Source organism: Candoia aspera, chromosome 1 (genome assembly GCF_035149785.1).
Source record: "Candoia aspera isolate rCanAsp1 chromosome 1, rCanAsp1.hap2, whole genome shotgun sequence".
NCBI lineage: Eukaryota > Metazoa > Chordata > Lepidosauria > Squamata > Boidae > Candoia > Candoia aspera.
In genome coordinates, this window is record NC_086153.1 from 111,300,537 (window position 1) to 111,361,484 (window position 60,948).

Below are 60,948 nucleotides of genomic sequence, written 5' to 3' on the forward strand. Positions count from 1 at the left end.
CCTCCAGTCTCAGAGCTCCTGCCAACTGTCCTTCACCTTCGAAAACATCTCTATACTCCTTTAGTATAGCTTCCATAGTCCAGACTCTGGGCCAGTTTTCATCTCTGGTTTCCACTGCCTGCAGGATATTGTCATTGTGCACCTGAATCAGCTGCATGGCCTGAACTGCTTTGCTTCCCAACAGTGGTCTGTGGCCTTCTTCCCAGATAATGATGCATTCCAAGTGATACAGTTTATTGTTCTTTGGACTGCAGATCTTTAGCCTACATTTCCCCACAGGCTTCAGGGTACTCTTGTTATACATAATGAGTGATTGGCTACATGGTTCAATGCCCGTCTTACTATCCACCATGGCTAGTGGCAACACATTGCAGGTGGCTCCACAGTCCAGTTGGAAACAAACAGGGTGTTTGCCTAACAGCATCATGACAAACAAGGCAGTGGGGTATGTTTCTTTTGTCCCAATATTCCCCACCATGTGGACATTGTGTTCCATGGGTCCTAAACTGAGGGTTAGGACATCCTCATAGTCCTCTGACTCAGCCCCATCATCCTGTATTGTTCTCACCGCCAGTCTATATGATCTCTTCACCCCCTTGTGCTGGCTTTGGAAGTGATTATATTTGCCACATCCCTTGCATTTCTGTTCATATGCTGGGCATCATTCTTTTTTTCTTTTCATGGTGTTTTCCACAGTATATGCATTGGATCCTCGGTAACTGGCCCCAATGTTGACTGTCCTGCTCCTTGTAGGGGCTGGACTGGTGGTGGACCACATGCATTTGCACCTCCTGTGTGCCTTCTAGTGTCCTGAGCCTGTCCTTTGCTGCTTTTGCTGCTCTCCCCAGTTCCAAACACCAAGCCAATGTCAGATAAGGCTCCTGCAACAGCCTTTCCCAGAGATATGAATCTGTAGTCCCACAGACAATTCTGTCTCTGACAAGGGAGTCTCTGATCGCTCCAAAATTACAGGTTGCCACCAGAGTCCTTAGTGCAGTACAATAGGCATCTAGCCTTTCCTCAGTACCCTGCTGTCTCATAAAGAACTGGTAGCATTCCATCATTTCATTTTGTTTGGGTACGCAGTAGTCCTCCAGACCCTGTAAGAGCTGCTGCAATGTGGGAGTAGGACCAAACCCAAGCGAGCTTCAGATTTCTCACCCTTTTTTGCCAATCAAATAATGTGGGAGTTTTACCTCCCTCTTGTCTTTGTCTGTAAAGGCAAGGTCCCGGTACAGTGCAAACTCCTCTTTCCAATGCTGCCACACCTGAGCAAGGTTGGAAGCATTGAAATCCAGTGGTGCAAGGGGCTGCAAGCCATGCTCCATGCTTCCTGAAGTTGTTTCTTTGTTTGGCACTTGCTGCTGGGCTAATCCTCCAAAGTGGATTCAGTTGTTAACTTCGGACACCATGTGTCATGAGTAAGGATGGCGAGCAGGGGGCTCCCACCCAGACTGTCAAGCGCATGCGTAGCACTGAGGAACTGTTCAGCCATTCAAAGAGACACAGATTGGGACCGGCTTAACCTTTGGGGTTTATATGGCTGGGTTTTTCCCACGCTTCCTCAGTTTGTTAGGATTCTTGTTAAGTACTAGTAATAAATATTAGAGACCAAGTCATTGTCTCAGTGTGTTTCCTGGTAGTTAGGACATCAATCCTAACAAACTCCTACTCCCATCGAAAGAGGGAGGAACAAGCAATTAAGCAGATATGTTTAGAAATGTCTTCAGAAAACCAAGAAATGCGGCTCGCCATCCAGCAATTGGCAGCAGCCCTACAACAACACCAGCAACAAGTAGATCTCCAGATCAACACATTACAAGCTGCCATGCTACAGCAGTTACAACAACCAGCTCCGATTAACCCACAACCAGCACCAGCACCAGCAGCAGCTCCACCAGTAATGTTGAGATCCCAGGGCAGTCTACCAGAGAAATTTGGAGGAGAAGCAGGACAGCTGAGAATCTTTCTCACACATGTACTATGTTCTTCGACAGCAGACCCGCAGAGTTTCCCACAGACAGAACCAGAGTCATCTTCATCCTAGGCCTGCTGAAGGGACCAGCTGCCAAATGGGCTATTCCCATGGTGGAAAACAACGACCCGATTCTCAACGACTACCAGAACTTTTTGGCAGGGTTCCGAGCACACTTTGACGACCCCATCAGAGAAGCCACAGCCAGCCAGGAGATTCGGAGGCTCAAGCAAGGTAACAAGAGGGTGGGACTCTACATTGCTGATTTCAAGTTGTTAGCAGGAGATCTGGACTGGAATGAGAGTGCATTAAAAGACCAATTCAAACAGGGGCTGGATGAGGAAATTGAATTGGTGCGCCAGGGAACACCAGCTACGTTAGAAGCCCTATATCAGCTATCGGTGATCATAGATGCCAGGCTAGAGGAGCTTAGGCAGATGCAGCCGGGGAGAAGCAAGACCCTCCAAGCGTTTTCAGGATTTCCAGCTCCCTCTGTAGCAGCCTCTCACTCAGCACAAGAGGAGCCAATGCAGATTGGGGCAAGCAGGAGACTGATTTCCGAGACTGAGAGGCAGAGAAGGAGAGAGAGAGCCCTGTGTTTCTACTGCGGAGCCCAGGGGCACATGGTGAGAGCTTGCCCAGCGAGAGGCCAAGCAGCTCCAGTAAGACCCCCAGGGCAAGCAGCTGAAACAAGACCCATCCCCGCCTCTGTTTCCAATCAGGGAAACTCCATTGGTCTCCCTCCCAAGAGCTCAGCAGGGAGACCGTAAATCAATTAAGGAGGGCTCATTCCGAAGATTCCAGGCAAGACTTTTACTACTTACCCATAAAAGTCCATGTCAACCCAGAGCACCAGGTCAAGCTAGAGGCCCTCGTGGATTCTGGAGCTTCAACTAATTTTATTGATGCGCAGACCGTACAAGACTGCAACATCCCGACCAGAGAATTACCATGCCCCATAGAAGTGGAGACCATTGACGGCCAGCCCCTCAAGGCAGGGCCAATTAGAAGGCTCACAGAACCGGTGCAGCTGACAGTGGGAGACCACACTGAGTGGATCCAGCTTTATGTTACTGCAGCGCTAAATGTGCCGGTAATCCTAGGCACGCCTTGGCTGAGGATCCACAACCCGTTGATGAACTGGACTACAGGAGCAATCTCCTTCCCAGCTAAGGAATGCCAGCACCACAAGATTCAAGCTGCTCCACACTCTCCAGCAACCAACGCAGTCACAGTAGCAGGGGGGGTCCACTTGCCAGCCAAGTATGCAGATTTTGCAGACGTTTTCAGCGAGCAAGAGGCCACAGCACTACCCCCCCATAGGGACTGCGATTGCACCATTGAGTTGTTACCAGGAGCCAAGATTCCAGCAAGGAAACAATATCCCATGTCCCCCAAGGAGTTAGCCACCTTAAAGGATTACTTGGACTCCAATCTCCAAAAGGGGTTCATCCGACCATCTACGTCCCCAGCGTCTGCTCCTACCTTCTTCGTACCAAAGAAGCCTGACCCGTTGGCACCTGCAACCCAGGAGACACCCATGAGAGTGGTCCACGACTTCAGTTTTTTAAATAAACAAACAAAGAGAGAATCCTATCCTCTGCCCTTAATCTCGGAGCTGCTAGATCGCTTACAGAAGGCACGCATGTTTACCAGGTTGGATCTCAGGAGTGCGTACAATCTGATCCGGGTGAAAGAGGGGCACGAATACCTGACTGCCTTCGACACCAGGTTTGGAAAATTTGAGTACCTTGTTATGCCCTTTGGCTTGTCTAATGCAGGAGCCATATTTTCCAGATTTATGAATCACGTTTTTGCTGATTTACTAGACAAGTACATGGTCGTTTATCTAGATGACATATTAATTTTCTCTGAGGATGCCACAACTCATGTAACCCATGTACGTAATGTTTTGCAAAGACTGAGAGAGAACAGGCTGTTCGCCAAGCTAGAGAAGTGTGCCTTTGATTTAACTGAAGTACATTTCCTGGGCTATATAGTATCCACAGAAGGCATATCCATGGATCCTGCTAAGGTCCAGGCAATTCTCTCTTGGCCACCCCCCCGAAATGTTAAAGATATACAAAAATGGTTAGGATTCTCCAATTTTTATCAGCGTTTCGTAAAAAATTACAGTGAACGTACCAGACCATTTACACAGCTCTTGAAGAAAGGCTCAAAATTCATATGGGGGGAGAGGGAGCAAGCAGCGTTCCAGGAATTGAAGCAGCTTTTTGCTTCCCAACCGCTCTTAAGGCACCCTGACCCCACGAAGCCATTCATAATGTATTCAGATGCTTCAGATGTTGCCATTGGGGCAGTGTTATTGCAATATACAAACAAGGCAGAGAATACATTGCTTCCTTGTGCCTTTTTTTCATGCCTACTCTCACCAGCAGAGAGAAACTATGATGTTTTTAACAGAGAGTTGCTGGCAATTAAAGCAGCATTCCAAGAGTGGAGGCACTGGCTAGAAGGGGCGACCTTTCCTGTGAAAGTTTGCACCGATCACAAGAATTTACAGCTTCTACAGAACACCAGATCCCTCACCCCACGCCAGATCAGATGGAGCCAGTTTTTCTCCCGTTTCAATTTTGTCATTTCTTATGTGCCCGGGGCGCAAAACTGCTTGGCAGACGCCCTGTCTCGATCCTTTCAGGCAAAACCCCCCACTCACCAGGAAGTACAGGCTGCTATATTACAACCTCACAACTTTGATCAGCCGATGAGGGGGAGCCAAACAGAGAGTTTAGCAGCAGGCAGCCAAGCAGAGGACCTATTTTCAAGAGCCAGAGCTCAGCAGCAACAGGACCCGTATGCCAGGGCCAGGATGGATGACCTCCAGAGGGCCCCGCAAGACACTGCCTCCCCATTCAATGTGGAGGCAGGAATCCTCTGGCATAGTGGGCGATTGTATATTCCCCCTTCATTGAGGGAAGAAGTACTGAGACTGTGTCATGACCACCAAACGGCAGGCCACGGAGGCGTTTTCAAAACTCTCCATAGAGCTCTGAGAGACTACTGGTGGCCTAAGATGGTTGCAGACATTAAGGGATACGTTGCTTCTTGTCACACCTGCAGACGAGCCAAGCCTCTCCCAGGGAAGCCCACAGGACTATTGCAGCCCCTACCCACCCCCAGTAGGCCTTGGGATACGATCTCCATGGATTTCATCACTGATTTACCCCCGGTCCAGGGCCTGACTTCCATACTGGTGGTGGTGGACCTTTTCACAAAGATGGCACATTTTATTCCTTGCAAGGGCCTCCCATCTGCACCAGCCACAGCGCAGTTGTTCATAGACCACGTTTTTAGGTATAGAGGCATGGTGAATCACTTGGTGAGTGACAGAGGCCCACAGTTCACTTCCAGGTTCTGGAGGGCCCTTTTCCAGTCATTAGGGGTCCAGATCCACCTGTCATCAGCGCATCATCCTGCCAGTAATGGGCAAGCCGAGAAAATTAACCAGTGGTTACAGCAGTATCTCAGGTGTTACACCACTTATCGGCAAGACAATTGGCCAGCCCTGTTGCCCATGGCAGAATTTACTTATAACAACTCTGTGCAGTCATCTACCCAGATGTCTCCATTCCAAGCGCTCTACGGGGTTAACCCTCAGGTGTTGCCCACCTCCTCCCAGCAGGGAACTGTTCCAGCCGCAGCTGATTTTCTTAAAGAGCAACAAGCCGCACAGGAGTTGTTAAAGGAGCAGCTGAACAGGGCAAAGAGTGCTTACAAGAGGGCGGCAGACGCTCACAGGCAGGAGGGGCCAGCGATTGCAGTAGGAGACAAAGTGTGGCTCTCTACCAAGTTTTTGATCTCTACCAGACCCTCCAAGAAATTGGACTCTAAGTTTGTCGGCCCTTTCACTGTGGTGCAGCAGATAAATCCAGTAGCTTATCGTTTACAGCTCCCACCATCCATGAAGGTCCATCCAGTGTTTCACAGAGCCTTGCTAGCCAAAGACCCTCCCCCAAGTAACTTGCGATCGCAACTACCCCCCCCCCACCTCCAGTAATTGTGGAGGGAGAGGAAGAGTACGAAGTGGAGGAAATTCTGGACTCTAGGAGGAGGGGAAGGGGCATCCAATATTTCATACACTGGAAAGGGTACCCTGAGGAGGAGCGCACGTGGGAGAATGCCAGAGATGTACATGCTCCAGCCCTGGTTCATTGTTTCCATCAGCTTTTCCCTCACAAACCCAAGCCTCGCATTTTACCCGAGATTCCTCTTTCGCCTGAGCAGGCCGAAGAAGCCCAAGCTGAGGAGTTTGTGAGTGTGTATTTCCCCCCGCCCCCCCTGAAGCCTCGACTCCAGTTACAGCGGAGCCGGGTGAACCACAGCCCTCAACCTCGGGCTTGCATTTCCCAGGGGGGAGGGGGGCTGACCCTGCTAACTCTCTAGATGTTTTTCAGCAGCAGCCACCTGGCTCGGAGGCGTTATCGGATTGGGAGGGCAGCACTGCTTCGTCCGTGGAGGAGTTGTCCTTTGAAGAATTGCCTTCTTTGCCCAGTTCCCATGGGACTTTACAAGCAGACAACATATCTTATCAAGACTCTGGAGGGGAGGGGGCTGAAATGGAATATCAATCTGGAGGGGAGGGTGATGTCATGAGTAAGGATGGCGAGCAGGGGGCTCCCACCCAGACTGTCAAGCGCATGCGTAGCACTGAGGAACTGTTCAGCCATTCAAAGAGACACAGATCGGGACCGCCTTAACCTTTGGGGTTTATATGGCTGGGTTTTTCCCACGCTTCCTCAGTTTGTTAGGATTCTTGTTAAGTACTAGTAATAAATATTAGAGACCAAGTCATTGTCTCAGTGTGTTTCCTGGTAGTTAGGACACCATGTTTCAAAGTCTTGTCTAATAATAATGAGTTGGAGGTTCATTTATACTAAATGTCTTTATTAGCTAACAACTCCCACATACAGCCTCCTGTTCTAAATACTTGTTGAGTAAAATGATCTACTTCCAGGGTCAAAGGCCATACTTCCCAGCAGAGGGTGTACTTCCTCAATCTCAGTCCTTCCTTTGTGTTACCAACTTTGTCCTCCTGACTCTACCACTTAGTTCCACCTATTGTTACAAGCATGAACAATAGTGTCATGGTGATAGATTATGTAAAGGACAGTTTACTGCCACAAATATGACTGACACTATCCTATCATACAGAACTTCATAGCACAAAAAAGTATCCACTCAATTTAATCATTCATATATTCATGCTACTAAAAACTCAGAACATCTAATGATGGTTTTGCTTTATATTTCTAATATACACTCAAATACGTGTCTTGCTAAAAACAACATGTGCATTTTATGACAGTGATTCCCAAGTGGTAGGGTATCCAGAAATAATCACCATGTGATGGATTTCAGCAGCCAAACCTCTCAATTGCAGCTGATGTTCCACAAAGGATTTGTGAAGATATTGGTACCTCTTGTAGCTTTGTCATTGTTCAGTGACCAAGGATATGAGTAGGAAGCTTAGAAAAACTTTCCGTGTTTCTGTATGGCTTTAAAAAAGGTGCCAAGATGTTCTGTTTCTCAAAGCTTTTGACACATCAGAAGAAGGATGCAGACAACTCAGTATTGTATGAATCTCCATTTGCTTATCTGTAAAGCTGATGATTAGGTTTAGCTTATCCAAAAATAATAGAGGTTCAGAACGGAGTGGCTAAGCTCTAAGAAATTAATAATATTGTTGGACAGCAAATCAGTCCTCTACATTGCTAACATTTATGCCAGACAGGCAGCATAATATTTTAGAGGTTACTATGTCTCCCTTAGAAAACAGAAAGTAGATATTGAACAGACTTAAAATCCTCCTGACCAAATTTATAGTCTGAAGATGTTTCTGGATTATAAATTGTTGAGGAAATTGTGACTCTTACCTAGGGAACGCAGAGCTAAACTCAGTTATGTATGTGGTAGTTAACATCCTGAAGAATCTTCCAAAGTTTCAGATGGTGTAGAATGAAACTGTTTGAGACCTTGTTGGGTCTAAGTAGAAAAATGGGTCATGTGTCACCAATTCTGTACTGCCATGTTGGTTTCTGGTATGTTCTTCAGTGCTATTTTTACCTTGAAACTTTAAATGAACTAACTCCATGTTATGTGGAGTCTTGCCCACATCTTCATGTACCTGCCCATCTATTAGTACTGTTACTGGAAGTATCCTCACTGCAGTTAACTCTCCCAAAAACTCTCCCAAGAACTTTAGAAGTGGTCCCACCTGTTGTTTTTAAATAAGCTAGTTTAAACTTTTTACTTGTTTCCTTTTGCTTTTAACTTAAACGTTTGTTATTATATACACTGTTCTAATTTTTAAAGTTTTTAATATGGTTTTGTTTTATTTGAACAATTTGTTTAGAAGGGATTTAGGATTGTTCAGGCCATTGCCCAGGGGAGCAAAACAGTGTTTTTCACAAAACAAAAAGTCCAAGATTCATTCCCTGGCATATCTCATTAAAAGAATCAGGTAATAAGCCATATAGCAGCCAACTCTAGAGAACCTAGACAAGTCAGAATAGAAAACGCTGAGCAGTATGAACAGTCTAGCTTGCTGTATGGAAGCTTCCGATGTACACACAAGCACACAAAACACTTGAATCTTTTATCTTCAAAGATTTCTTAGAGGTTTCGTAGAGTCAAGGAACTAATAGAAGAAATAAGCTGTAGAAGATATGCCCCATTATAAATCAAAATTGCTCAATTTCTGAGAGAACTCACCATGAGACTTCTCCATCCATTTTGGAATAACATTTTCTTCCAAATAATGTATTATTTAATAGCATTACATTATCATATAAGGTTTGGCCTCACAGGACCTGGGTTACAAGTCCCATGACAATTCTTCAATACTCAAGACAGTCACCTGTAGACTACATGCAATCATTAGTTTCTGTCCATGTTTTAGTGATCTTGGTTGTTGTTTTTTACACCAATGCATTTTTATTATTTAAGTACTGTTTATTTTTATCCCATTTCTTAAGCAACAATTATATCTCAAAGTTAGAGAGAGAGAGAATGAGAGAGAGAGAGAGAGAGAGAGAGAGAGAGACTGAACTCTGTCCTTCAGACTGAGAAGACAAGGCGGGGGTAAAGCTTGACTTGTGGTGACTACAAGGACACATCTATGTTGTTTTCTTGGCGACACTACAGAATCTTTTTACCGCTGCATTCTTGGTAAAAGAGAAAAGAGGTGGGAAAAGGGAAAAGAGACATAAGGATAGAGAGCAGAGGGAAGCGGGAAGCGGGAGAGGGGGGAAACCTGTTTTTCAAGGCCAGAACAAAGAGGTACAAGGTGACATTTCTATCCAACTCAGGTTTGGCTGAGCTTTCCTTGGTGGTGTTTTGCCTGAAGGGCAATTGATGATCTTCAGTTCTGCAAAGTAACTGGTAGAACTGGTACAGGTATGTTTTTATATGTTATGTCTCTGGGCACTAGAAAAGAAACCATGCCATTTATTAAAAACTACAAGAAGAAATCAATGCCTAACTCTATCCAACTTATCTGTTCATTTCAGTCTCCTGGAACATGTGATTTTGGCCCACCATCTGCCACGTACCTATGAACCCAGTGCAGGCTGCTTAAGCAAAACACCACAACATTCCCACCACCATTTTCATGGTATTCTGCGATAAGTAACAGTTCCAGTCTGGATCAGCCTTGAGGAGAGGATGAAGTATGAGTCTATTTGGGCACAGCTGTTCATATTCCAAAAGCTTCCACAAGCACAGTTATCATTACCATTGTTGCCTTATCTCTGTTGGTGATTGCTTCTTTTCAGGCAAGTATAAAGGCAAGCTGAATATAAATGTTTTGTCATAAAAACGCTATTCAGACAATAAAGAAAGGGTTATAATAGCACTAAATACAGTCATCCCAGGGCTCTAGGACTGATTGAATATGTATGTATGCATATTCAGGCTACATGAAATGCCAGGAATCTACTACCTTTCTCACCGACCACATCGGTAGATAAACCACAGTGTAGTATTAAATGCTGCTCTGGTATCTTTACTGTATTAGGATCATGCACAAGGATGCAGCCGCCATCCCATACAAAGAAAAGACTACCCTCACAAAACTCTGATTTTTACATCCTAGCAACTTTGAAACCAAGTCCTGAGCAACTGTTTTTTCCATTTCTGGGAATGATCTCTTCCTTTCTCCCTTCCTCTGCAAACTGAAATGCCTTGGGTGCTTAGCAGCTCCAGCCACGTAGTGCCACCCAGGGGCCAAATCCAGCATTTCAGGTTTCCTTTGCCTTGAAATGCAAGGAAAGCTAGTCATTCGGTGCAGCCCTTAGTCCTCTGGCTCCCGCTAAATTATGATGGGACTTCAGAAGCCTGCTTCCCATGCTTCCCCCTCATAATTGTAACAATAACAGGTGAGTTTGTAAAGCACAAGAATCAAGGGTCCACCAGAAAGACAAAAACTAATTACAGGCAGAGAGACAGTATGCAGATAGTAGGTTGTAGCTGCGCCTGCCCAGTGCATAGAAAAATGTGACTCATTGTAACAATAAAATACGAAGGGGGTGGGGGGTGGGGAGAGAAGAAGATAAAGCAGGAGATTACAGACCTTGCAGTGGTTTGATAAATGGCACTCTACTTCACTCTGCTTATTGTGTACTTCATACCTTGCTCCTGAATATGGAAGAGAATTTTATTAAAGATTTAGCCACGGTGCTGGTGCTGGTGGTGACTGTCTCACAGTAATTTTCCTACAAAGTAGTTTAATCTATCACAGGGCAGACAGTGCACCTTCTTACCATGTATCATTTCTGTCTATTGAGTAAGTGCTATCCAAATGCAATTTCTTTTCATTTTTGGAATCTGTGATGCATATTCAAGATACATTTTCTTTTTGTCAGGGGCCTAAATTAGGATCAGTATAAAAGGGGGGAAAACACTAATAAAAAAGTAAACTAGACTGTGGCTGTGTTTCTCAGTATTTTTTTTTAAGGAAGCACTGTTCTTTAAGAAGGTAAAGAATATGTAAAAACAGCATTCTTTAGAAAATGGATAACAGTTTACCTGGGATCTTTATGACATCACAACTTCTCCTTCTTCCTACGTCAGTGAATCTCACCAGATGATATCAAGGTAGACAATAAGTACCTAGGGAAAATGCAACTTGGGAATACCACATTGAACAGCATTTCTGTCTAATATGGAAAGAGGAATTCAGCCCTAATATTTTACTCAGGATGCAGAGTTTATTCTTATTTGATTGTGAACAAAAGAAAGTAGGAAGCATGGCCAAAATGTTGATTCACATGATGCAATTATCAATTAAAATGTTTTTGCTAATACGGAGGTTTTCCCACAAAACTAACTATCTAGAATACCTTTCACAAGCTAAGATGGTGAACTAATATGTAAAGGACATGGAGTTTTTACTCAGAGATGGCATCATGACTCTGTGCTCTGGGACCACCAAATATATTCAGGCCTCAAGCTTTAAAAGCTGACAAACACAGAATAATTTTATTATAGCATAACATTAAAGGAGATCTCTTCTTTTGTTTACCAGAGTGCTTGGTCTACTAATCCAATGACAAGAAATTACAGCATGAGCTGTAAGAAGACTGGGGCTTGGATCTCATATTTCAAACAATTATTCCCTGTCTCCCAACACATGATAAATTATTATTGTAACTTTACACAATTACCCCTATTTCATAATAGGAACTGTTCTCATGTGTTCTTATGGATACCAAATCTGTAATAGACTTGTGAAAGGCACATTCAACTTGCAGGACAGAGTTGACAGTGCTTGAAGTTTAAATAAGTAAATCAGACAAAATCACTAATCTTTTCTTCAGTAAAAGATTCCCAGAGGCAAACCATAGGAATCTAATGCCCCCCCCCCGCCCGCTCGCTCTCTCTCTCTGTGAGAGAGAGAGAGGGAGGGAGGGAGGGAGGGAGATAAAAAAGAGTGAGGCTTCAATCCACTTGGTGGACACCCTGGCATATGCCTTCCCAATTTATATCACACATTTAATTGGTCCAAATCCTTAAATATAATCAATTTTTCCCCTACCACTCTTCAAATATCAGGCTATCTACCATTATGTGGAAATGACCACATTTGATTGATAGATGATTTCAAACAAAATGAAAATCAAACAATTCTTTGAGATAAACTGAACATTAGCAAAATGCAGTGCTGAAAGCCCAATATATTAGGATGTTTTTCTCATAAAATACTGTATATCTTGCAGAATACATGAGACCCAAACTTTTTAATTTGTATTGTAAAAGCAATTTCAGATTTATGTGGAGTGCTGAACTAACTTAAAATGCCACTGAATCATTTAATATTGTTAGGCAACTTAATAGAAAAGAACTTTACGGATGAGGAAAGGCTAGCACCCATGTGTAGGCTCATTAAGAAATTAGATAAGGAAATTACTTCTACCTGTCTATAAAATATAACTCTTATCTGAAAATGCTAAAGTTTTCATTAATGTCTGTCACAAAAAGCCACTTTGGGAAAAATACTTCCAATCTTTGAAACAAAATGTAGGCCTTGCAATTCTACCTCTGCTCATCATGGTCATGGATGGAAGTTACTTTCATCATTATAGCTAGATCCTTATTAAATGAAAGCCAGTTTGGCATAGGGGTTAAGGCACCAGGATAGAAACCAGGAGACCGTGAGTTCTAGTCTCACCTTAGATACAAAAGCCAGCTGGGTGACCTTGGGACAGTCACTTTCTCTCAGCCCTAGGAACAAGCAATGGCAAACCACTTTGGAAAAAATTGCCAAGAAAACTGCAGGGACTTGTCCAGACAGTCGTCAAGAGTCAACACTGACTTGAAGACACACACACACACACACACACACACACAGAGGATTAAAGGGAGATGTGTGTGTGTGTGTGTGTGACTAAAGGAACAGATATATGACATATGGTATATGAGACAAAAAGGTAAAGACACCCTTACTTGAGCTCAGTTCCCAAGCACTGCATCCCTAGAGTGTGTTTGATAGTACTGTGGAAGGAGTTTGCTATTCCCCTTCTTTAAGGATGTTTCTTACTTTCAGGGCTAGCAGCCCTGGAACCCCAGATGGTCTCTCATCCAAATATAATCAAGGCCAACCCAGCTTAACTTCCAAGATCAACCAAGACCAGGTTGCTGCCTAGTGAAGCTATCAAATGAGAAGCCTTATGTAATTGGTATGAAGAATAATTTTGCCAGGCAACATCTACATGATCCAAAGTTCAAACTGAGTAAAGTGATAGCTTTCTCATCAGATCGTCTCATGTAAGAGCATTCCTAAACTTGTTTGTTTCAGAAACACTGCCCGGATCTGGAGAGGAAGAAGTCGCTACTGCATTCAATGTATGCAAAATAGATTTAAACAACTCTTACTGCTATTCATATGATGCCAGTCTTAACAGCTAGATCTCCCATTAGGGAAAGTCAGGCAACTGCCTCAGACAGCATCTTCTCAAGAGGTGGTAAAAAGCTTCTATATGTGAAATGGTGGTGGGAGAGATTTTGTCCTTTGCTTTTGTAGCAAAATATCCTGAGTTAGCTATGCCCATTTAAAGATCTGCTGAATCCTTCTCACCACAGAGTATTCAGTTTTAAATTGTGAGGAATTAGGAAATACATTTCTTTCTTAATTTTTTTTCATTTCTCCCAGTCGGTAAAGAATCCATTATTATGGATGTATATTATACTAAGTACTGTAAATTAGTTGAGGTGTCTCAAAATGTGGCACTGAAGTCTTCCTATTTTTTTTCTTTACAACTTGTAATCCAATTTATGTTGAAGCATGGAATTTGTAATACTCATGAAGGAACATCATTATTTCCCAAAGACGTGGCGCTAACATCTGCACCGGTACTTTTTGTATACAGATCCAAATTCAGTGCTCCAAAATTGTTATAATGAGAGGGAAATGGAAAAGTGTTGTATATATCCAGGAGTCTCCACTATGCCTGCCTGTATAGCTGAAAAAAAAAGATGCATACTCAGATTTATTCTTCAACAATATGATGCTGATATAGAAACTTAATTAAAACCTCACTAAAATCTCTGCATGTGCATTTTCTATGCAAGATGCAACATTGCACACAGAATAATTATATGTAGGCTTGTAGAGTTGGTGTAGTTTGGAGACTGTTTGAGAGGGAGGTAGCAGGACTGTACTTCTTTTTCCCACAGACCAGTTTCCTAGTCCAGTTGCCTGTGGCTTTCCTCCATCTGCTTACCAAATAATACTTTCTTTGAAGTCTTAGCGAGGCCTAGAAACAGAATGCTCATTGGGTGAGACCATTTTGTCTCACTGCTTCTCGTGTCAAGATAATTCTTTTCCCTGGTGGGTTGTTTTTTTTTTTGTCCACTGAAGTCAATGGCCCAATATATGTTGGGAAACCTCAAATATTTCAAAAAGAAAAAATCCTCCCCACCTCCTGATTTACCCTAATCAGACCAGTTGAGGAGAATTTAGTCCCTCTAAGGACCACAGGCTAGCCCCAGGAAAATTGAAAAGAAGGTGCTTTTGATCATCCCACCCAAAGTCCAGAAATACAGACATTAGCAAAACTTGTACAACTCCTGAAACACAAAGTTGCAAAATTATCTAGTGGCTGAACCCCCCTTCCTAATGAGCCTTGTTGGAAGATGAAGTCTATTTTCCATCAACAGTGCCATTGTATAAATATGATCATATGGGAAACATTTTTGGGAAATAAAACCTAAATTCCATTTGAGGGGCTCAGCATAGTGTCAGTGAGTCAGATACTTAGGGGTCACTATTGTGCCATACCAAGACTAGGGCTTGTCACATATGTTTTGATTTATAGGCCATCAAGTCTATGTTGATTCTTAGTGACTACCTAGATAGATCTTTTCCTGGATGATCTGCCTCCAATCATTCTATGATCCGGTTGTTTGTTTCCCTGGCTATCCATGGTATTCTCACTAGGCTTCTCCAACACCAAAGTTCAAAAGTGTCAATATTCTTTTTAACCTGCTTCTCAAAGTCCAACTTTCACTTCCACAGGGTGCAACAGGCAAAACCATTGCCTTCATGATTCAGATCTTGGTAGGTACAGATATGACACATTATTTAAATATCTTTCCCAAGGCTTTAATTGCTACTCTATCAGGTGTTAGCTGTGCTATATTTCTTTACTGCCATTTTCTTTACTATTAATAGTGGACCCTAAAAGGCAGAAGCTATCCACCACTTCAATATCTTCACTGTCAATTCTTAAGGCTGGTTGCTGTACCTATTGTCATTAGTTTGGTCTTCTTTTTATTTAATTGTAATCCTGCTTGTGCTCCTTGACTTTCAATAGTAGAGCTTGTAGATCATTTGCATTTTCATCTATCAGACTAGTGTCATTAGCAGTCACATATCCCCCATTAAATTCAGTTGTGGTAAGTTTTATTTTATGGAACTTCTGGACTACACAGGACAATAAGAAAAGTGCTTATACATTTACCACTATATACAGCACACAAAAAGTGTTCAAAAAATAAAACATTATTACTTAAAGAGGTATAATGCAAAAGAAATGTCTAAGTAAGACATTAAAACAAATTATACTCTATGATATTAGTTTGAACTGGGAAGACAGAATTGATATAAACAGAGAGAAGATAAACCATCTCAGATTTGCAGATCATGTACTGATCGCAAAGGATGCTCAAAAGCTGCAAAAAATGCTTCAACATCTTGATGCCGAAAGCAGAAAGGTGGGTCTAAAGATGAATCACACTAAAACAAAATATATGCAGACAGGGAACCTTCCAAAATTCCAAATGAGGCTTCAGAATGAACTTATCGAAGAGGTTGACCACTATGTCTACCTGGGACAGCTAATCAAAATGAATAACAATCAAAGAAAAGAACTGGTTAGAAGAAAGCAAGCTGGATGGGCTAGATGCAACTCCATTAGGGAAGTCTTACAGAATGAGAAGTTCAATGGAAAATTGCGTGCTAATCTTTTTAATTTGTCCTATCGGCGGTGCTATATGGAAGTGAAACATGGTTGCTAACAAAGGCAGAAAAGGAAGAGCTTTCAAGAGCAGTAAGGGCTATGGAAAGATCCATGCTGAAAGTTTTTCTTTGAGACCATGTCCCAAGCAGCCAGATTAGAACACGAAGTGGAATAAGTGATGTCATCAAATATCGAAAACAAGCTACGCTGGGCAGGACATGTTGCATGCATGTCAGATGGCCATTGAACAACAGCAGTTGCCGAATGGTATCCAAGAGAAGTAAAAAGACCTATCGGCCAACCTATCAGTCAAGGACTTTGGCCAAGCCTGGAGAAGAAAAGCCAGGAATCAAGATGAATGGAAAGCAAGTTGTGACCAGCAGGACTCTGTCCGGCGACAGTCTGGTCAATCGAGGTGATATTAGTTTCCACCATTGGGAGGTTGTTCAAGATACATAATATAGCTTGAAGCAGTAATACAAAAAGTCCAAATGAAAAGCATAGCGACTTTGTTTCCCAAAGTGAATTAACATCCTCAAGGTTAATTCTCAGTGACAGGCTTCACCCAAGCTGCAAGCAATTGTCCCATCTTGGGTTTAGAACACAGGAAATCCTCTGTAAGATAACTCATCCAAATTGGCAGGGAGCAACATATGAAGTAACTACCCTCCAATTAGATTCTCACACTGAAGCTGTTATTTCATCTAACCTGCAGATCCCAGTTTCAGAGTAACTGATAATAATGTGGGGTTTGTGAAGATACATGTTTTTGAAAAGAAATTATTGCCCAGATTTTCCTTTACAGTCTAAGAAAGAACAGGATCTATTGGAAGGCTTTTCTTCCCCCATCAGCTATTTTGATTAAGTTCCTAGATTACACAAAACCCTTAAGTTATACTGCAATGTTGCATTTCAGCAAGGTGGGTCAATAGAAAGTAACCCTACTGCATCAATCTCCAAAGACAGGTTATCACAACTTTTAGCAACTGGGACTAGATAAGGATTTTCCACAGAATCAGAACAAGGTTTTTTAGTCAGAGCATTAATGGGATACGTCCCACTGAATTACTTCTTAAATAACTATTTGGCTCTTGAAAGAATTTCTCCAAACATTAAAGCTATCAATAGGCCCACTTGAAGCAGGCAATCTGGACTATATATACAGTAGGAGGATCTCAAAGTTTTGACTCTTGAGAAGACAGACTGGGATCAATAACTATCCCATTCTAAAATAAACTTAAACCACCACCACCCCTCAATTTCCTTCTACCCACTCTGACCTCAGGACAGAAAATTGGCCTTGCTTGGATAGGTAAGGGTACTTTTGAAATGATTCAATGGAGAAAACAAACATTTTCTTTTCCCTGTTTTTCCTCCACTTCTGGAGGAATCTTAGGGCTGAAGCTCTTCATGTGATAAAAGAAACAGAGCACCCATCATCCAAATCTGATTTGTTTCAAAGGACAGCTTTGAGAAGCTTTCTCCCACTTCTTTGCAGATGTGCTCAGCACCTTTTGTGGAGGCATCTTGATTGCACAGTGTATATTAACTTTCTCCAAATCATGTCTTGGACATAGGGTTGATTCTTTCAGATTTTCTTCTTCCACAGTTCCTGGAGGTTGTAGAGATTCCTAAGTGCTCAATAAATTTTCTGAAATGGTCATTACTTACTTGAATAGGCTGAAATTCATCTAACTTGATCAGAGACTTCCAGGAATCAAAGGTTGACTCCTCTGAGCTGGATATCTCTAACCCTTGGAGCTTTACTGTATTGGGACTGTAATTTCTATTTCTATTTCTTTTTTTCTGCTACAGGCACCTTGGAATGCTGGCATTGAGATAAACTTTGATATCCCTTCTGTTGCTTTGAACAATCTCTTTTAGAATGTCTCTTCTCACAGTGAAAACAAGCAGACTTGCCTCTCTACGCTCTTGGCCAGAACATGGCACTGGGTTCTCTGGATCAATGCTCCCAGTTGTTGGGTGATTACCAATCGAAGCAAATATCTGTAGCTCAGGGTTGAACTGTGGAGTCCTTGGTGCTCTCTGAGCCTTGTTGTTTTCTTGCAGACGTTTCACTGCCAGACTAGGCAACATCACTGAAGATGTTGCCTAGTCTGGCAATGAAACGTCTGCAAGAAAACAACAAAGCTCAGAGAGCACCAAGGACTCCACTGTTGGGTGATCCTTGAGAATGTTGGAGAGAAGTCCAATTTTGGAATTATTGTCTCCTAAAAGTTCCCATGCTTGCAGATCCACTCAGTTCATTGTTTCTGTTGCCTTGGCAATGGTTTGCAAGTTTTTTGGTGGTACTTGAATATTTCCTTATGCAAATCTAGAGGGCCAGATAAAAGGAATGATTCTCCTTCTAGAAGAAAGGAAACCTTTCTGGCTCCCAGCACCAGAAAACAAGGCTCCTTATCCTTGTCACTATTGCAACAAAGGATGATTCAAATGGGATGCCCCTAACTGATCTGACAGAAAGGATGTTTTTTTCAAAGCCCTGAAATTTCTCTTACGTTCTCCCTCAATTAATCTAAAATGAATTTTGAAAGAGAGCATAATTGTTGTATTCAGAATCTGCCAGATCTGTGTGTACTTTTTTCAGCACCCCAGTGGTTTGAGAACAGATATATTTCATGTGCTCTTCCTTGAATATTCCAAAACCCTTACAGGGCCTTTCATATGAGATAAAAAAAGGCTTCATTATCACTGCCTTTTGTGAAGTTGGGACGATGTTTCGCATCCAGCAACCGGGTTCTGTTCTCATTGTTATCTATGCAGGGCCTTACTCTAGCAGCTTCCATTTGCAGCTCAATCATCCTTTCCTTGTGCTGTCTTCTCTCTCTCCTTTCTCTTAACCTGGTTTCCTATTTCTTGTGGGAAACAGGCTCCAAAATATCTACACACACACACACAGACTTAAACATATATACATGTGTACGGTACGCAGACACTGCTATAACATTCAAGGTTTGGTTTAGTTTGCTAAGTTTTAGAATGTGTATATTCTGAACCTTTTCATGATCAGCTGATGCTGACTTTCAGAGGATTGTGTAGGACATTACTGCATCTTTTTTGCTGTTGCTGGAGCTATTGTAATGCTATTGTTCTTATTGTAGTTCTATTATTATTCATGGAAGTAGCAGCACTTATTGCTGCAGCCCCAGCAGGCACTTATCCCCAGGAAAGAGTGAAATACCAGTTGCTTCTTACTGGCTGTGGGCTTGTGAGATAAGAAGGTTGCAAAAAACAAAGAAATGGGGGGGGGGGAAACAGAAACACACACACAGACACCACAACTCTATTGTTTGAACTTGGAACAGGAGTTCATTCAGGTTGCTTGCTGCCATCCAACCTATATAAAAATTGGCTAAAGTTATATGTTTTGATTAACAGGAAAAAAAATAAATGCTCATGCTATTTCTACACAGATTTTTTAAAATGATCATTAAAATGTTAAAACCATCTTTTTGGCCAATTATACTGTATATCGGTCAGATTGCAGGTAGTAGTCAGCATGGGATGAAAAACAAGGAAATATGGAGCTTGTTCTAACTTCCCTTTTTTTTTTTTAAGTATAAAACATTCCTTTTGAGTTTTGTTCCAGTGAAACACAGAATTATTGAGCCATTTCTAAAGGAATATGTTGAGTGGGGCTGTTTTGTTGTAAACTTGAACAATAATATATTTTTCACTTCTAGTTCTCCTCTGATAAATATATAATACAATGTGAACACTTCTTACTAGTCAGTACAGTAGATGATTAATTAAAAGGTGGATCCTGGTTTTCTAGGAATGCAGTTGTGATGACTTTGTATATGGTCTGACCATATAAACACCATAGACGCAAACATTAGGTTCACCAGGGACAACAGGCTGGCATTCCTAGACTGTGAGGTTCTTATTGGGACCGGTAGCAAGCTAGAAATAGAGATTTACAGGAAACCCCCACACACAGACCAATACCTGATGTTTGACTCCCACCATCCACTGCAGCACAAACTAGGAGTCATCAGGACAGAAACCATCCCCACCTCCATGGATGCCAAAAAGAAAGAAAGCCAGCACCTGAGGACAGCCCTGAAGGCCTGTGGGTATTCAAACTGGGCCTTCATTAAATCTAAGTCTACCCCTAGACCTAAAACAATGGCAGACAGGGCTGAGACCCAGAGTCAATGGAAGAACCTGGTCATTCCTTACATGGCCGGCATGTTGGAAAGGATAAAACAGATATTTGGAAAAGATCACATACCAGTATATTTCAAACCCACTAACACACTGAGACAGAGGCTTGTACACCCTAAAGATCCAACACCGAAACATAAGAGGAACAACATAGTATATGCAATCCAGTGCAGTGAGGAGTGCTCTGAGCTCTGCATTGGGGAAACCAAACAGCCGTTACACAAGAGGATGGCCCAACATAGGATGAGCAACACTACAGGACCAGAATCAGCAGTTTACCTTCATCTAAAAGAAAAAGGACACTCGTTTGAGGACAACAGTGTTCACATTTTGGACAGAGAAGATAGGTGGTTTGAGAGAAGGGTTAAGGAATCCATTCATGCCAAAGTGGAAAATCCTTCTCTCAATAGAGGTGGAGGCCTCAGACACAACTTGTCCCCTATTTTTCATGCTGCTCTTTCATCAATCCCCAGGAAGATTAAGACCACTAGGAAGGCCACTCTTAACGATCCACTTGGAGATGAACAAAGGATCTAGGAGTAAGACATCCCAAAGACAATCCACAATTAACAGCCATTCAGGTGTAGGGACAATGCAACTACCCTGGAAGACATATATGAGGTCTCCTCACTGACCTTTGCCCAGACTGAAGAAGCTGCTTGGACAAGCAGTGAAACATTTCTACCAAACAGAAAGAAATCCAGTTGCCATGACTCAACCTACAGACAATTCCACCTGGATGACTGAGAATCTTCATTGACATATCAACAGTCTCTGACAATGAATCTTGCTGTTGATTTACTGTCCATTTTTTTTGTTAGGTTTTTAGGTCAGTGCAGCACAAGAAATTCATTCAGCTGCTAGATTTGTTACCACCAGGTACTGGTAAACTAAAGTACATCTTTCTTTGGATCAGAGGTATTTAAAAGTGTGGGAAAGACCAAAAAACATAAGCTAACAATGAAGAACTTTGAAGAGCACTACTATCAAGTAGTATTATGTGTAGCTGTATTAAAAATATTTTCCCAATATGTTATCTTTATCTGAACAAATGTTATTCTATATATAAATAGTGAAAGTATCCTGAAAATGTTTGTACATGAAATCATATACACATATATATATGTGCATATAGAGTGTGTGTGAAAGTATGTATGCATGTTTGTATCCATACATACACACACAACCACACACACACACAAACAGAGGTTATTTGGTTTACTTTTGTTTTTCCTTCATCCATTTCCTATTTTTTTTTAACTGCAAATTTAGTTTTATCTTAACATTTTGTTTCTTTCAATAAAGAGGCAATTAAAAACATAATTCCTATTTTCTACCCACAGGGATTCTCAGAAAATAAAAATTATGGGAGATTTTAAACTATTACTTTGTTTGAGAGTTGTCTGTCCACCCAGAAAATAAAAAGTAAACATATCTCAGAAGGCAGAGAACATCCTTTCATATACATTTATGTTTTTAATGAATCAGTTAGGACTGCCCTGGATAGCAAGTGCTATGGAGCACCAAAATGCTCTCACAAATCCAGATAGCTAGACATGCAATTTAATTACAATTAAATACTGGATCCAGTTAAAGTGATGTATTTGGTGAATGTGGCAGGCTATTCTGGAGCAGATCAAATTTAGGGATATGAAAAGTATTTATAGAACAATAGTGGTATCATAATTCTTCCTCTGGAAACAAATACATGTGCTCAGTAGTGTTTTCTAAACCGCTCTTCCTAAATGTCAATTTGCTAAAGCAATACCGTATTTCTACAGTCAAGTTTGCATCTCATTAATTTTATCAGAAACTAGGTTGCATTACTCAGATTCAGATTCAGTTTTTATTCAGGCCATAGATTAGATAAATCACATAAAACAAAACTGCCTGGGATTTCTTCCAGACATCAAGGATTGTTTATATTTTCTCCAAATGCTCCAGAATGCAATTGGGGCACAATAGGACACAGTTTTGAACCCAAGGGCAAAGACCTGTATCCTCTCTATGTAGATCAGACATTCTTGGATTAGCCTCATAGACTACATAACCCATTCTTTCAAGACTTTGGGATGCTTTCCTTTAGCCCCAAACCTACAGGTTTTTCCAAGGTTCAAGACTTTCTCTCTTCCTTAAGTTCAATGTGTAAAACAGCTTTCTAGTAGAGTAGCCATATGTTGTACTGAACACAGGAACATCCTGAATCTGAAGGCTTGATTCCACTTGAGTCCAATATGAAAAGAGAGAGAGAGAGAGAGAGATCCTAATTTTCCATCTAGATTTAACACCTGGACACAGACTTAATAGATACATAGTTCATCTGATCCTAATATTGCATTTTATCATGAGATATATTGTATTTTATCTAGATTATAATTATTTCCATATATAAATGTGTACATACGTATGTATCTATACACACAAACACATACACATTCACATATACATTCACATGGAAACAAAAACCTTCTCTTTTTCAGGTTCAAACATTTCTCATTCCTGTTTCTTGGTAATGCACAAGTGCCTGTACTACTTCCCATATTCCCCTTTCTTCAAAACTGTAATGGATCTGGTTGACTGCCCATCAAAATTCTGCAGATTTTAACTGCGCTTTAGGAGCAGCTTAGGAGCAAGGCTCTATAAAGGGGCTATTCTGATCTAGGTTTTATCAGGACTGTTTAAATAGCTTGCTGAGGACCTTCCAACCTTAATTCTTGGAAAAGTTTACTTTCATGGCCAATAGCATTACCTCTCTCCATTCATTTTACTGTGTTGAAGAAGAGAGTCATATTTATTAGCTCTATCCAATTTGTACACCACTCTTCCCCAGCTGTAGAGCCAACATATCTGGAGAGAAGCAAGGTGGGAAAAACTACTGGAAATGTTCACCTGAAAACATGGTTGCACATAGATTCACAGGTTCCATTTAGAGGTTTTGCTTGATAAGTATGTAGGAAAATTCAAAGAAAGGGAAATTAACCAGGAGGAGGAGGAGGTAATAGAATTCAAAATGGAAGAGGAGATCAGCATTCTCCCAGCTCTACCCAAAATTACCTTTAGACTTGCAGATACTTTGATCAACAGACTTTAAATAAAAAGATTCCTTGATGTGGTCCACTGTCTGTTTCAACAACAATAACATTCCTTTCAAAATTTTGCAAAGCAGAGCATTAGGGCTCACAGGGTTTCATACATTCTAAAAGTGATTTGCCATGCAGAGACCCTTGTTAAATTATGCTGAAGATCTGAAAAATGAGGATTCCTGATTGTGACAAACACATTTCAAATGTGCTTAAATTGCCTTATATCAACACAGAAGCTCATCATCAAAATCTGTAAAAAATTAACTTCTGTTTACCTTAACTGATTAATTTTCAAAAGCCATATTCAAGTTTGAAAACTGGAGCAAAACTATATGAAACACCTGACCACACCTGTCACCTTTCTAACAAGCCCCTTCTATTTTACCCTGCAACAGCAGGCAGTACAACCTTATTAACAAAACTTAGTATTTGCTCAAACCAAGCCTTGCAAACAGCTTCTTGTCATTTTTCAATCACTTTTAACTCCACCTACTGCTGCTAAGGAATATTTTTCCTGGTTTACACCTAATCAATGTGGTAATTATTTTGCATCCAAAATGGAAAAGTCCAAGCTACTACTTTAGCACTGAGTCCTACCACCCTATATTTAACTTTTTTCATTTTCTTTTGTAGCAGAAAACGTGGTCGCCAAATAATTTAATCTGGTCCCTATACTACCAGTCTTCTGTTCCTTTTCCCTCTTTCCTTTATTCATCTCTTCCCTCCTCCCCACTTTTTTCTCACTAAGCTGGTAAAGTGCTCTTTTTCTACTGCAATTAGTCAAACTCCCTGATACTTGCCTACCTTTGTCCCATGTTGAAAAGATAGCTTTCTATCCTTCTGTGTCTTCCAATTATCACCCAACACCTTCCATTCTTATCCAAAGCACTTTAGAAAGAAGCAGTATCTCTGTTCTCTTTCCATTTCCCTCCCCAACGATCTCCTAGACCCATTTCAATTGAGTTTCTGTGCAGGACAGTCTACCAAGTCAACTTTGGCTCATGGCATAAATAATCTGCTGGTGACCCAAAGCAAGCCATCTCTCTTCAGTGCTGGAGTTATTCGATGTATCTATTGCATTTGATACCCTGGACCATCTAATGCTATTGCCTTGCCTAATAGTTTCGATCCTCTGTATTTCACTGCACTATTTATTTATTTATTTATTTTATAAATTTATTCACCGCCCATCTCCCCCTCATGGGGGGACTCTGGGCGGTTTACGATAAAACAGGATTAAAATTCAAAAATTTTTCCTCTTATGTGGAATAGTACTATTTCCCACTCTTCCCCTTCATCAGCAAATATTCTCCATAGTTGAAGCATTGAGTCCTTTCCTTCCTACTTTGTACATTTTTCTTTATGGTCCTTTGATTCCCCCCCCCCATCAGTTTAATTATTATATGTAGGCTTATGACACCCATGTATACCCTTCTGACAGTGTCCTGGATGACATGGTGTGGGCGTTCCTTTCTAAGTGCCTTGGTGAGGTCTCAGACAGGACGGGTTCCCATCACTGCAAACTGAACATGGAAAAGACAAAGCTTGTTGCGTTCCAACCTGATCATCTCACTTTTTCTCTTTTTGTTCCTTCTTTCCAAGGCTGCAGATGCAGGTGTTCTTTAGGGTGATGAATCTCAGAATCCAAATGAATGAGGGAATCCATTGATAAAATCATCAAAGCTTGTAACTGTCATTTAATTAATATGCACAGAATCTGTTGGTTCTTCACCACAGAGATGGTAAAGCAAGTGTTCATACACTGATCATCTCACAACTGGATTATTGCAGCAGTCTTCTGGCTTGGTTACACAGATACCTCTCTCTGTCCCCAAGTGGGATCCAGAACAGCATAATCTGCACCATTCTCTCCAAACTTCCTCTATTGCTGGTCCTTACATTGGCTGGATATTATTATTATATAGATATAAGTGTTAATTAAAATTTTAAATGTTATGGGCCATTCTGGCAACTGGGACTCTATATTTCAGTTGTGATCTTCAGTTGGATTATAGTGAATTACTGTATTAATTTCTGATATTGTATTTTATTTTATATCGAGCCTAGTTATAGGTGCATGAAAAATAAAGCTATTTCATTACATGAAAATGCGTAGCATATTTTGAAAAGACATATTAAAACTAGACTTGTGGACTATCAAAAATCGCATAGATATTTAAGATCGGAAAAGTCAACTAAGTCTTCCTAACTATTAGGTTATTGTGATGTAAACTAAGCTTATAAACTAAGTGGAGGGGGGCGTATTGGCATACAGATGTAATACATTTAATTGTAATCCTACTTCTGCAGATAAACATTTTTCTTCAAGCCACAAAATTACATATTTTAAAAAAATCAAATGCAAGCATGTTTAACTGTCAAGTTTATAAAATAAAACTACAAAGTAAGTTAATAGAAATTACCAATACATAAGCTTAACCATAGTAAATTCTAACTCTGGTCAAATTCTGTAGCATTTAAATTTTCACGTAGACAAGTTCACATAACTGATAAGACCCAATGCATACATGATCTAATAGCAAACGTAGTTTTGCAGCCAAGTTCAGATCTGACAAGGACTCAAAACTACAGACTTTGACAAGGCTCACACATTTCAATTAACAACTGGACTCTGATTCTTATACCTGTTTATAAGCTTGCAAATGTGAGCTTCACACATTTACACTTTCTGTTTGTATATATACATTCACCTACAACATTTAACATGATTTAATATGGTTACTGATAATTTTCAAGGATAGGCATGGCAAACCAAGCCTTTATGATTGCAAAGCAATTCTAATTTAATGCCAATACTCATCACTGGAAACTATACAGTATAGAAAATAATAGAACTACTCTATAAATAACTGTTCAAGATCAAGGAAGTAGAAAAGCTTATTGGCTGGGACTTTCACCATTTTAAAAAGATACTGCAGTAGGAGTTGCTGAACTATTCTCCCATGAAAAGAACAGTTATTTTCAGAAATGACACAGCTTTAAGAAGGCTGCTGACCCTCCTGCTGCCATTAAATCCATCCTTTTTTGAGGAGCTACCTGAACCCTTAAACAGCCATTGCCTTAAATAGCTCCTGGCACCTGTTGATTGAGAGTAAACCTGCATGGAGATCAAATATTATATGGCTGAACAGTCTGGCAGATCAGTATCCTTGCATGAGGAAAAACTCAGAGGAGGGATGATGAATTTTGGAAGGTTCTCCTCTATCACAGTCTTCCTAAACCCTAAGGAGTTGACTCTAGGTAACATGGCTGGTTTCACTGACTTGTTTACAAATCTGAGGCTCTGCAACTGTTGAAGGTTTTAATCCCTCCCATATTTCACGGCTTGGCACTGATTCCTCCACTTATTTCTTCCCTTATTCATACGAATGCAAATGGATGGTAAGTAAAAAATGTAAAGATGTACCAGCTCTGCCATCCTAGGATCTGAATAAAAATTAAGTAATTTGTTTAACAAAAATTAAAGATGACTGAAAGCTTTGATCTCTGAGCTAATTGCCTGAATATGCATAAATTCCATTAAGTTAAGATTTGACATGATTTAATCAGCCTAGAGTGACCCCTTATGGTAGAAGAATCAAGTGAGATTTGCTGTAAGAAAGTTTGCAGGTATCAGAGAGGCCAAAGGGTGTCTTGCTGGCCTCAAAACTATTAATTAGTAACTAGGAAAGCAACACCACACAAAAATCACTGCTCCAGTATTTATCTCTAGAGGTTGCTGCTAGACTGCCTCATTATCATCTGGATGGAAAACAGCTCTCTTTCCTGGGAGCTCTACAACAGCCTTATTGATTAGGTTCCCACAGTGCTAAATCATCCTGCAGCTTTCATTGCATTCTGTCTGCTTCCCCACCCCTGAATAATAAAACCATCAAAGGCTTACAGAAATGTGAGGCAAGGCAGATTTTGGTAAACACCATAACATAATGCAGATTCTGTTTATATAATGCCCTGAGAGCCACAACACTTCACACGCCAAAACTGCATTTTTGAAAAAGCCAAGTCCTAGCTTTCATTTGGTCTTTCCTCGTTGTACTCCCTTTTGAATTCACTGCCAAAAATGTCAGAAATTGTCAGATGCAGGCAGGCAGGCAGGCAGGCAGGCAGGCAGGCAGGCAGGCAGGAATCTTAGATGATCTCATGGGAAATATTTAGGAATCTTAGATGATCTCATGGGAAATATTTCTCCAATTTAAAATTTACAAAAAAAACAAAGAACTTTCTGTCTGGTGACAAATACATTGCAGGGAAAGAATTAAGTACATATTTAATGTTGCAAGGCAGTTAAAACCATTCTGTTTTGACAAACCTTTGACGCAGTTGGTGGGCCTTGGCCACCTTGGTAACTTTTCTGATACTGACCTTTTATAATTCACGGTTATTGTGGAGGCAGAATGGTGGAAGAGCTTGTGGGGTGGGTGGGAAAGAAACAGAAGGGAGAACAGACATAAACAATCAAGAAATGGAGGGAAAATCAGTTGACAGTTCATCTCATAAACAGCAACTTCAAAGAGGCTTTGCTGTATGAAATCTGGGTAGTTCTCACTTCCTTGATCTTACCCAGATCAAGATGCATGGAGTATGACATTTGGTGGAGAGAGAAACAGACATCTAGATAGCAAGCATTTTAGGAATTAGAGTAGGACAATGAAAATGTATAATCTATGCATACATGCAGATATACAGCTGAAACTATTCTAAGTGTTTCCAGTGGAGAATTATGAAAACATCTCAACTTTTTAGAACCATTTGAGGCAAAACTCTCACAGACTTTAAGATAAAGCTAGATAAATGTATGAATATTATTTTATGAAGAATCTTTTACCAACACAATTATTTATTATTCACACAATATTGCTCTGAATGCTAACCAGGGAAGGGATGGTACAACGGTTCTAAGATTGTGTGAACCTGATGTCACACAGTCTAAATAAAAACTGTATTTTGTTAAGAGTCACTGTATAGATATTATATATTTGAAGCCTAACAGTGCTAAGGTTATGGTGAATAGTTGACATTCCTTAGACCTGCGATGACATATAGTACAGGAACAAAGAGTTACAGCTGGTATTCAGTCACCACCTAAGGATTGGTTTCACTGTGACTTCTGGGAGAGGCAAACAAGCACATCTCCAAGTGAGTGGAGACAATAACCATGGCAAAGACCAAAGAACTAGCAAGTAGACTGGTTCTACGGAACCTCTCTGGATAAGGAGAGGACAGGAAATGTGCTCCAGATGGCTGCTCCTTGCAAGGAGACCACAGGACAGTGGCCTCCTGCATGTTTGAGTACCAGGAGATAAAGGGCACAGCCATCAAGCTCACAACCACAGCAGAGCCTTTTAAAGGACACTGGGTTCACTAACCTCACTTTCTAATTTCTTTTGGAAATTGCCTATTTAAATACCTTAAGGCTATTACAGATCTTCAGAACAAGTTTGAAAAGCCACCTTGTGGATTTACCATCATTCTTGAACAAAAGAAAAACCAACCTTAAGAATTTAAAGAATTGGAAATAAACGGCAAAAAGCTAAATAAGACTTTGATCCAAGAAAGTTGTAAATGAATTAAGGCTCTAGATAAATTTGGAATATTATAAGTTTTGGAAATAATTATATAAATAAACAGCCTTTGTGGGAACTTAACTATTTGTCTATCCTAAGATATAACTGAGATTTGAAACTTTATTATTTCAGAAATTCGACACTTAGAGGGGAACTAAAGATTCCAGGCAGAAGAGGAAAAGGGGGAAAAAATTGAAACCTTGCTTTTTGTTTTGGTTTAGCACTGGGATTTACAGAATACACAAAATGTTATGACATTTGAAATACTCTGGAAGCTTTTTGAAGAATGTGGTCAGAAATTAGCAGCTACAATGTCAGCAATGATGTCTGCTTCTATGGATAGGTTATGTCCAAAAGATGTTAATGAAGGAATGACAGATGTGAAATAAATTTTGCCTGATGTAGACGTATCAGAACCAGAAATACTGGATAATTTTTAAAAAGTGTGGATTATAAAACAGAGAAGGCAGCTAAAGTGGAAATATAAATGACAAGCCAAGAGAAGGATCCAGATAAGGGCTTTCTATTGGATATACAAAAGAAGTTGGTTAAAGCTTTGAAAATTAAAGAGAAAATACGGCAAACTCTTCCACTGTGTGTCACTTTGCCTTTCCAAGTAAAGTAAAAGGATAGTTGTTGTTTTTTAACCACTGGATATACAAGGCAAGAAGGTGTCAAGTACAATCAGGAGTCACTTTAGATAGAAGTGAGACTTTTCTATCTTCACATATTTATTAACCAGTTTCCCTGTTGTTCAAATACAGTGAATGTCAGCTAGCATTCATCGATAGCTGGGCTATGGCCACAGACACTACGTTATGAACATTTTTCTTTTGAATGGGATATTCTATACTTAATTGCTTAGTATTCTTTCAGCAGTCTGCTTGTGTTCAGGAGCATATCTTCTAAAATGGGCTCCTGCTGAATTCACATTTCTCACAGTCTCATTAAGTGTTTAAGAGTTCAAAGAGCCCAGCTGACCAATCTCACCTCTGAAAAAAGCCCAGAACATCTATCTATCTATAAATAGATGACTGTATTTCCACATCCTGCTTTCTAAGTGGAATTGTGATTTTATGCGTATGAGTAATAGCCAACAAAGTGGTCAACAAACTAGTTATTTAGCCATTTGTGTTGTTCCTTTCTTGCGATCGTGCCTGCAATATCTTTCTTGCAATCTTACAGAAAATATGCAAATGTGCCTTCCTTTTTTCTATATACTGTTTTTTATTGGTCTGGACTCATGCTAGAGGCCTCAACACCTCCTCCCCTTAAGCGGAGGGTGGGGGCTTGTGTAGTTTTAGATGTTATATTAGCTACTGACCTTTGAGAGGTGAACAAACTCTTTAATACAAAAGCATATAGAAAAAAGGAGAGCGTATTTGGCCTAGCTTCTACAAAACCTCCCTTCCTGCAAGCTACTGCCAGCCAGGCTAGGACAGCTGTAAAGCTAAATAGTATAGTCAACAAGAGTTCACCTCCTGTTAAAAGGTTGAACATAGAACATCTAATATAGAGGATGCCTATGCCTCATTGCTTCAAGCAGGAAGTTTGGAGTGGTATTTTGCAGTGTACCCTTCTGAATGACTGCACAGCCTTCAGATCAGCTAAAGTCACTTTTGATCCTCATAGATAAGCCCATAACTTACTAAAAGCCCAGGCCCCAGCTAAACATTTCTTTGTTTTAGAAAAAATATTTCCTGGTTTGATAGTTTCCAAATACATAAACTACAGAGCACTTTAACTTTCTTTTCTCTTGTGATAATCCAGCTTCCAGTATAAAATTTGGCCCATGATTGCCTACATAAAAGTTTTCATTACAATCTAGAATTTACAATATTAGCAGAATTATTAAAGTATCCTTCAGCTTCTAGAAAGCATGCTGACATTTCATTGTCCACACCACTATGTTTGCTTTTGTCTTCCTTGCAGGTTCACACGAAGAAATCACTATATTCCCAAATCATGGCATGAACTGGTATAATAAGCCAACACCCTTAAAAACACAAGACTTAAATGCCCTTTGTGCTCCTTGAATAGCATATAGAAATGATCAAAAATGAACCAGCTGATTCTTCATACTGACATGGACAAAGGGCACAACATTATATAAGCAGCTATATAAGATCCCAATCTCCTTAATGTGCTGTTTATTGGTCTCCAAGTGAGCTGGTCACTTCCTTGACTCCTCAGCCTGATTTAATCTAATTCACCCTTGGGAAAAAGCCATTTTCTTACATTCATCTTCAGATATATTCTGCTCTGTTCCCATGATTTAGTTGGGCAATCAGCTAACACAGATCTAAGCTTTTGCTCCAACACACTTTTCCCCAATAACATGGGTACAATTTGCTACTCATATACTGCCACATCAACTATGCTTTTCCAACCCCTTAATTTTATGGAAAATAAAGCTCCTGGAAGTGTAAATGTCTATTTTCATCCATATAGGTTTTTCCAGAAATTATGTCCTGTTGGAAACTGGCCTTTTCTTACATGACAATATGTGCTAATTTTCCAGGTAATTCTATTGCTGGACAGTTTGATATAGCTCTGTTACCTTACTTATTATCTAGTCCCTTAACAAGCCTTCTAACTTTGCTCAGTGTCTTGGTTCCTGTCTGTTCAATGCTGTGTCAAACTTTTGCCCTTATAGAAGTTTATAACTCTGTGTTCCAGTTAATGCCCTGCATGATTCAGATCTTTGTAGGTATAGACATATTGCAACTTTTGAATATCTTTTCCAAGGCCTTAATTGCTACTCTACCAAGTCCTAGTCTGTGGCGTATTACTTGATGGCTGGTTCCTTTAGCTGAGCCTAAAAGGCAAAAGTTGATAGTTGATCCTAAAAGGCAGAGGTTCACCACCACTTCACTATCTTCATTATCAGTCGTAAGGCTGGTTGCTGTTGTCATTAGTTTGGTGTTCTTTATATTTAAATCTTCATGTTTTTCACCGTGCTCCTTGACTTTCATTACTAGAGCTTCCAGATAATTTGCATTTTCAACTATTAGAGTAATGTTATCAGCATAGCTCAGGTTATTGATGTTTCTTCCTCCAATTTTAAAAGCCACATTCATATTCTTCCAATCCAGCCTCCTTCAGTGTACAGTATATCCAGCTTATAGGTTGAATAAATAAGGAGAGAATATACCACCTTTTCTCATTCCATTTTTGATATGGAACCAGTCTTTTTCACCACGTTCTGTTTGCACTGTGGCTTCCTATGCTGCATATAAATTTTGTATGGGGACAATTAGACAATTTTTTTCTAAGATAATCTGAGGGATTGCTATTTTATGTAGTGTCTGCCTACATACCTGTGTACAATTTGACAGAGTTGGCCTGCTCTAGATCCCATCAAGTAAACAGTGTCATCTGTTGGGACCCAGGAAAAGAGCCTTCTCAGATGTGGCACCTACCCTCTGGGATAACATTACCTCTAAGAGTTGTCTGGTTCCCACCCTGACTTTATTTAAACAAGCCGTCCAAATCTATCTCTTCCTAAAGGCCTTGGGACAGAGCAGGTGGCAGATCCCTTGTGGAATGATTGATTTGTCAGATTTTTCCCCATTTTTTCAGGTTATTGTTTTGTAAGGTTTTCTACTATATGCCACCCAAAGTTGGGATGGAGTCAGACAGCTTATAAATCAAATAAATAAATAAAACATCCTGAGATGGTCAGTACAGTCAAAGGCCTTTCCATAATTAACAAATCACACATTGAGTTTGGGTATTCTTTGGCTTTCTCAGTTACCCAGTGTGCATCAGCAATTTTTCTTGTTCCTCAGCCTTTTCTAAAACTAGATTGAACAACCGGCATCTCCCTTTCCATGACAGCTCTAATCTCTATTGGATGATCCTAAGCATTATTTTGCTAGCATGTGGAATTAAGGATATTGCATGATAGTTTGCCTACTCTGTTAAGTCTCCTTTCTTTAGTATTGGTATGTAGACTGACTTCTTCCAATCTGTTGGCCACTGTGTCATTCTTCAGATTTGCTGGCATAATTTGGTTAGAACCTTACAGATTTTTCCTTTGTTTCTCGCTATATTTCTCTAAATATTCCATCAATTCCTGTAGCCTTCTGACTTGGTGATGACCAGACTGGTGATCTAACTTCATCTTCTAGTACTAGAGGTTCTTGTAAATAGGGAATATCTTCTAAAGTATCTTGGATGTTGATATCTCTACTATACAGAATTTCAGTATACTCTTTCCATCTCTGCTTGATCTTCTTTGAATCAGTCACTGTCTGTCCATTAGCATCCTCTAGTAAACCAATGGGAGGCTAAAACCTGTTGGCAGATTGCTGGGAAAGCCTTTAGCCCAGGAGAGATCAGAAAAGTCACACACACCAGGCATATCTATAAAAATAATTTATTTACAGGAAGCAACAACAAAAGCAAAACATATTTAAAGGACTTAGCTCTCATTGAGAGCTACCTGGCTTGCTACATGCCTGCACAGAAGAGAAAAAAGAAACTGAAACAAGTCCGGGCAGGTTCCTCCCCCCAGGTGCAATAATTAACATTCGAAAAGGGGGCAGTTGAATTCAACCTCTGATTAGATACAATAGCACATTAATCTGTTAGTAGGAAAACCATTAACAAAACCTCCTTCAGGGTTTGGAGATTTTATGGAAGTCTTTTCTTGCTTTTTCATATCTGTTTCCATTTTCAATGTCTTTACAGATGTCATTGTAATATTGCTTCTTGTCTCCCCTAACAGGTCTCTGAAATTCTTTAAGTTCCTTCCTGAGATCTTTGTCTTTCTTAGCTTTGACTTCTCTTCTTGGAAATTTCCACCATTTGTTCTGACATCCAGTTTGCTTTCTTCTGTTTCTTGGTCTTTGACAGTCTGTTTTCACATTCATCCTTAACAACTTCTTTGATTACATTCCACAGTTCCTCTGGCTCCTTACCAATGAGATTCAAGACTTTAAATCAATTCCTAATGTTCTCCTTGAAAATTGTGGGTATGTGCTTGAAATTATATCATGAACACTGGATGGCTTTTTTTTTTTAAGTTATCTTGGAATCTGCATGTGAGCAGTTTGTGAGCTATTCCACCATTAGCTCCTAGCCACATTTTTGCTGTTATAACTGAGCTGTTCCACCTCCTTCTACCAATAATATAGTCAATGTGATTTTTGTGTACTTCATCTTGTGATGTCCATGTTTATAGCACCATGTTGTTTTTTGGAAGACTGTGTTAACAATGAAGAAATTACTGGATTGCCAGAAATTAATAAGTCATTCTCTTGCTTTGTTTCTATTTTATAGGCCATACAGCCCAACTACATTTTCCTCCTTCATATTTCCAATGTTGGCATTCCAGTCTCCAATCATAAGCAGCACATGTTGCTTGCTTGTTCTGTAAACTTCAGACTGAACTTTACCGTAAGGCCTGTCTTCTTCTGCATCAGTACTTGGAGCATAAACTTGGATAACTGTTATATTAAAGGGTTACCCGTGAAGTCTGACTGATGCATTCTACTCAGTCAATACCATTCCTTCTTTGTTTTTCATGGCCTGAGTAGTAAACAATATGGTCTTCTGACTGGAAGTATCCAATCACAGTCCATTTCAATTCACTTATGCCTAAGATGTCAATGTGTAATTGATTCATTTAATCTTTCACTGTGTTGAGCTTTCCCATGTTCATATTTCTTATGTTCCATGTTCCAACTGTAAATCAGTCATTTCAACTGTGGACTTTCTTTTCCTGGATGGCAACATCAGCAACTAGACATTCCAAAGGCTTTAATCTAGCTACATCATAAACACCATTAGTACTTTGAAAGATCCTCAGCTCTTCCTCAGCAGTCAAGTGCCATCTGGTCTGAGATGCCCATCAACTGGCTATATATATATAGTCACTTTATGTGCTCTATCCATGACTTTTTCTTGGTAAAATACAGGAGTGGTTTACCATTGCCTTTTACCAAGTAGCACGAATGGATGCCTTTGCTGTTATCACTAAAGCAACCACCCACCTCCAGCATCTTCCTATATCGCTGCTGCCCAATATAGGTGGCTTCTTGCTTTAACTGGACAGCTGGGAAAACCTTCATGCCTGCAATTATATACTGTTGGTATTCATTCACAGTGCTTTTTACTCCTCCAGGAATAGGCCCTAGCCATGAGAAGGCAGCCTAGCAAGACTTGAGGAGTTAAGGTGGGGCTACCAAAAAGCCCTACAGCTGGCCATAGTACTGTGAAATGAACCCAGAAGCATATGCAGGGAGGCTCAAAAAAGTCAAGAACCCTAACCCTAACCCTAACCCTAACCCATGCAATCAAAGCCCCTTACTTTTTAAATCTGTTTTGCACACATTTAAAAAGCGGGGTTGATTGTACAGTCTCACCTGCCATCTTGGCTTTTTTGGCCCCCTCCCTCCCTCCAGATCCCCCTAGCTGAACCATTACTGGAACCACCAGATGTACCCTGGTAAGAATTCCCATATTAAAATGTCCCCATGCTGGTCATTTATTTATTCAATTTATACCTCACCTTTCTACTTTGTCAAAACCTCAAAAGAGTACATATGCACAGAAGTATGGGAAATCATGCAAGCCACTAGTGGTTAAGGCACTGGGCTAGAAACCAGGAGACCGAGAGTTCTAGTCCTGCCTTAGGCATGAAAGCCGGCTGGGTGACCTTGGGCCAGTCACTCTCTCTCAGCCCAACCCACCTCACGGGGTTGTTGTTATGGGGAAAAGAGAAGGAGGAAGGAGTATTAGGTATGTTCCCTGCCTTGAGTTATTTATAAAAATAATAAAGGCAGGATAGATAGATAGATAGATAGATAAAATGCATATACAGAATCTGAAAACTTTTTTGGAATACCTGAACTGCACAAGCATCAAGATATTCTTAGCTTCTTGTACAACTAAGTTGTTTTTAAATATATAGAGAGATACTTTGCATTCTTGGTCAACCCTTACTAAGTGTTATAAGAAATCATCTCTTTCCCCTGATTTTTTTTTAAAGTAGTCTCTTTGTACTCCCATACTCCAGGTTTGCAGACCAGTTAACCCAAAGGTGCACACTACCATTTTACTCTCATGGCTCCTCGGCCAACACTGGTAGATTTCCTGTGATAAAACATGTCAACCAAACCTGGAACAAACACCATTTTCAGTTAGTGCAGCATTTCAACTTAACAAGACTCAACAAATACAAAGCCCTAGCCTTTGGAACTTTTAAGCACCAAATTGCCAGATTTATTGATCAAATTTTTCCTTAATTTCAGAAAAGAGTTCTGTCAGTTGCATTAGATACCACCACCACATCTAACAACTACGCTTCACCCCATAGGCCTATTAATACCCCATTTGAAAAATATTCTTCTGTTAACTTTATATTCAGATATACAAGAGTAATTTGGCTGCTGATGTGAAAACTATTGAATCTTGTCTTAATTCACTTTTAACAAAGCCTAATTCTATTTTGGGGGAGGGAGGACTCAAACTTTAATAAAAGCTAATAGTCTTCTATTTTATCATAAGATCAAATTGATTTGTGATAATGGTAACTTTAGAATTGTTTTAATGTGCAGCATTAAATATTGTTTTGAGATCCAGTTTAATGTAGTGATTAAGGCATCAAGCTAGAAACTGGGAGACCATGAGTTCTAGTCCTGCCTTGGGCACAAAGCCAGCTGGGAGACCTTGGGCCAGTCACTCCCTCTCAGCCCTAGGAAGGAGACAATGGCAAACCTCTTCTGAAAAAACCTTGCCAGGAAAACCTCAGGAACTTGTCCAGGCAGTCTCTGAGAATCAGATATGATTGAATGGATTAAAAGATATGTTTCACTTGAATTATTTAGTTTTGGATTAACAAGGAAATATTTAAATGCCTTAAAGACCCAAATACTTTGCCTTATGTTCAATAATTATCAAGCATCCAATAATAGACTTAAACTTCTCAGCTGGAAAAATCTGAAAGAGAAGACCATTTTCTAATAACGTAACATGAAGTTAGGGTATGCTTTATGCATCTTTAAAGACAGTCTCTAATGGGAGAGGTTTATGTAGAAAGATAAGCCTTGAAGACTAGAAAAAGCTCTAAAAACCTGAAGTCTTTGAGTAGTTTTCCTGAGGAAAATAAGTTGTAATATCTTGAGAGAGGCTCTTCTCAGTTGTGACTCTCCCATTATGAAATGGCCTCCCTCCAGAGGTCATTTTAGCACCTATGTTGATTTCATCTTGATAACAAGTGAAGACATTGGCCATTCACCTACAGTTCTGAGCCTTAGTGACCACAGCTTAATCTTTTTATATTATCTTATATTGTCAATTGTTTTACTGTTCTTATTTATTGCATCCTGGTCTGAAAATCTTGGATTTTGAGTTACAAATTTATAATGAGCTATAAATATTTTACATAAACAACCAAATAAACATTGTAAAACAGAGGTAAGGAAACTTTTTCCTACAAAGGGCCATTGACCCACAAGGAAAATCAATCAGAGGATCTCACAGGCCAATGGAACTACTTATTTCTTTATCTCTGTGTAAATGTTCATCTTTTCCCCCCTTCCCCTCTCACCCTCTGTGCTTTTCAAAATTGTGGGCAGTGGCCCAGAAGAATTCTTTGAGGAATGGAGAAGGAGACATCTCCAGTAGGAGGGTTATGTGTGAAGAAATGGGCTCTAAAATCTAGAGAGATTTCTTGAAGCCTGAAGGCCTATGCGGGAAGAGGAGCTTTTCATATTATTTTCCAGAGAAGAATAAGTTATAACTAATTACTGGAAAGTAATTGTACATGCCTAGGTATAGTTCTTCCTATTCATGCTCAAGCTAGGTAGCTTCTCACACTCTTTCCCTGTGGGTAGAATCAAGGACTGAAACAGAATCCTTCTTTAGAGTCTGTGCTGTTTCAATTTCCTGAATCTGTTCCACATATGGAACCAAAACATGCCTCCTCTTTCTTTAAGGCAGCATTATCCACAACTCCTTTGACCATACCTAAGCAAAAAAAAAAAAGGGGGGGGGGCTCTTCATCCATACACAGAAAGTCCAGGATGGTGGAGAGAGGCTTCTAGCTTGTGCAGGATAAAGATGGAAACCACTCCCCCCCCCCACCCATCACTGCTACAAAGGACAGATTTACCTGGACTATTAAATGAGATCAGACAGAATTATAATGCAAGAAGACTATACCTGGCTTAAACAACTTAATGCTAACATTCCTACTTCTGCAGTTTGTTTACACAGAGTAAAACCATTGATCAATTATGAAGAACTGGATTCTTTCTGTAGTTCTTGCCCTGTCATCCAAAACAGATTCCTGAATAAACTGGTCTTCTCCATCAGCTTTTTACAGACAGTGGTGTTCTTTTTTAATGCGCACTGATAGGTAATGTGTGTGTATATAAAAAAAACAGGCAGAAACAGAGAAACTTTTACTTTAGTTAATAAATACTACAGTTGTCTCTTTATGTAATTGTTTTTTTTTTCCCTACCATTACAGATGGCCTTATGATAATAGTCATGGTATATGAAGTGATGTGAGAGCTCTTAAAAATTTCTAGCAAAAGACTGCAGCCTCCATGGGTGGTAACTGTTAGAATTATCTTAAACCACTACCTGTCTTCCATTACAATAGAAAAGGCCTTTAATTGATATAATCTTTTTTTTTTTTCAAAAGAGCAACTCCCCCTACTTTTTTTGCAAATCATTCATCCTACAAAGAGCACTACATAGCTTTTGTGCATAACTTAACTCATTCTTCAAGACAAGTACAAAATTTGTCACTGACATTTAGTGCCACACCACCAGCAATGGATAAAATGAACTAGTTAGCAATTTAACCTGTTTTTTTTTTCTTGCAAGAAAAAAAAAGCTGGATAAAAATGTTCTGCCATCATGAGCAAATGGATAACATTTTATAAGAGGTTTGTTTTTATTTTTGCTGCCCATCCTAGCTTCAAGAAAAAAGTAAGACTGGCATTTTTTTTTCTAGAGTTCTAAATCATCTTCTCAGCCTATTTCTTTAATGGTATAAAGTAAATGACTATCCGGAGGATAATTAGGCAGTGTGCTGTCGCTTCGTGTCAGGTCACAGCTGGATTTAGTCAGCATTAACCTTTGGGGAGAATTGGAATATCAGTATCATTTAAAATTAAAGACGTGTAAGCAGGCATTTCTGGAGATGTTAGAAAAGTAATTGTCTGTAAATTGTTTGACCTTGAGATTTAATTGCATGCACAACACACATTCTAGCAAGAACCCCGGACAGCCTTCATTCTCTCATACCTCCCTACCTCTCACTTCGCTGAACCTATTAAGCTACCTGTGGATTTTTCAGTAAAATATTAAAGATGGTTATATATGAAGCCTAAATGCTTTGAAGCAAACAGAGCCTTCCAAATAAAAGGAAAACGATGAAAGGTAATGCTACAAACTCTATTTGAATTTCATTTTTTCCATTTGCTTAAATTATTTTATATATGCCTACATTCTCATTCTCTCTCTTTCTCTCTCTCTTACACATACCTCCTATTAAAGACCTGAGCTTAATTTTTTTCAAAAAAAAATTCCCTCCTGCTAACAAGTTTGCATATTATGCCTTATTCCCCTTTTCCCTAATGAGACAGCTTATGCTTTCAAAGTCCCTCAAGCTAGGCAAATCTCTCCACTGCCTCCACTGTTAATAATGAAACTTCATAATTATACAAATCCGAGGTGGCCAATCAGCTTTTCAGGCTGAGCCTTCGGGTACCTCATGCATTATTTATATGGCACTTGAGTCTGTGAACTCACTTGCTCATATTAGAAGCCTAATTAATATTTAATCACATGTACAAAGGGCAAATGAAGCTGTGCTAGCCACCCAACAGAGCGCGAGCCAAGGAGCGGACAGGTGTTTGCTCAAAAACTGCAAATACACAAACATGCCCATTCACACACATTGAAAGAGATACAAATACTTACCAGACATATGCATCTGATGGTCTGAGATCTAGGCATAGATTCAATAGTATTGACCTTTATCCGGAATAATGAGTAAGGAGCACACTGCTCTCTTACCAGTGGCCAGCATCAAGAATCAATGTGGTATTTTAGAAGGGATGCTGAATTTAGAAAAAAAATCTGGAAAGAGCCCACATTCTTAGTTCTGAAGTTCTCTGTCTTCCTTGGAGCAAGACACTAGCAAGCCAAAAGGCATCTCCTGGCTATAAATCTCTGTGAAATCAGAGTAACGCATGGAAGGGCTACTGTTCAGAATAACAATATCGAAGGGCTTCAGAATAACACATGGAAAGGCTATTGCTGATGTCGGGAAGAGAAATGAAAAATCATTAAGAACTTGCTAAAGCAGAGCGGTACCACCTTCTTTCTCAAACAGAGGGCACATTTCACTTTTCAGAAGCTGCATTCCAAACAGAGGACAAGGCCAGTGCACAGAAGGACCAGATCTGAATTTGATTAATTTAAATCCAATTAAAATTCAACAACATTACTTAAATACAGCAAATCTCATTATTCCTTATGTCTTTAATAATTTTCCCTTGCTGTTAGCAGCAGCTTCAGAGGGACCCGGAGCCATATCCATGGTCTTTCAGGGTTGCAGGTGACATTGTAACCTCTTTTAGAGAGAAACAAAAATAATGAAATGTCAAAATAAACCCCCATCATATTCTATATTTGGTGCTATAAGACCCTGAGAACTCGCTGATGTATTTCCTTTTTAAAGTTTTGGTCACAAGATTGTGTGAAGAATCATGGGAACAAATCTGGTCATGAATATTCATGCAAAAGGAAGGATTATTTGAACATACATGAAAACATAGGTGATTGTCTTACCTCATACTGTATGTGGAGCTTATGAATTAGCCTATCACTTCAACCATAGCATTTATTTACAGAAATCCCTAGACATCCTTCTCATGGAAGATTCCAGAGAATGACTGAGTCAAATATGCAAAATATTTGCCTTCCCTGAGAAATAGTTTATGTTAAATAAGTCTGTTTCAAATTAGTTCTCATTTCAAGTATAAGCATATGCGCATGCATATGTTTCTGGGGATATGCGTTAGCACATATGCATTGATACAGATACACATTTTGTAATATCTTTGATTTTTAATTTCAACAAAGCAACGCTGTGACCCATTGGGTCATCATTTGAGAGAAAGGTAGTGCTGTCTGATGTAACCAGAATGAACATTAAATGTTAGGCTGACCATATTTTTTTCCCAATGCTGGACAGTCCTGTGATCATCTAAGTAGAGTATATACCATAAATAGAAAAATAATTGTAGTGGCAAACGAACTTCAATGATAAGTCAATATTTACTTACCCAAACAGATAAACAGAATGACCATGGGCAGGCAAAAAAGCAGTGGGAGCAGGAGTGACTTCTGACTTCCTGCTAGCTTCCCCATTGACTTTGCTTGTGAGAAGCTGGCAGGGAGCATCGGAAATCACAATCACGTGACAGCAGGGATGCTGTAACAGCCATAACTTTGCAAATAAAACTGGTCTGAACATAGTGGGAATTTCAGTTCCACAGGACTAATGGGTCCCAGATTTTTTATGCATTCTTTAAGTTAACAGATTTTAGGTACCTTGATTCAAAAATTGTTGTGGTATAATGCACCATTTGGGCTAACTTGAGGGTACAAACAGATAAACACAATGCAAGTTTTAGTAGTAGTAGTAGTACTTTAGTAGTAGTAGTAGTAGTCAGCCATTCTCAACCTTTTGACCCTGGAGGAACCCTTGGAATATTTTTCCGGCTTTGGGGAACCCCTGCCCATTCAGGCTCACATATAGGCCAGAAGTTACGAAATTGTTATATTCATTTCATGTGTAGGCCCGTATATATGCATTAACAGTGTTCTTAAATTAGAAATAAAGAATGAAACTTACCTCTTTAATGTGAAGCTGCCTGAATTTGAAATAGTTTTTTAAATAAATTGTGACCTCCCAGAGAACCCCTAGTGACCTCTCACGGAACCCTAGGGTTCCGCGGAACCCTGCTTGAGAAACCCTGATGTAGATTGTTGCCCTAACATAAAAACAAGAATATCCTATGAAGTCTAAAGTTGAAGCGCACTGGGAACATGTTATCTTCTAATTACTAAACTCTCACTAAAAATATTCAAGCAAAGCCATTTGTTTCAGTTGTTTGGGCAGGGGGTTGGAAGACTTCAAGGTCCCTTCCAACCCTATGATTCTATGAAATATCCCTCAGCATTGGCCATCATGACTGAAGTCGCTGTAAGTTCAGTAACAGCTGGTTTAGAAGAAGATCAACAGCAACGACAACAGTAAAGTTAAATCACTTCATATACAAGCAAAACCTAAAAGCAGTTCAGTGAAATGAAAGAGTGTAAATAGACAAACAGCAAGTACCAGAACACCAAAGAGTTAACATGAAAGACGAGAATTAACTGTTCTTCACTTTCATCTATACAAGTAAGAATGAATACATGCTCACTGATCACAATAACATTTTCTTTCTGTTAAAGTAAAGAGACATACTACCTTCCCTTAAAACAATTGGGAAGAATCCAATTAATTTATTCTGCATAAATTCTGAAAAAAATATTCTTTCTTCTGATGTCTAATGGGTCCTCTCTCAACCCTCATATAACAGAAAAGCTTGTAGCACTCTACCTTCATAAGCCAATGCATGTTCCCATTGCAAATGTGCGTGTGTGCGCGCACGTGTGCACGCATGCGCACCCACATGTGTATTTGTGTTGATTGATGGGAGAGCTTTGAAAGAATCTAGTAATATATATTGCTTGAGAGGTATATTTTATCTTCTCACATGGCATAGTAGCAGCAGCCTAGTGGAGAACATTCCAAAATACCTTGAAATCTGAAAACTGGGCATGTTTAAATTTGATCCCAAAACTGGTTTATGACTGAATGGAGCATGTACACTTTGCCATTTTATCAGGTGATCTCCAAGGGCTACAATCTGTACTTGGAGCTGATAAACGCAGTCTAGGGAAAGAGCTGGAAGTGAGGTAGAAACAGTTTTCTCTCTCTGTCTTTCTTACACACACACAGACACGCATTGTCAGGGTCGGTCTCGCTTCGCAATAAGACACAGACTCACTTAATGGAATTTAAGGATTTCTGGTTTATTGGAATGGTGGCTGACAGAACGAAAAATGGGAACGGGGGTGGTGGTGTGGAGGTGCCCATTTTATACCCTCTTGTAGGGCCCCGGGCTCCTCCACCCTCTATTGTCCCAATCCCTCTTGATGGGATCCTTGATGGCTGCATGGGCGTTTTCCCGGCATCTTCTCTTGTCCTCTTGATTCTGGTGTGTCCTCCAGGGCACCAGGTGCAGCTTATCTCTGCTCATCCGATGTCCTTCTTTTCAGCTGTATATGGGTCCATGGGTGTGGGTGCTTTGGGTGCTTGTTTTAATCCCTGGTTTAATTATCTTCTTCCTCTATTCCTTGATAATCATGATCTACGTTGTGAGGCTCTTTGTGCCTTGCAACGAGGTCATGACACGCATTCTCATGTGGAGCTGAGAATCAAGGGTTTGGTTTAGAAAAGGTTCTCTCTCACACACACACACACACACACATACACAGAGAGAGAGAGATTCTCATGTTGAGGTGAGAGAAAGTTGAAATGGGATGAGGAACTGGCAGGAGACAAGTTGTGGTTGAAGTTGAAAAGATGGCAAAGAAAATGATGGCTAGCAAGCCAAGTTGGATTTGGCAGACCTGGTTGCTGAAGAAACCCTAGTTCTAGGTATACTGAGGTCCACCAAGACAGTCATCAAAGATGGAGGAGGATTATACTTCCAGTGATGAGTCTACCTAAGCAGAATTATTGAAGGAGATCAATGTTCTGCTATGTACATGAGGTTGCCAACCAAGTTTACCTGAAACCCTTGACTATCTTTAAGAGGAACTTAGCTATAGCTACATACATAACAGTATTTTAGGGACACTAACTTCATAAGAATAATTACTTTGTAGACATGGAAATAGTTAATTGCTGAATGGCGTATGCAGCATACATTAAAAAAACCAGGTGGGACTTCATTCACAGCTATCTTGTCTTTTTTACCATACCCTGAGCATAGCCCTTGGTAAAGGTAAGTTTCCTTTGAATCAGGACTGATTACTGGTGAATATAGGGCCACCTCCATATAAAGTAGTTTGCTGCTGCCTTTTTTCATGGTGCTTTTAAAAAATTTCTGTCTCCTATAGCCCCAGTATTTCCTGTTAGTCTGTTATCCTAGTATTAAACAGTTTTTACCCTGCTTAACTTTTTGAGATCCGGCAAAGTTGGCTAAATACTGCCACACACTTGGGCAAAGTAGGAATACTTAGGGCCAAACTAGATTTGGCACTATTTTTGTATTATTTTATAAGACAAACAGCAACAATAGGGAAGCCTAAGAAGTATTGAAATTTGGGGGGGGGGAGGGTTGGGGAGGGCTCACCTTTGCCTCTTCTTCTCATATTCTTGACAAAAATAATTTCCTTCTAGTTACTACTTGCATTTTAACCAAAGTTCCCCTTCAGGCTAATGGAAATTCTATCTGAAATACAAAGAGCATCTACAGAGAAATGAATTTAATTAGAACCACTGCATGGAGACAAATGATTCAGCTTTGCATTCCCTCTCTAAGAACCACCTTCTGCCCAGAATTCTCCACCACTGCTGAACACATAAAAATAAAATAGATACATTCTCACAATTAATGTCATGTCAATTTCTGTGCCAGGAAAGATGTGCAATTCAGAGTTCTTATCTGTTCCTTGTTTAAATATTATTTAAAACAGGCAAAACTAGAGATTATTTTATGTAGCATCCAAGGGAAAGAGTCAAAGTCAATACTGGAAAAGTCAATTGATGCCAAAGCATTTTCAAGAGGTGGACGATAATCTTTTTCCCCTTTTAAGATTCCTTTCCTGGGCAGATACATTTATTATTAGGCTTGTGCAAAATTCTTCAAAATAAGTGCTTTCAGAAGTGTGGGAGCACATAAGAAGTTCCTGTGTCTTTTTTCAGATGCACATGGCTGCTACTTTAGCTGCTACCAACTGACTCCAGATGCATCTGCAGGCCTAACCACTCCACTTTGCTTTTTCCTAGCAAAGCAAAGCAGCTGTGCATGTACACTTATGCAGAAGCAACTGAAAGTAGCTTACAGGATAGTCATGCAAGCATGGGAAAAATACAGCTGCTTCAGTTATCTGAAGAGTGCTTTGCATATGCCCCAGCACATTCAAAACATCTCTTTCAAAAGATCTGCACAGCCCCATTCATAATTATGCAAAGGAAGAAAAAGTTATATTTCTATTGGGGGGGGGGACCTTACCATATCAGGCTGCTGAAATCTCAATTAGAAAAGAACCATTCTGAGGAGATCTAGAATCACTAATCATTCTACAAAAAGAATTGCTGAAAATGGTTGTTATTATTATTTTAAAATAGGGGACAAAAGAGTAATACAGAAGATTTGAACTAGTTGAATAAATATTGGATCCTTTGATTAGGTCTGGCTCCATTAATGCCTATCCTACACCTTCCTAATGATGAAACCTCATGAGTCCTTGAAAAAGAAGGTAGATTTTATTATTGGGCGTAAAGTGTGAATGTGTGCAATAAGATCAGAAAATGTTGTTAGACTTCACAGACCACATCTATGAAGAAACCACACTCAAGAAAGTCACTAGGAGATCCTGGCTGCCTTCATTATCATCTCCCTGATCCCAATTTGCTAAAATCATCTCCCAAACTCCAGGAACCAAGGCAGTGAATTGTTCAGATGGCACCCCAGAGTCAGATACACAACACCTATCTAACAGTGTATCCAATATACCATAATTGTACTGAGCATGGCTTTAGTGAAAAAAAAATCAGGAATGGGAAGCCTAGAAACCTTGCCTAACAATTTGCTTCAGAAATGGCTTGGAAACTCAGGCATTTCTGAAGCAACTTTCTCCGTTTTGGACAGCTCCTCTTCACCCACACACAGCTATACTTCATAAGGCACATCTCGATAAATACTGTAAAAGCAGAACTAGCAGGAAAAGGGCAGTTATTCATGAGGTTAATGAAATCTACAAGGAATCAGCATAACATTGTAGGAAAAGAGTTAAAGCAACAACAACTTTACCACATTTCAGGAACCACTATTTTAAAATACAGGGTTATCACCACCTTGTCAATGCAAGGTGTTGCTAGGTTTTTCATATCTAGTTAGGCAGGAGATATAACTTGTTTCCTGCTACTGAAAATGACTTGGCCTTAGATGATTAAGCCCATTCTCCCTTGGCTATTTCAGTATGAGTATCCAAGAGTGGAGCTCTGAAGTCCATGGATAGGATAGTAGGAGAAAACCTCCCTGGTGTTTCTTACAATCCCATAGAGAAACTGGGTGATGGACTCTTATGGTCCAGCTTCAGGTTAAGCCTTTAGCTGATGGCATCACCCAACACCATGACTGATGCAGAAGGGATGGGTTCTAGAGGCTGTCGGCCCTGTTACCTCCTCCAGACATCTTGCCTGCCAGCTCAGGTGTCAATCACCCTATAATCAGCCTCAGTCTTCTGGCAGGGCTATTCAAGTCTCTCTCAGACCTTCTTATCCCCCACATAGAGGAGGTGTTCTTTCAGGCTCCCAGATGGTCACCACAGTTGGCACTGCCCCAGCGCCTAGTCTGTTGAGTTCAGGCAAAAGGTTACTGAGTGGCTTGCTGGGTTGTGGGCAGACTCAAAGCCATCACTTTTGCTCACTTTCTCCATGCTCTGCTGCCCATGAAAGTCTAGTACATTCTTCCCCTAATACTGTACTTCTCCCATCTTATAGGCTAGAAGTGGTGGACTCCAGCAGTTTCCTTTCCTTTCATGTTAGCTCCATCTTCGGTGACTGAGGATTCAACCTTTAGTAATAAGACCTGTTGGCTCTACTGACTTTAACAGAGCGCTTTTGTCAAATACATGTTCTATGGTCATTATCACAGAGGACATAGAGTAGCTTACTGAAAGCCACAAGAAGTTTGAAAAAATATTAAGCTTAATCACATTTGAACCTTTAAGTCTGCATCAGTGCTCCTTGTGGCTCAAAGACCATAAGCCCTAAATACCACAGTGGCTGTTGTTTTATCTTTGAAATAAGAACACTTAGAAAGGCAAATGTTGCTCATACAAAACATGGAAAAGGCAGAAGCACAGTGACATATTATGACAGTAAAAAATATATTAGTCGCTTTTCTGTTGTCGCTTTTCTGTTGTCTTCCATGTAGTGTTTCAGTGACAGTTTTGAACAGAAAAAGTTTAGAAATTCAACTACCATTTTTTTAAAAAGGGTATCATATGTCATACTCAGTACCCTGTCCTTTCACCTGGAAACCATGCTTAAAATAGGACTTAAGAAATCTCATCTGGAAGTCTATCGTATTATAAGATCTTCCTTATTAACATAAAATACTGGAGCAGTAACCCTAACCACTGAAAACATTATTAATCAAATATATTGCAGGATTAGTGTCCTGAATCATTATTATAATGCATTGTTAAATGGGTTGTGCCAGAACACAATTTTTCTCATAGAAATGCTAGGCCAAACTTCCCAGAAGGAACATCAAGTATTGACATTTATAGTTAACAGTAGTTGCATATCCCATAGACATACCCATACATGTATTCCCAGGAACATACCAATTTCTACTCAATTTTCACAAGTTTTACTTCACTCTTTGCTGCTGATAAAGTAGGAGAATCCATTAAGGACAGCACTTAAAAACTGTTGAAGATGTCATCTGTGTCATGACTGAACTCTGCTGGAGTCATAAGATGTAACAGCAGATAACTAATACATGTGCCAATGTTATTACTCTTTATACTGACAAGTAAACTCTATAAATTAAGGGTTAGAAAAATGGCCACCAGATATATAGGGCACTATAGGAGAGTCATCATAGAGGCCATTTCCAGCTTCCTTCTCCTTATTTTCTTAAAGTATAGTATGGATGCAGTGGCTCTGCGGGTTAAACCGCTGAGCTGATGAGCTTGCCGATCGGAAGGTCAGCGGTTCAAATCCGCGTGATGGGGTGAGCTCCCGTTGCTAGTCCCAGCTCCTGCCAACCTAGCAGTTCGAAAACATGCAAATGTGAGTAGATTAATAGGTACCGCTTCCGCGGGCAGGTAACGGCGTTCCATTTAGTCATACCGGCTACATGACAACGGAAGTGTCTATGGACAAACGCCGGCTCTTCAGCTTTGAAACGGAGATGAGCAGCGCACCCTAGAGTCGGACAGGACTGGACTTAATGTCAAGGGAAACCTTTACCTTTACCTATAGTATGGATATGAGAAGCCCTGAGAAGAGAACTGTGGGGATTAATTTATTCAAGGAAGCAGTCGTTGCTGAGCATATCCAAGAGGAAAAGAAAAATTCAAAAAAGGGAAAAACAACTATCGCACAATGCCTGTTTGGGTTTCTTTTATATATTCAAAGAAAACAAAAGGACTGCAAGATCAGAAATTAGGTCCCAGGAGTACTTATTTCTCCTCCAATAAAATATTACCAGGCTAGATAACCGTGTAAGGATTCTGTTAGATTAATAAACAAAAAAAGATGATCTATTCTTGACCAGTTATATTCAGATGAAACACTTTTGTTTAAAAGAATGTTCTGCCTCTGTGTGGGCACACATGGTGACACCAGCAACGTTTCAGCATAAAGCTACATGGAAAGTGTCTTCAAGGATATAAGCAACCAAAAATCTGAATGCTAAAGATAAATATACACATACGCAGGAAGCACAGTGCCCCTAATTAACTAACACAAGAGGCTTTGCTTAAGTGCACAGCTTCAGTCTAACCTATTATGGTTAAAACCAATATTATGCATTCAGGAGAGCAAGGAATGAGGTTTTAATTTTGTGCTCCAAATAAAAGTAGCATTTCAATAGTACACATTTTAGGATTTTTTTTAATACCGTTAATTTTTTTAAAAAAAAAAAACTATGTTCTTGTCTGAATTCAAAAATGATTGACTAGTGCATGGATATCAAATAATAAATAAAACAGTCCTGGTGCCTGAAAGACTCCTGAATAAAGAGAAAATTATTTTTGGATTTCCGTTTTGATCAGATATGAAATATTCTGAAACGCCACCACTATAATTTGATAAAAAGCTTGATATCTCCAAATGAAAATAGGACTCAGCACTTTCATTTTTTTCTGTCTCTAAAGGGCCCTTGGTAAACAGATTTTCAAAAAATGAAAATCTCAGGCATAAAGGTGGAAGTAATGAAGCAAGTTTAAATATGTGCTGACCTTTGAAATGAACTGCAATCCATGTTGTTTGGCCAGGATCTGGCTGTGTTGCTGTCTCCACTGATTTCCAGAGTGTAAAAGACTTGGGTAATAGAGCTGCTCTGCTCTCTGGTGGAAGCTGACAGGCATCGCTGCAAGTAGAGGAGCAATATCAGAAATGGCCATATGCTTGGTGCTCTGAAATATAAAACAAAGAATCCATCAGGAATTTTTGAAATGATGTAAGCATTGGCTCATGTATGAAGTTTGCTTTCTTTATCTAAACAGGGAGATTCTTCCACTCTTTGAAACAAATGAAATCTAGGACTTGCCTATCCAAAGAAATAGGCAAAAACAAAAGAATGTTTTAAAAGAAACCAGTGTAATCTTTTTCTAGTTATGCCGCATCTTCTTTCCAAGGCACGTCTTAGCATTTAAAAGGAATCTTAATAGGATGCAAAGATACTACATAATACAAACTATTATTTCCTTACCTCTTTAAGTATGCAGTAATTATATCTTCTCTCTAATATCTAAATTATATTGGCAGCTTATTTACGTAATGGCTAGTACAAATAACTAAAATATACAGAATCTCCTTGCTTTTTATTTTCTTTAAGTGTTAGGCTTTGGGGGAGCTTTTTACAATCCAAAATAGCCACTTCTGCCAAGTCCTTTTCTTCTCCTTGACATTTTAGAGCAGGAAAAAACAAAGGATAGACAAAAACTTTCCCTCCACTCAGCCTCATTTTGGTCACTTCTGTGAATGTTACACAGCTGTTAGCCAAAACATCCTGTTTGGCCTCTTCTCCCTTTAGAAGCCCCATCACCTTCCCTGGCATTGCTGTCAGAAGACAAGAACGAATGAGCAGGCATGTTCTAAAATCTGCTACTTGTCAAGATTGCTGTTGCTCCTATTTTAGCCTAAAGGTCACTGCCTGGTTGTAGGCTAAGCCCTGATACTGGCCTAGACAAGCAATCGTGCAGCTGTTCCCAATTTATTTCTTTATGTGGTCTGCTACAGAACCATTAGATTTTGAGGACCATGCCATTAACCAGAAGTAGGCAGCATGGCAAATGAAAGTACGATGGCATGTGGATTTTCCCAGATTGCCAAATATCATCCTATTTTGGTGTTCCAATCTCAGATCTTGTAAGATTTTGAGAAAGGATTCCAAAACTGAGAGATTTTGGTTACTTCCTGAGATTTTGGCCTGCACATAAACACACACACACACACACACACAAATATTCATTTTTGTTTTGGCATCTGCACTGGAATCATCCACTGTGTCAAGTGGTGTTAATCCTCCAAGCTAGACCAAACTTGGAAACCAAAGGCATGCAGGCTAATACTACTTTTATTATAAGATTATAGTAACAGAATCTTGCAGGTCTGAATGTCATTCCTCCTTTTTAGCTTCATGAGAACTAGGGAGGGTCACGTCTGAGGTGCTTTCTCAAATTACATTTCTGCCTGGACTCAGATTTCTTTTATCTGAATGTTGTCTTGGTTGTGTCTCTTCCTCCTGTTCCCCATGGGTGTTCCTTCTTCCCATTACATGTGGATTATCAGTGGTTCCAAAACCAAGCTTGTGAAACACTGTCTTAAACAGCCTATAGCCTTCAAAAGTCATATTATCCCACTCCTGTGGAGGACAAGCTACTTTCAGTGCAAAGAATAGGAGAAGAGAAGCAAAACGTCTTGGAGTAACTCTGTTTGTCATGTGTAACCTAAGCTACCATTTTTCTGTGGTAGGGATAGGCAATGTGGTACATGTTTTTCAGTTTATTTAAATGTATAAGGCCACCAAGCTGTACAATGACTCTGGGTGCTACACAATAAAATCTACCAACAAAATACAGATAACACAACTGGGGAATCCCAAACATCCGGAAAAAACAACCAACCCAGCCCCCCAAAATTATAAAGGACCTCATCACTCACTCAACCCAAGGCTTGGTAGAAGAGTCAGGTTGAATGAAGCATATGGCCCCACCAGATTCTATGCATCCGTGAACATAGTAATAGTAGTGGAGGAGGAGGAGGAGGAGGAGGAGGAAGAGGGGGAGGAGTGTGCTGGTTTGCCCAGAAAAAAAGTTGATAGGTATTATAGAACATCATTTATATACAGGCATGCCAACCCCCTCTATAACATGTTAGATATTGTAGATATATTGAAATCTATCTATCTATCTATCTATCTATCTATCTATCTATCTATCTATCATCTATCTATCTCCATTCAATCATGTCTGATTCTCAGAGGCTGCCTGGACAAGTCCCTGCAGTTTTCTTGGCAGGGTTTTTCTGAAGTAGTTTGCCATTGCCTCCTTCCTAGGGCTGAGAGAAAGTGTCTCGCCCAAGGTCACCCAGCTGGCTTTGTGCCTAAGGCAGGACTAGAACTCATGGTCTCCCAGTTTCTAGCCTGGTGCCTTAACCACCACACCAAAGTGGCACACACACATATTCAACACACATAACCCCACCATGCATGCAGAAAAGGAATTGTCTAGAATATTATTGCTATATTTATCAATCTATTAATTCAGGGAACAGTGAGATCATGGACTTCCTAGTAAACTTTGAACTCATTCAATTAATTTACAAGCAAAAATATTATCTTAACAAACAAACAAATAAAATAAAATAGATATTGTCATAACAAATTCATTGAATGCTGAAATTCCAGATATGGATATTTTGGACATGAATAGTACAATATTATTTTAAAATAATAAACACCGTATCTGTGTCAGTTGTATAATAATATATAACAGGAACCTATTACAGTATTCCAGCATCTTGGAAACAAACCTGATTTCTGATTATTCCAGAATCAAATAAAGACTTTAGTCAGACATCATTATACAGGTCTAATCTGCATTGTTAAATCAAGATTTAAAAAGTAACTGCATTATTTGTTACAACTTTAAATATGTTTGCAAGTAATTATATGTCCTGATCAATCTGAGTTTCTTCCTGAAAGAAATAGACAGTAGTAGAGTCAATTAGAAGACTATTAAATGCAATATGCTAGGCTAAATATACCAAATTTCTATTCATTCTGCTGTCTTCAGATGTTTTCAGTGCTTGACAGAAACAAATGTAAATTACTTAAAATTGTTTGGAAATGGGATTTTGATATTTCTATAATTAACCAGCTATATTCACATGCACAAACAGTAATTACCATCAATGGATTGGATATGGATTATTTTCAGATAAATAGGGGCACCCAACATCTCCTATTTTGTTCAATGTTATTATAGAAGTATTAGCACAAGATATTAAAAAGAAGAATATTCAAGTCTTAATGTAAAAACAGAACATCATGTAATTATAATTAATCTGTTCATTTTTCTTAAACAAATTGATTTTAAAGAAAACACTCAATTGCAATCTAAATTAAAAATATTTTATGCAGCATTGGGGTTATAAATTAACTCTGATAAACCCCCACAAAAACAGCTTCATGAAGTTAGCAGAATTTATATCAATCTAGATAAATTTAGATGTTTAACAGTAATTATTACAATAGATTGGCACCAATTAAAGAAATGTAATTATAACCCTGTTTTCCGCAAGATTGGAAGTCATACTAACATTTTTATCATTCCTTAGTAGAACAGCTGCAGCTAAAATTACTACTTTAAAAATCTATTTTTGCTTCACACATTTCCAGCTACATTTCCTACAACTTGGTTTCATATTTGGCAAATAATTTTTTCTTCATTTATATGTAACTCTATAGAACTATTTTAAAAGCTAGGATAAGTCATATAATATAAAAAAGGATGACACAGCAAATTTGAAACATCATTTTCAAGTCTTTCAATTAAGACAATTCATATAATTAGAAATTCGAATACTGTTAAGTGATGACTTAGCACTGGATTTAGAAAACAATGTCTACTATCTCAAATCATCTTTAGCACTTATTTTACTCAGAAGTTTAGAAATGAACAACATGGTTTTTGGCCCCTATCTTTCTCCCATTTTCCCATTCCTTGAGTGTTCCCATTAAGATAAATCTGTAGAATACAAAGAATGTGAAGATAACTGGATTTTATAAAATTAGATAATTATTGATGGAGATTCTGTCCCTGCAGAATATATTTTGCAAAAGGATTGGTTTCAAACAAGTCAGGTACAAGTGAGATAGGTTACATTTCTATGTAAACTATCCATATCTTATCAAGTTAAGACCATTAACCATGTTGAAGAATGGTGCATATTTATAGTATATCACTTAATCACAAGGGAATCTCATCAATATTATATTAAACTCTTAAGCATGACAGATTCTCTTGAAAAGTTTTAAAAAGCTATAGAAGATGACTTGGGATTTGATGAATCACCCTAGATCTCCATGAACATTGAACATTTCTTGCGTATTCTTCTTTGTAATATTCTGTGCTAAAACTCCTTTTTAAACATTTCTTTTAAAAATTATTTCAACATCATCAAAGTAATCCATAGGTGGCACTCTACTATATATAAATTGTAATTTTTCTGAATTATATGGTGTTCTAAGAAAATTGGGATGCAATAATAACTTTTGTAGTACTATACCCAAGTAGTCCATCCTTTTTGCCTAACACTTCTGAAGAAATTGGGAAAACCACTATCAAAGGTCCACAATGAACTTTTGGTTGGTTTATTGCCCATATTTCCTAAATGTATTATTTAACGTAATGTTTTTTCTACTGAAAAATTAACAAAAAAGGACTTTTAAAAACCATTTAATGAAGGATAAGTTTCTTCATATCTGATCACAATTTATTGGATATAATAACAATGTTTTTCCTAATATATTTCCTTTGTCAGTCTAAATGTTGTTAAGCATACAAATATTCAACATATTTGTATTTCTCCTTTTGTGTGTGCATGTAAACATATATTTTGTTTTCTTAAGTTATTTCTTGAATAGAAAAGGGAAAGGAAATGGGAAAGGAAAGAGGGGGGAAGAGCAGGAGGAGGCAGAAAAGGGGATGTAGTAGTCGTCGTCTTCATGTTTTAGAGTTTAAGGAATTAAGCCCTGTGACAATTTAACTATGAATACCCTAGCATTCCTATTCTTTTACAGAACAAAACAGCCATATCTGTGACAAATATATATATATGTCATACAATCACTGAAAAATTATGTATGCAGAGTTAACAAAGGACATTGAGCTCATGTTTTAGTGTCTGGAATAGATAGAAGGTGCTCTAGAGAATGAATCAGCTTCACAAGGCTCAGCTGACTGATTTCTTCAATCAACCAAGGCATGTTCTAGGAAGCCACATATTCAAAAGTTCTTTAAAAAGTAAAAACTATCCTAACGTCTACCCTTGAAGGTAGAAATTTTGGTTCAAATGAAAACCAAAGAGGGAAGGGGTTAACATCTAAGAGATAAAAAGCTGCCTCCAGGGAAACATTTTTATATAAACAGTCTTGTTATACTCATGTTGTCTCAATACACTTTATATAAACCTTCCCAACATAAGGATATGGCAAGCAAACTGATTATTAAAATAAATTGTACTTAATAATCTGATTATTAAATCTGATTATTAAAATATTAGTTCCTTTCATCCAATGGGACTACTCCTTGCCCTCCCTCCAATCTCTACAGCCCCAGTCCTTCTATGGCCCCAAAAACTGCCCCTGAAGGTTGGTGGGGGGAGGGGGGTGTTGCAGGAACTGCAGGAAAAGGAATATTCTGGGAGTCATGAAAATACGTGATTGGATTCCGTCCACTGAGAACTGTACTGGTTACATTAAAAAACAAACACCTCTCAAGTAATTTCAATCCAAAATGTGACCAACATAAAAATATTAATTAATTCCATTTATAATAACTAGTCTTCCTATATTATCCATCCATAAATTAGTTAAGTTCTTTTTCCCTCTCTTGTATAAATTTAGCTGGGTCCATTTCAGGAGACTTTTGTTAAATATATTTAGCAATATACATTAATAAACTGCATGTTGCTAAGCTGAGCAATCCCTAAGCTCTTTAACAGGGCTTTACATCTTCAGAACTGTTTGCATATATTAATTGTCTCATACATTTCCTCTAGAATTCATAGGGTAATCAACAGATGTGCATCACTAAAATTATATGTCTCCAGATACAGGTATTGCTAACTGTCGAATTATAAACATACATCGTAGCCGTTTATTTATTCCCAAGTGTTTCACAACATAATTATAACTACAAATCCAGGATACACTGGTGCTAGAGAGCATAAAGGAAGACTGGATTAAAGGACAGAAATGGTTTTTGACACATATGAGTTGAGATGAAGGCTTGAGTTGGGTGAAGACCTATTAAAAGAAAATGCAAAGTCTATGTTTTGAGAGTGAACAGAGTGAACACTTATGGATTTTATTGTATGTGCATGGCATATTGAGACAAAGTCAGGAACGAGAGAGGTTGAATTGGAATAAATTGTTCAGTTGTAAAAAGACAAGCATATTTCATAACTTGTAGCATGAAACTGGATTGCGTTCTGATAATCAAAGATAAGAAGACCCCATTTCATATATTACAACAAGCTGCAATTACTCAAAACTAGCAGCAGACGCTTCTAAATTCTTCCCTGTGCCTGAGCCAAAGGAGGAAAGAGAATAAAAGATTGAGGTTTTCTATTTCTCTTCCATTAAATGCTAAACCAGATTTAGTTCTATGGGTGAATGTAATTGTAGCATCATAAAACTGCAAATATGGCCCTTGTTTATGTATTTAATATAGAACATTACAGAAAGCATGAGATAATTTTATTGTCCCAAATAGGTCTCAGATATTGACAAGTATTTTAGCAAAACTTTCTAATGTTGTAATCTCATGAGACTTTGGACATGTTTATATTTTGGCATCATGGACAACATTTTGTGGTGGTGCTCACTGAAAATGTTGCCGACCATTTATGAAGATTAATTCTGACAAACCCAGTCATCACTGGCCTGACATTGCTTATCTTCTACCACAATCTGCTTTTGAGTTCAGCTTTTATTTCTCTTCCAATGAAATATAATTCCATTTATCCAAAGGATAGAACTAGATGTGTTCTTGGCTTTTCTGTTTAATAAGAATACCTTTTCAAACGCTTATCAGATGTTTTCCTGTATATTTTCAGTTAACCTGGCACGCTTTTTTTACAATAATAATTTTAACCAAGGAATTGTCCCAAGCTACAAACTCATGATGTTTGTAGAAAGATGAATATAAAACTGACAGAGAAATAATATAGAAAACCCTTTTCAGAGTATCTTCAAAATACTAAAAAAGCTAATCAATTCATAAAAGGAGTTCCAGGAAACTCCCTGATATTCTGTTTTCCCATGTGTATATTTTGGATAAAGAATTTTAAAACAGAAACATAGCTTAGAGACAAAAGAAGGGCTAATCATAAATACACTGCTTCGTGAGAAGATCTTGTTATTTTACGATTTAATCTCTGGCTGCAATTTTTGTGAGTACGCACCATAATCTCATTTAACCTTGAGGAAATCCAGCATCTGGTACATGCTGTCAGCAGGGAGACCTTATACTATTAAATGTGAAAAACTATCTCTGCCTTTATACTTGCTGTGAAGACAACAACGGCTCAAACGATTATTTATGTGCTTCTAAGCTTTTTGTTTATGTGACTGATTCTTGATACTCAGTTATTGTCAGTGTTACCTTGCTAACATACTTTATGTTGGTTCAGATCACAGCGACAGAGAGAAGCAAGCTACACAAAATGTTTTGAAGGTACGGATGAAAGGGTTCAAACCTAACTTGATTTTGCATCTGCTGCTTCGTTCTTTTTTGACTTTCCCATGCTGACTTTTGTTCCACAAAATGTTTGATGAGAACATGAGAATATGTACGAGCTATGCAGAAATTTGTTTGTTGACTCTTTTGTTGAAAAGAAATATCAAGATTCCTAGATAACAGAAGGTCATTTCTATCTTATACTCAAACTATTGCACTTCTTCTCAAGAAGGGTAAAAAAGCTAATGAAAGCTCCAGAGAGTCACCAGCTGAGTGTTGGCTTCTAGTTCAACTTTATCCTCATGATTAAGGAAAATAAAGGCATAAAGAACATACAGGCCATTGAAATATATCCAAATATTAATATTTTTCTCTATGGTGATAATCCAGTTCACCAGGGATCTTCATATCTTCTTAGTTTTGATGGCTTATATTCTAGGTTATGTTAATTGCCATTTTTCCCCAAATTATTGTTCCAAATAAACATGTTAGGTAGCAACTATATATTAATTGTATCTAATTTGCTTATATTAGTATTTTCTATGACAGTTGGTCTCCCATTTAGTATGTTACATCACAATATAATTACTTCAGATAGTTAAAATTAGGAACAATGAAGTTCCAATATCATATAATGTGTTTTAGGTTTCCAATAGCTGGAGGAATGAGGGAGGAAGCTAATGAAAGATTTAAAATATCAGTGGCTAAGTCGTAAATCACATGGATACAATTATGATACTTCTGACGATAATAACAATATCCTGGAAACATGTTTTATAGAACCATTTTTGTTGTTGCTGTTTATTCGTTTAGTCGCTTCCGATAATAACAATATCCTGGAAACATTATGTTTTATAGAACCATTTTTGTTGTTGTTTATTCATTTAGTTGCTTCCGACTCTTTGTGACTTCATGGACCAGCCCACGCCAGAGCTTCCTGTCAGTCGTCAACACCCCCAGCTCCCCCAGGGACAAGTCCGTCACCTCTAGAATATCATCCAACCACCTTGCCCTTGGTCTGCCCCTCTTCCTTTTGCCCTCCACTCTCCCTAGCATCAGCACCTTCTCCAGGGTGTCCTGTCTTCTCATTATGTGGCCAGAGTATTTCAGTTTGGCCTTTAATATCATTCCCTCAAGTGAGCAGTCTGGCTTTATTTCCTGGAGGATGGACTGGTTTGATCTTCTTGCAGTCCAAGGCACTCTCAGAATTTTCCTCCAACACCACAGTTCAAAAGCATCGATCTTCCTTCTCTCAGCCTTCCTTATGGTCCAGCTCTCGCAGCCATATGTTACTACGGGGAACACCATTGCTTTAACTATGCGGGCCTTTGTTGTCAGTGTGATGTCTCTGCTCTTAACTATTTTATCGAGATTTGTCATTGCTCTTCTCCCAAGGATTAAGCGTCTTCTGATTTCCTGACTGCAGTCAGCATCTGCAGTAATCTTTGCACCTAGGAAAACAAAGTCTTTCACTGCTTCTACATTTTCTCCCTCTATTTGCCAGTTATCAATCAAGCTGGTTGCCATAATCTTGGTTTTTTTGAGGTTTAGTTGCAAGCCAGCTTTTGCACTTTCTTCTTTCACCTTCATCATAAGGCTCCGCAGTTCCTCTTTGCTTTCAGCCATCCAAGTGGTATCATCTGCATATCTGAGATTGTTAATGTTTCTTCTAGTGATTTTAACTCCAGCCTTGGATTCCTCAAGCCCAGCATGTCGCATGATGTGTTCTGCGTACATGTTGAATAGGTAGGATGAGAGTATACAGCCCTGCCGTACTCCTTTCCCAATCTTAAACCAGTCCGTTGTTCCATGGTCTGTTCTTACTTGGTCGTTATACAGATTCCTCAGGAGGCAGACAAGATGACTTGGTATCCCCATATCACTAAGAACTTGCCACAATTTGTTATGGTCCACACAGTCAAAGGCTTTAGAATAGTCAATAAAACAGAAATAGATGTTTTTCTGAAACTCCCTGGCTTTTTCCATTATCCAGCGGATATTGGCAATTTGGTCCCGAGTTCCTCTGCCTTTTCTAAACCCAGCTTGTACATCTGGCAATTCTCACATGAATTGCTGAAGTCTCCCTTGCAGGATCTTGAGCATTACCTTACTGGCATGTGAAATGAGTGCCACTGTTCGATAGTTTGAACATTCTTTAGTGTTTCCCTTTTTTGGTATGGGAATATAAGTTGATTTTTTCCAGTCTGATGGTCATTCCTGTGTTTTCCAAATTTGCTGGCATATAGCATGCATTACCTTGACAGCATCATCTTGCAAGATTTTGAACAGTTCAGCTGGGATGCCTTCGTCTCCTGCTGCCTTGTTATTAGCAATGCTTCTTAAGGCCCATTCAACCTCACTCTTCAGGATGTCTGGCTCCAGCTCACTGACCACACCATCAAAGCTATCCCCGATATTGTTATCCTTCCTATACAGGTTGTCTATATATTATTGCCACCTTTTCTTGATCTCTTCTTCTTCTGTTAGGTCCTTGCCATCTTTTTTTTTTATCATACCCATTTTGGCCTGGAATTTACCTCCGATGTTTCTAATTTTCTGGAAGAGGTCTCTTGTCCTTCCTATTCTATTGTCTTCTTCCACTTCTGTGCATTGCTTGTTTAAAAATAATTCCTTATCTCTTCTGGCTAACCTCTGGAATTTTGCATTTAATTGGGCATATCTGCCCCTATCACTGTTGCCTTTTGCTTTCCTTCTTTCTTGGGCTACTTCTAGTGTCTCAGCAGACAGCCATTTTGCCTTCTTGGTTTTCTCTTTCTTTGGGATGTATTTTGTTGCCGCCTCCTGAACAATGCTGCCAACTTCTGTCCAGAGTTCTTCCGGGACCCTATCTACTAAGTCCAGTCCCTTAAATCTATTCTTCACCTCCACTGCATATTCCTTAGGAATATTAGTGAGCTCATATCTAGCTGATATCTGGGTCTTCCCTAATCTCTTTAGTCTGATCCTAAATTGTGCAAGAAGAAGTTCGTGATCTGAACTACAGTCAGCTCCAGGTCTTGTTTTTACCGACTGTAGAGATGTCCACCACCTTTGGCTGCAAAGGATGTAGTCAATCTGATTTCAGTGTTGTCCATCTGTGAAGTCCATGTATAAAGCCGTCTCTTAGGTTGTTGGAATAGAGTGTTTGTTATGCAGAGTGAGTTGTCTTGGCAAAATTCTATCAGCCTATGTCCTGCTTCGTTTTGTTCTCCCAGGCCATGCTTACCTGTAATTCCAGGTGTCATTTGACTGCCCACCTTAGCATTCCAGTCTCCCGTGATGAAAATAACATCTCTTTTAGGTGTGTTGTCCAGTAGGTGCTGCAGATCCTCATAGAACTGCTCTACTTCAGCTTCTTCAGCATCTGTGGTTGGGGCGTATATTTGGATCACTGTAATGTTAGATGGCTTGCCTGAATTCGAATTGAGACCATTCTATCGTTTTTTGGATTGTATCCAAGCACTGCTTTAGCCACTTTACTATTAATTATGAAGGCTACTCCATTTCTTCTGTGGTCCTCTTGTCCACAGTAGTAGATCTGGTGGTCATCTGATGTGAAGTGGCCCATTCCAGTCCATTTCAGTTCACTGATGCCCAAAATGTCTATCTTTAATCTTGACATCTCACCAATAACCACATCCAATTCGCCCTGGCTCATAGATCTTACATTCCAGGTTCCAATGGTGTGTTGATCCTTAGAACATCGGATTCGCCGTTCACCGCCAGCACCGTCAGCCGCTAGCCGTCCTTTCGGCTTTGCTAGCTGCGTCATCACGTCTGGGGCTAGTTGAACTCATCCTCTGTTCCTCCCCGGTAGCATTTTGACCATCTTCCGACCTGGGGGTCTCATCTTCCGATGGTATACCAACATATCTCTGGTTGAACTAATCCATTTAGTTTTCACGGCAAGAATACTGGGGTGGGTTGCCATTACCTTCCCCAGGGATCGCATTTAGTCTGACCTCTCTGTCATGACCTTCCTGTCTTGGGTGGCCCTTCACGGTTTAGCTCATGGCATCATTGAGGTGCTCAAGCTCCAGCACCACGACAAGGTAACAATCTTTTGCTGAAGTATAGAACCATTACCTCACTTCAAATTCATGACTAATATAATTTTGTTA

The 60,948-nt window shown here is 39.4% G+C and overlaps 1 long non-coding RNA gene across 1 annotated transcript; it reads right to left on the minus strand.

The window, feature by feature from the left end:
- Window positions 1-24,624: 24,624 nt before the first annotated feature.
- On the minus strand, window positions 24,625-52,402 carry LOC134488562 (uncharacterized). The gene is made up of 3 exons (XR_010066980.1): window positions 51,894-52,402; window positions 49,097-49,273; window positions 24,625-24,745 (listed from the first exon to the last, which is right to left on the minus strand). It is a non-coding gene; the product is annotated as an uncharacterized LOC134488562 (long non-coding RNA).
- Window positions 52,403-60,948: the final 8,546 nt, after the last annotated feature.